The sequence below is a fragment of the Channa argus genome, chromosome 12 (genome assembly GCF_033026475.1).
Source record: "Channa argus isolate prfri chromosome 12, Channa argus male v1.0, whole genome shotgun sequence".
NCBI classification, from domain to species: domain Eukaryota; kingdom Metazoa; phylum Chordata; class Actinopteri; order Anabantiformes; family Channidae; genus Channa; species Channa argus.
In genome coordinates, this window is record NC_090208.1 from 7439493 (window position 1) to 7491489 (window position 51997).

The 51997-nt window shown below is 35.7% G+C and overlaps 4 protein-coding genes and 2 long non-coding RNA genes across 10 annotated transcripts; 2 read left to right on the top strand and 4 right to left on the bottom strand.

The window, feature by feature from the left end:
- Window positions 1-759: 759 nt before the first annotated feature.
- Window positions 760-7156, bottom strand: LOC137137583 (uncharacterized). Of its 2 annotated transcripts, none has more exons than XR_010915753.1 (7): window positions 7116-7156; window positions 5384-6466; window positions 4258-4623; window positions 3182-3256; window positions 2486-2560; window positions 1842-1913; window positions 760-1594 (listed from the first exon to the last, which is right to left on the bottom strand). It is a non-coding gene; the product is annotated as an uncharacterized lncRNA (long non-coding RNA). The 2 variants fall into 2 exon arrangements; XR_010915752.1 differs by having other exon boundaries at window positions 4258-4626.
- Window positions 7157-9420: 2264 nt separating this feature from the next.
- Window positions 9421-10204, bottom strand: LOC137137585 (uncharacterized). The gene is made up of 3 exons (XR_010915755.1): window positions 10050-10204; window positions 9820-9857; window positions 9421-9486 (listed from the first exon to the last, which is right to left on the bottom strand). It is a non-coding gene; the product is annotated as an uncharacterized lncRNA (long non-coding RNA).
- Window positions 10205-17333: 7129 nt separating this feature from the next.
- Window positions 17334-20558, top strand: LOC137137544 (butyrophilin subfamily 3 member A2-like). The gene is made up of 7 exons (XM_067523985.1): window positions 17334-17351; window positions 18064-18181; window positions 18262-18612; window positions 18697-18978; window positions 19290-19334; window positions 19472-19573; window positions 19765-20558. The coding sequence occupies exons 2-7, from the start codon at window positions 18073-18075 to the stop codon at window positions 20205-20207; spliced, it is 1332 nt and encodes a 443-aa protein (XP_067380086.1). The 5' UTR covers window positions 17334-17351; window positions 18064-18072; the 3' UTR covers window positions 20208-20558.
- Window positions 20559-21378: 820 nt separating this feature from the next.
- Window positions 21379-27387, bottom strand: LOC137137559 (low affinity immunoglobulin gamma Fc region receptor III-B-like). Its single transcript, XM_067524009.1, has 6 exons — window positions 27336-27387; window positions 27098-27157; window positions 25174-25419; window positions 24591-24836; window positions 24162-24401; window positions 21379-24044 (listed from the first exon to the last, which is right to left on the bottom strand). The coding sequence occupies exons 1-6, from the start codon at window positions 27364-27366 to the stop codon at window positions 23902-23904; spliced, it is 966 nt and encodes a 321-aa protein (XP_067380110.1). The 5' UTR covers window positions 27367-27387; the 3' UTR covers window positions 21379-23901.
- A 2527-nt stretch (window positions 27388-29914) lies between these two features.
- Window positions 29915-45516, bottom strand: LOC137137553 (low affinity immunoglobulin gamma Fc region receptor III-B-like). Of its 3 annotated transcripts, none has more exons than XM_067524000.1 (10): window positions 37281-38934; window positions 36720-36752; window positions 36032-36283; window positions 35527-35772; window positions 34581-34730; window positions 34380-34418; window positions 33315-33386; window positions 32165-32239; window positions 31743-31814; window positions 29915-31503 (listed from the first exon to the last, which is right to left on the bottom strand). In XM_067524000.1, the coding sequence occupies exons 1-10, from the start codon at window positions 37333-37335 to the stop codon at window positions 31496-31498; spliced, it is 1002 nt and encodes a 333-aa protein (XP_067380101.1). In that variant the 5' UTR covers window positions 37336-38934; the 3' UTR covers window positions 29915-31495. The 3 variants fall into 3 exon arrangements, 1 of the variants encoding a protein (XP_067380101.1); XR_010915739.1 differs by lacking the exons at window positions 29915-31503; window positions 31743-31814; window positions 32165-32239; ... (2 more) ...; window positions 34581-34730; window positions 35527-35772 and adding exons at window positions 39324-39379; window positions 39557-39730; window positions 40291-40536; ... (2 more) ...; window positions 42050-42726; window positions 45389-45516 and having other exon boundaries at window positions 36183-36283; window positions 37281-38958; XR_010915738.1 differs by lacking the exons at window positions 29915-31503; window positions 31743-31814; window positions 32165-32239; ... (2 more) ...; window positions 34581-34730; window positions 35527-35772 and adding exons at window positions 39324-39379; window positions 39557-39730; window positions 40291-40536; ... (1 more) ...; window positions 41471-41527; window positions 42050-45372 and having other exon boundaries at window positions 36183-36283; window positions 37281-38958.
- LOC137137543 (butyrophilin subfamily 3 member A2-like) lies at window positions 45395-51525 on the top strand. Of its 2 annotated transcripts, none has more exons than XM_067523984.1 (6): window positions 45395-45518; window positions 48200-48317; window positions 48398-48739; window positions 48828-49109; window positions 49204-49326; window positions 49627-51525. In XM_067523984.1, the coding sequence occupies exons 2-6, from the start codon at window positions 48209-48211 to the stop codon at window positions 50121-50123; spliced, it is 1353 nt and encodes a 450-aa protein (XP_067380085.1). In that variant the 5' UTR covers window positions 45395-45518; window positions 48200-48208; the 3' UTR covers window positions 50124-51525. The 2 variants fall into 2 exon arrangements, with proteins under 2 accessions (XP_067380085.1, XP_067380084.1); XM_067523983.1 differs by lacking the exon at window positions 45395-45518 and adding an exon at window positions 46196-46340.
- The last annotated feature ends 472 nt before the right edge of the window (window positions 51526-51997 follow it).

The window sequence follows — 51997 nt, forward strand, 5'->3', positions numbered from 1 at the left end:
TCCTGCCAGACCCCCTGCCCGGCCCCCGGAGGCTTCCGTCGTTGTCGCCGGCCTCCTGCCAGACCCCCTGCCCGGCCCCCGGAGGGCTTCAGCCGTTGTTGCCGGCCTCCTTCCCGGCCCCCAGAGGGAACCCTGACAAAGGCAGCTTGCTTCAGTTCACAGAACACAACTGCTTGTTGGTTCCAAATAAAGGTTACTTACAGTAGCTGGACATACATAGCTATCTGCAAGGAGGACATGTCTGACATTGCATGACAGCAACCAAAACAGAGGTAGTTGAGCCTCAACCACTTGGGGGACTGTTGCTCTTGTTGCTTCCTTTGATAACATCAGTTCTTGGTTTATTTGCAACATGCTCAATAGTGTGACACTGGAGTTTATTAGTGATTATATCTTGTTCTTCCTTATAGGGAAGAACAAGTCCTTTACTTCTCTGTTTTTGATTATTTGGGTCCTTTTTTTTCACAGATATCACTGTTGAATCCCTTTTAGTACTTCATTATTGGTTCTGCCAATGTTGACAACTCCACCTTTAACACGTGTATATGCTCTTAGCCAGAATAGGCTGAACTTGGTCTATTATGCAAACCCATAAACTCAAGTTTATGTTCTGACATGTGACTGAGTTAAATGGAAACAGAAAGAGGGGGGGTCAGGTGGCTGCAAAGCAAACAAAGAGAAAAAGTGTGGAAATACTTGGCAGGTGGTAGGACAAGGTTATAAAACAGACAGTGAGAAAACAGGGCTGAAATGTGACTAATTTTATAACCTTCCCTCATCTTTCAAATGTAACAACGTTGCATTAGGGAACCTTTTGCGTGTTCTGTTGCTTTATTACATTAATTTACAGCATTTCTGAACACACAAAAAAAGTACCTTACACACAAACACATGTCAACTAATTAACCAGGCCCTAGAGATTTGATGTATAATATAATATAAATAAATGCAATAGAAATATAAACATGAAACTTTATATACAGAGGTACAGTAAAGTGCCTGCTGAATACCAATTCATGCTTGAACACAGTGCTGCTGCACGTCTGACAGTTGGTTACATTGTTTCCACCGCTTTTATACAAAGACATACAAGTTTATAGACAAGTTACACAGATTCTCTTGTATCATTACTTCATTGTCTCAGTAATGTACAGGTAAAGACCTGCCACTTCACGAGTTTGTGTGAGGTCAAGCTGATGCTTAACAAGACATTAACCACAGAGAGTTTTTTTTAAGGGCTGCAGCAGCTCTGTTCTCGATAACAGCGTCTTCAGACGTGTGATCAGGCCGAGCAGATAAAACATGGTGGTTTAACTGTCCCTCTGTAACAAACCACAACACTTTTAATACACTGATGTGCTGATGAAGACTAATGTTGATTTTAGACTTGATACAATATGGTTTCAGTCTATTGTAAAATGCTTTCAACAGCCATTCTATTTAAAACCAACCAAATGCAGCTGCATCTACAAAAAGCTGAAAACTGGGTATGTTCACTTATAAAACTACAAATGACTGTTGCTGTCTAAAGTAGTTTTGCCTTTCTTCATCTTCGCCTTTAATTCTTCTGTCAGGTGTTTTTCCTGTCAGTAACCTATAAGACATATAGAAGTAAACATGTCAAAATAATTAGTACATTAGCATGTTATTCAAAATGCTTGAATATGCTTTACTGTATATAAATGTGTGTACATACACATTTATATTCAGTAAAGCATGTTGGCCAATCAAAAAGGTCTACTCTGGATGAACACGTTGATTATTACAAGTGATTTTAAAAATTATTGTAACTTTGGTATATGCTCCACAACACCACCACAATACAAAAACAATGAAAGTACCTTTCTCCGTCCTCCGCATGACAACAGCATAGGTTGATCTGTTTGGATCTGATACATTTGGCTCCCTAGAAACTGAGAAGGAAAATATTAACATTTATAAAAGACTGCATGTAAATTTTCACGTTAAATATTCTTAGATCAGCTGTTTAAAATTAGAGGTTGATGAATATACATAAAAACAATTATAAAACATAACATCACTGTTTTATATGAAAGTCAGTTAAACTATTTTGATCAACTTAAAAAATAAATATTCTCATAAAAGTGTGTTACACATCAAATTAGTGTCCCATCAAAAACTCAGTGTCTTCCTCAATACAAACTCATCTATAATGATGATGGTAGTAGACCACAGTGAGTGTATTTAAAAGCTGTAGCAGCTCTGTAATTATAGAAAGCGTGTGTGAACACACAGAAGATATAAAATGGTGGTTTTTCAGTATGACTGTAAGAAACACTCCCTCTTAAAAAATAGACACAGGTGCTGCAAGTTACATGAAGCTCTCACATGAAAGTATTTCATTTACTTTGAATAGGCTATTGTAGTTTAATAATTTATTAATGAATGCAAACAAATGTAATATGTTTTTTTGTTCCACTCTTAGTCAATTATTGACTCACTAATGCTAATAGAACAAACATACCTCCTTCCTTCCTCTTTACAATGACAGCAGCATATGTCACATTGTTTGGATCCACCACATTTTCCTTTTGACAACCTGAAATGCGAACATAAGGTAAACAGTACCCTCTATGTGGTCATCTCCTATTTTGAATAGGAATTCAATAAACACTTTCCACTTTTTGTTGCACGTGATTATGAGAATTGTGAGGGAAATTTATATCCTATATCCAGTTATATCCTCCAGAAGTGGTCTTAAGCTCCCTGATGACGGATGAAAAGGCAGCATGAAAAATAATGATACCTGTCCCAGGAAGCTTCCACCATGTCCACCAAGATAGTCACAACTATAAAACCCCATCTTAGGGGTTTAGGGTCGTAATCATTACATCTCGTAACTCCACTCTGTTCCCACCTCCCATCATAACAAGCCTATTTAGGCCTGGGTGAAAAAAAATGGAGGATATAACTGGGTTTTCCAGCAATTTTAACAGACTGAAGAAGCTGTTTGGATAAGTTGCGAAATACTTCTAACCAAGGAAAAGAAGTCCAGTAGACATGATTCAAACATAAGTAAGCCAGGATGACTGAGAATCTTCTCTGACAATTGACACATGTTATAGCTGCACTTTATTTGGTCATCGTAACAAAACTAAATTATATCACAAACACCACAGTGGACAAAAACATGTCACATGGTAAACTTTGAAAAACTTACCTCCTTTCCTCTTTTGTTTTGTGATGTTACTGTTTAAAGCTGCCTGTGGAACAGATACAGCAATGTCTTCATAGGCTGAAACATACAATAAACAAACTTTTATTTCAACATTATTTTTGTAGTTTAAAGACTGTTTATACTATTTATATTAATTTAACAATCTATCATTTACTCTTCGTAGTCCATTAAAAATGTGTGCATTTTATTTAATCATACCCCTTAAAAGAAGTGGCATTATAGTAACATACAGTGATATCCTCTCTTTGAGACACTACACTACTGATATTTTGTATTAAATACTGTAGTAATGCAACCCTGTCTCCTAAAAATGATGTTCCTACTGTATATAACCAAATTGTAAACACAATAACTTTTTGTAGGGAACATAATGACTTAATCATTATGCCTTGATGCAACATATCTTTTGAATGAAATAAACCTTTATTAAGGCAAAGGGAGCTGCCAGGAGGTGGTTGTGGAAGGGGGCAGGTGTACAAAGCATAGGACTGTCAGAGTCCAGAGATCAGAGTTTGGTTCCTGAGTCCTGTGTCTGGTTAGGTTTAGGCAAAAAAACAATACAAACCTACTGAGGGTTTAGTGTTAAGGAAAGATTTTGGATGTTTTTAAAAGTGATGACATACGTTTTGTGTAACATTTTACACCAGCCCTCAATCTTCCTTTGTGTAACCAGCTGCTGTAACTACACAACCATAAAGTACTTTAATAACGCTGTAGTCACACAAACTGTACATTACTACGACAGAAAACTAAATCAAATATTTTGGCAGACAAAAATATATTTTATATGTTTTGTATTACATTCACCATTTGTGTTACATGTCAACATATTTTCATTATGTTCACAGGGGACGTAGTTATATTTCTTGTGAAAACATAAACATGAAAATGTTTGCAGTGTAATTGTATGGGGATTTTATTCTTAGTTGACAGGGATAAGAAGTGGAGGTAGTCTAAGGTGGACTACAATGCTAATTAACATATTTTCTTACCTAATTAAATGTTATGATGAAAGAACTATACAGTGCTAATGCATTTGTTCATTATTTGATACTCACCTGGGTCTGTTCCTGGTGATGGCGTCTCAGAAGAAAAGCATGAAAAGCAAAATCTAAAAATTAAGTAAGACAGAGAATTTGAATTGGAACGTTTCAAAAATAGTAATAATTGAAATATGGCCAATATGTGTGAATATGAAATATGGCCAAGAACGTCACTGTTACTTAACACATTCTTTTTAGATGTCTAAAGTACTACCCCTCTGTGTTTCCGATACTGCAGTCGCCCCACCACCAACAGCAGTAGAGACAGAAAAAAGATATGGAAGATAATCGATAAGAGGACGGAGAGCTGAATGTGAGGAGGATTAGTAGGAGTCTCTTGGCCATTTTCAGGTGGTGTCACTGGAGGAGCAGGATTAATATCTGCTGTTGACATTTTAAAACAGTAGTTACTGAAATATAAGTGTAGAATGAATAAGAAATTATGTGATAAAAAAATAATTATTAATGTGTAGTTACTGAAAGACTGAACCTATACGACTAGTGTATAATGAATAACAGTAACAACAATAATTTTTTTTTATCAACGGTTCCTGATTAAACCTGAGAAGATTGAACATGTTTGGTGATGGGTCAATTTAGATAAAATATAATTTTACTTAATTTTTATGTAAAAGTTTTAGAAATTGTATTCTTAGATGTTGCTGCATTTAGTAAATACATAAATATATTTTACAGTACAGTTTACGAGTTAATGAAAACTGTTTCAGTGTAAATACAGCTGTTCATAACCACATTTCTCTGGTATCACTGCCAAAATGCGTTTTTTGTGATGATTTAAATGTTTTAACAATTGGTTGACATTGAATTTGGTTTTGACATTATTGGCCTCTAGACAGCGACATCTGATCATTTTGATGCCAATTAAATTATTTAATACATTAAATTTTATAATCTCACAGAAAGACTGTGATGAGATGATTTTTTTCTGGCACCACATTCAAGATAAAATTTATTTTTTGGTTCCACAAATCATGAAGGTGTAAGAATAAAGAATGATACACGCAGGTTATTCCTTCTGTTTAACTGTTTGTATTATGTCGTTAACATTCCAAACTTCTGATGACCCTAAAATTTTGTTTTCAGATTAATTGATCAGCTCAGCAAAGTGCTCAGGTCTCACCTATGACAGTCAGCCAGCTTTCTGGTGATTCTCCACCAGATCCAGAGATACCACATTTGTAGAGTCCTTCATCAGATGTAGAAATCTTGAGAAAAGTCATTTTGCCTGAATATTATGTTTTAATAATGATGCCATCTTCATAAAAATCACTCGGTGGATTGTGGCTTGTTCTTGTTCTACAGCACAAAACCACATTATCTCCTTCCTTCACAGGAAGAGCAGGACTCTCCAGAATCACATCACCAGCTGAAGATCAAGAACGATAAAATCATATATAAAACAGATATTTAAATCCTTTTTCTTAATATAAAAAAATGGTGTATTCTGAGATCAAGCAATAAAACCATGACGGTTGAACATGAATTTCATGAAAACAACCTTCAATCATAAATATTATTATGCTCATATAAGTATTTGCTGAAGGCCACATTACGAAAATAATGTTTCTGAAAAGTTTAAAATGTTTTGACATCATAGTTACAAACAAACTGTACCATGTTGATGTTATTGCTTCTTTCTCCCTCTACATTTTCACAAAAGTACTGTCCACTGTGTGATACAAGGGCAGGTGTGATGTTTAAGGATCCTGCTGATGTTTCCCACTGAGTAGACTGTGAGGGAAGCTTATTCATAACTCTCCATTCCGTTGGGCCATGAGACCCTGCACACCGTAATGATATAGATTCATATTCAAAGAACTGTAGTTTGTTTTGATCAATACGAAGAAAAACTTCACCTGTGCAAGAAAAAAATTCGAGACATCTTCCCAAATTACAGATCCATTCTTTAATAATATTTGTTGCACAGTGAACACTGAGTAGCTCTTTGTCAGCTGAGACTAAATCCAACAGTGTTCCATGAAAAGGTAGTAGTGCTGTGTTCACTAGCAAAATCTTCCCTGAATTAACACTGAATTCAACATATATCACATGTCAACATTCGAGAAAACCTCAATGTTAACATGAAAATATTCATGTACAAAACTTTAAGGAAAAGAACAGATAATAAATCTCAACTTACCAGCTTTCTGAGCAGAGTAACTGCTCTTACCTCGAGCAGTGAGAACCAAGAAGAGATTAAAGACTGGTGGGAAAGTGAAACATAACTATATATTAGGTTTATAGTAGTGTCTGTATATACTGTGCATGAATTTGCACAGGGCTGCTGAAAAGCAGATACTGTACAAGCCACAAACAGGAGAATAATAAATTGTGAATAATTCAAAATATAATAAACCTTTACCGCAAACATACACTACTGTTGGGCAACATCAAGGATTCTAATTAGTTATAATGTTAAATATCAATCTCATGTTCTGTAAATTAACAAATATAACATTTACTACAATATAAGAAACTAAAAACTGTGAATCTTCACTTACGGACAACCATCAAAAATTAGATATGTAATAATATACACAGTCATAAAGACTTTATGCTGTATGTTGGTATTTGCATTCTGTATAACAAAGTACTTGTAATGTAAATGAACAATATGATCTAATTAACAGTTCATTGTAAATAGTATATAAAATATTAGATGTTGTACTGTACCTTTTTAACAGTTTAGTTAAAGTACCTGTACAATGTTTATATCATTAAAAATTAAATTAAATTGTTCAAAATGCCTAAAGTTAAGTGAATTTCATTAGAATTTTAAGGTCATTTAAAAGAAAGTAGATCTACATTAGATGAATCTGTTTAAATGCAGTTTAACATCAGATATAACTCACTCAATTTGATGCAGAGCGCTGCCACCTCCATGTTGTCTTGCTGCAAACTGAGCATCTGACTGAGTAGAAGTAAAACATGTCATTTTTGAAATACTTCCGTTTCCTCTGCACAATAGAGGCCACTGCAGTTTATAGCATTATAACCTTTTTTTTTTAGATGCAGTTGCTGCTTCAGTTGGGGGACAATGTTACTGGTTATGTAGTTGTTAACTGTCAGTGGGCAGAAACACTGTGTTTCTGAGCTTAAACTAAAAAGCTTGAATGACATAATCTAATGTCAGTTTGACAGAGTGAGAGACAGATAAAAATGATAAACCAAACCTAATTCCACTGTGGTCATGTTAAATATTTTTCTTTATTTCTTGTAATCACAGCATGGATTAGACTCTGTTTGACTTCCTGGCCAAGAAATAAAGGACTGTGACAGGTTATCTACTACTTCTCTGTGCTGTGGAACATAGTTCATAGATACACTGTGGCCAATAGTATGTGAACCTGACTTTATCAATCCAATATGATGGTCCCTTCTATGGATTAATACGTCCACCACTATTATTCAGATCAATTTCTTCATAATGATCAATAATTATCATTGCATAAATGTATTAGTGCCAATGAGAACTTTAAGGGAACATACTACAGTATGTGTTGGGTTTCACCTGAAGGTAAGTAACAATCAGGTTTTGGCCATGATTTTATTCTTAGATTAATAGGGTCATAGGGGGCTGGGGCTGAACCCAACTGTCACCTGGTGAATGCCATGGTCCATCTTGGACAGGTTGCTTGTCTTTGTCAGGGCTGACAGAGAGACATACACAGAGACAAACATTCACACTCACACCTACAGGCAATTTAGAGTTAACTGATAAGCTAACATGCTTGATTCAAGGCTGTGGGAGAAAACTGGATGACCTGTAACCAGCCTGTTCTAACTCCAGAGGTGACCCTGAAGCTACTGTCTGTAATCAAATATACAATTGAAACCCCTGATGTTTAATTTTAAAACCTAAAGCAGTGATGTAGAGTGTGTGTCTATATATAGGCATCATTACGTGACACTGTGGGATGAGAATATGTTGAGGAAACTCACGATCGTACAGTTAGAACATTCACTCCACACAGAAAGGTTGATGATAGACCAGTGACCTTCTAACTCTGATTAAACACTTATATTTTATTATGGTAAATTTTCATCAAAATGTATCTTAAACATTGAAATAACAGCTGTGTTTTACTTAATCATTACAATTACAACATCACAACATAGTTACATTAAGTTCACCTGTAATTTTCTTTTTTTTAGGTGCATTCTAAAATTTCACCTGAAAGTCGAATATCCCTGATTTTTTGTGAGTAGTACTTATTAATTATTATGTGTAACCACTACTGCAACACAAAAGGAAGTTTTGTGAAGTTATTAATTTTCAGTCCTACTGCAGTGATACTAGCGTGTTACAGAATAGAGCATCTTCTCACAAAAAGAATCTTTGGAAAAGTAGGGACATCGACTGCATAACTATGAATAACACTTAGTCACAGCTTAACCGAACTGCCACCAGCAACTTTGTCATTGTAACCATTAAATTGTTACAAAAAAATTAAAGTTTGTTTTGCAGTAGCTGTTATACATAATAATTAAGTAAACAAATAAATATATACATTACTCACAAAAATTTAGGGATATTCAACTTTTCAGAATGCACCTAAAATGCACTACAACCTTTACTTTCTCTAACCTTTTAATTCACATGTTGATTAAATGGTTACAATGGTCAGTACAACACTGAAATACCTATACTTACGGTAAATTAAGAATTTTGCAGATTGATAAGATTTTGATTATAAAGCTAAAAGACAAAGAAATAATTTGATTGTTAATCAAGTTATATGTTCACCAAAAATCTGAAAACTGTATGTTCACTTAAAACCCTACAAATGACTGTGGCCGTTTAAAGTATCTTTGCATTTCTTCATGTCTTGCACAGTCTCATTCTTCAGTCCGGTGCTTTTCCTGTCATCAACGTGGAAGACACATGGAGATATACAGGTCAAGAAGAGTAATAGATTACAACCATTTATTTTTATCAACTTACATGTTGTGTATTGCTAAAAACATGATTAAAAAAATAACTTTTGGCTGAACAAAAATGTCTGTCCTCAATGGACACATTCACTTTCACAAGTGATCTTAGCAACACACACAAAAACAGTATTGTTACAAAATCTGCAACAAAACCAAAAGATCAAATTATCTCACCACTACCACAGTGTGCGTAAATGTCACATAGGTAAATTTGAACAACCTACCTCTATCTTTTGTTTTGTGAGTGTTTATGGCTGCATGTGGAACACATCCATCCGCCTGTTCAGACTGTAACATACAAAGGAAATAAACATTTTTTATTTTTGTAGTTTAAAGACCATATTGTGTATACATTTAGACTTATCATTTAGTCTTGATATCCCAATAGAAATACATGTTTTTATTTAATCATACTTGATTATAATTATATCTGTTATCTTGCTGTGCAGCAGCAGCCTCTTTGAGACAATGCAATACTGATATTTTGTATTAAGTACTATGGTAATGAAAGTAGTCTAAGAAAAGTATGTTAATTAGCATTTTAGCCTATTTGAATTAATTTTATACCAAAAGAAATATACAATTGTCCTGCTTTCTGTTTGTTAATTATGTGAGACTCACCTGGGTCTGATCCTGGTGTCTCAAAAGAAAAGCATAAACTAGATGGGAGACAGAAAAGTCTATATTTACGAAAAAGAAAATTTGGATCTGAATTATTTTCCTAAATTTAGATCCAGAAAGAACTTTGATGAAAAAGAAAAATGCTTGTGCGGATACCACATAAAATACATGGGCATGAACTTTAAGTGCAACATACTTTCCACTGCTCCCATGTACTGTATATTTGGTACCTTTGTTTTTCCGACACTGCAGTAGCCCCACCAGCAACACCAGCAGAGCCAAACAAAAAAGTGTAAAGATAATTCGTAACACTTCTGAGAGCTGAATGGATCCAGTGTGAGGACTCTCTTGGCCATATTCAGGTGTTGTCACTTGAGGAGCAGGAGTAATATTTGCTGTGGAAAGTTTTAAATATAGTGCACACAAATGTGAGTATAAACTGAGATATAAGTGCAGAATGAATCAGAAATGATGCGATAAAAACAAATATTAATGAGCAGTTATTGAAAAGTCAAATCAAAAACAATAGTGTGTAATACAAGACGGGTTTTCAGTTTTTTGTGAAACACAAGATACGTTATAGTTTAGTTTGTCCCCATGCTTCTTATGCAACACGGCCATTCATTTTTTATTTATTTTTTGGTTATTAAAATATTTTGACAACAATTATCTACATTGACATCTAATTTGTTCTGACATTACTGGCCTCCACACAGAGAAATGTAATAATTCTGATGCCAATTACATTTTTTAAATACATAAAATTTCAGAATGTCACAGGAAGGGTGTGATGAGATGAGCCTTTCTGGCACCACAGTCAAGACAAAATGTATTTTTAGTTCCACAAATGGTGAAGGTGTAAGAATAAAAAAACTACATGCAGGTTTTTCTTTCTGTTTAACTGTGTTTGTATTATGTAAATAACATTGCAACTTTCTGATGACCTTAAAATTTAAAGTCTACTTAAATATTTGAATTATAATTTTTTTCTTAATTTGATGAAGTACTTGACAAACTGATTTGCAAGTATCATTTATTTGTCAGAAACACTCATATGTCTCACCTGTGACAGTCAGCTGGGCTTCTTGTGACTCTTCATGAGATACAGAGATACGACACTTGTAGGATCCTTCATCAGATGTAGAAACCTTGTCAATAATCACTTCACCTAAATATCCAGTATTAAATAAGATGCCATCTTTGTAGAAATCACTTGGCAGGTTGGGGAAAGATCTTTTTCTACAGCGCAGAACCACATTGTCTCCCTCCCTCACAGGAAGAGCAGGACTCTCTAGAATCATATCACCAGCTGAAGATACAAAAAAATCGTAACAGAATCTTAAATACAAAACTTCTTATGTATGAATTTCACCAAAAACAGAGACACTGGGGTCCAATCATAAATATTATGCTCCTACAAGTTTTTGCTGAAGGTTATCTGACACAATTAACTTTAGTGATTTAGCAGATGCTTTTACAAGTATGTAAAAAAGGCTGAGGACAACTTTAGGCCAACTCTGTGATTTGATGACAACTGTTTTACCAACTGAATTTCAGCTTGACATAATAGTTACAAACAAACTGCACCAGTGATGGTGATGTTGATGCTGTTGCTTCTTTCTCCCTCTTCATTTTCACAAAAGTACTCTCCACTGTGTGATACAAGGGCAGGTGTGATGTTTAAGGATCCTGCTGATGTTTCCCACTGAGACTGTGAGGGAAGCTTTTTCATAACTCTCCACTCAGTTGGGCCATGAGACCCTGCACAGCGTAACGATATGGATTCATAATCAAAGAACTGTAGTTTGTTTGGATCAATGCGAAGAAAAACTTCACCTGTGACAGAGAAAAGAAAAATAAGAGACCACTACCCAAATTACAGCTCTACCTCTTTAAGAATATGTTGCAGAGAAAGAAAAGAAAGAAAAAAAGGAGACCATTATGACACGTTATGTGTCATTGCCATTTGAAATAATACATAATATTTCAAATTGATAGTAGCAAAACCTAGATTCCTGACTAAGAAAAAATACAACATTGTATAGTTAACACATCTAGGTATTAGGCTTGGGCTAGTAATCATGCAGTCTGAACCCAGCATAAGACTAAAAGTAAATTAAATATACATGTGTTAACATTGTGGAAAAGAACAAATAATTTGTGTTTGCAGTTAGTAAATAAATTTCAACTTACCATCTTCCTGAGCAGAGTAGCTGCTTTTACCTCGAGCAGTGAGCAGCAAAAACAGATTAAACACTGGTGGGAAGACACAATAGGCTAGTATCAGATACTCAGTAGATGTCTTTATATGCTATAATTATATTATTTGCTGAAAAGCAAATGCTGCATATGCAACAGTGAGGAAGAAATTGTGAATAGTTTAAACTATAATGACTTTTTTTAGCAAACATACACTTCTGTTGGGCAGCATCAAGGCTTCTAATTAGCTTTAATGGTAAATATTATTCTCATAACCCCAATGTCTGTGAATGCCTGTTTTCCAAATTGTATTTAAAAACAAATATATAATTGACTAGAATATAATAAACTTAAAAAGTGAGAATGTTTACTTGGGGACAAACAAAAATGAGATGTATTAATGCTGTATATTCGAGTTTGCATACAGGTCAATTACCTGGGTGTAAAGAACAGTTAATTGTGAATAATAGTATATAAAAGGCTATATATATACTGTACCTGTGATTTGTAAGAGTTTTAGGTACGTAAGTAATGTTTACCTGTACAATGCTTTGTTGCTTGTATTATATATAAGTGATGAAAAAATTACATTGCACAAACTGCCTAAATTTAAATTTGAACATTAATATCATTTAATAGACATTAAATCTGCATCAGATGAATCTGAGTTTGAACTCAGTATAAGACCAGATATCACTCACTCAATTTGATGCAGAGTGCTGTCACCTCCATGTTGTCTTGCTGCAAACTAAGCATCTGACTGAGCAGAAGTAAAATATGTAGTTGTTGAAGGACTTCCGTTTCCTCTGCAGAATAGAGGCCACTGCAGTTGATAACATTATGAAGCTTTTTTTAGATTCAGTTGCTCAGGGAGGTCTCAGCTAGTTAACTGTCAGTGGGCAGAAACCATGCGTTTGACCTTAAAATCTTGAAGGACAGAGTAAAACAAAATCTAATTAAAAATGTTAGACAGTGGGGGACAGGACAGAGTACCCCACATACTATGAGTGAAATGACAATGTCCAAGGCTTATTCCTGATGGGATTTTTTTATTTTTTCTGTAATCACAGAATAACCTGTGCAGCTAGTCCCCAGAAGTTTACCATTAAAAGTGTACAAGTACTGTCCAGGGCTTCTCCAATTCTTTTGTAAGATACTGATTTGGTGAAGAGGAACAATTGTAGAACAGTGGAGACAGGCAGAGGGAGTCCGGATCCCTAAGGAGAATTAGACCAAGCTTGATCCATCTCACTTCTCAGCATTGAGGGAAAGATCTTCTTTAGCATCGTTGTTGGAAGGATGACAGATGTGCTATTGAAGAACAAGTGCTTTGATACATCAGTACAGATTTCCTGGAATCCCAGGGTGCCTGGAACACACTGTAGTGATTACACAACTGATCAGGGAGGCACGAGAAGGAAATGGAGACCTAGCAGTGCTTTGGTTGGACCTTGCCAATGCATATGGGTTGATCCCCCACACCCTGGTTGAGACCACCCTGGACCAAGACAACATACCTTGTAAGATGAAGGACCTCATTCTAGAGTATTATGGGAACTTCAGGCTTAGAGTTACGTCAGGGAGCATAGCATCGAACTGGCACTGGCTCGAGAAAGGGATCATGACTGGTTGTACAATGTTCGTGATCTTTGCTGTTAATATGTTAATAAAGGCTGCTGAGACAGGGTGCAGAGGCCCTCTATCCAAGTCTGGAATCTGACAGCCTCCCATCAGAGCCTTTATTGATGATTTGATGGTCACCACTACATCAGTGCCAGGGTGCAGGTTGATCCTCATGGGCCTGGTCAAACTCGTTTTTTGGGCAAGAATAAGCTTTAAACAAACAAAGTCTAGATCCATGGTCCTGAACAGCAGGAAAGTGGTGGACAAGTTTCGTTTCTCTGTGGATTCCGTATTAATACCATCAATCACTGAGAAACCAGTAACCAGCCTTGGCAAGGTTTTTGACTACAGCCTCAGAGACACAGCGTCAGTCCAAACAACTATCAAGAAGCCTGGTAGGTTTAGGGGCACGGTTGTACCAGCAAGGACAGATGTCCGAGGTGTGGACTAGCAAATTCTCAAACTCAATTAAATGTTTTTCAAATGTTGGATTTATTGTGAACTTCTTTATTGGTAAATCTACTTTAATCCAAATGTCAGTCCCTGTGACACAGTAAATGATAGATGGATTGTTTAAGATTGTCTGTAGTTTGGTTTAGGAGAAAAGGGATGAAGTGAATTCAAATCTAAAATGCAACAGATAAAAGAAATGGAACAGACCTTATCTGGTTTGCCGTGGATAAAAAATGTTATGGGAGGACTTTTGAACCGACGTCTTGTGGAGCTGAAACAACATGTTTTGTTTTCTTTTTTAAATAAAATCTTACTTCTTTGAACTTATTCTTTTGCAGCTTTTCACAATGTCCACTAAAGTTGTTAAATGAATATGCAACTATGCAATAACATAGATTTTTTAGGATATATTTTATTTGTTTTATGAATTTACAAGTGTGCAATTTATGAATATAAATGGTATCTTGTCTCATGTAAACGTTTATGGAATCGTGTCTTTTTATGTCTCTCCACTGGCTCATGCTGGGATGAAATTCTTTGTATGATGGGGAACATCCCTAGGAATAAAATAAAATTAAAAAAACATAATAAAATTTGCTTTATTTTCCCCAAATATGATATTTCTTTTTCTTTCTGCTACTGTGGCAAAAGCAGGATAGATGTGGATGAAATGGGTGGATGGGACTTGAAGTTGCTCCTGAAGTAGTTAGTCATGTTAAATATAGTGACACAAAATAAATTGAAATTAAATTTAAAACATAATTGATATAGAGATGTGTGTTCATTACTCAACCAACATAATGGACCCACACAAACCTATAGTTGCAATCTTAAATACCAATATTATACTATGAATTCTGAGGCCTTTTCTACATGTCCACTAATTTAGTTTATGACAAAAATATGTGATCAGCTTACTGTCAGCCACAGTCATACTTTGCCCATACTGCCAAGAAGGAAATGTTACTATAGTAACAAGCAAAGCTAAGAAGGTGGACACAATAAATATTTTGTATTCATTAACTTATCTTTGTCATTGTGAGGAGGTTTCCAAGCTGCTGCTAGCAGCAACACACTGTTGTGTCTCTAATCATAATCTAAAGACAAAGAAAGTGTATAATTTGGAATGCTACTGTTTTTATTTGTAATTTTACTATTTTAAATACTATAAACCTATAAACTATAAAACATACTTGTATCATGAAGCGCTTTCTCTGAATTGGCTGCACATACTTTATTAATTATAAACTGGCTGCCTGTTTTATACATGATATGGAGGGGACATGAATCAGTTCGTTATGATTATACTAAAATCAGTTACTACACATTTACAGCTTGAACAACTCAGTTTTCAGAATTTTACAATCAAAATGTATATAATCACAAACGTTCCACTTTTCTTCAACTGCCTTGATCTTACAACTATTAAGGTAAATGATATGTGCCAATATTGCATTATTGTATCATATCTTGTGAATGATTAAAGATATATAATTTTCTTGAGGCTATATCTAATGCAGCACCCTCGTTATTATTGGTCACTCATTTATCTCGAATCATAATTTGTGTCTAAAGTTCATAAGTTAACACCAACAAACGGTGAAAGTGAAAGAAACTGTTTTTAATGAAACATATCTGGCTGATACCAAGATTAAATATTATCCCACTGACTTTATTTGGGGGGATAGTGAAACAAGACAAAGTCTTTTTAGCTGTTTCTTTTATTCTAAACATGTATTAAATAATGAATAAGTCCTTAGTTTGTATTTTAGTTAAAACTTTTACCCTCAAAGCTAAATGTCCTCTCACCGTGTGCACTCATGTAGACTAGACTTACTTCTCTTTCCTTTTCATTGTTACTTTAGGCTCAATGTTAACATATACCACTGATGTTGCAGTATAAAATTAATTGATGTTGTGGTATAATTAATGGTGGTATAATTAATTGCTACTGTCAGATTAATTCTGACAGTAGCAAAAGGATAGAGGAGGGAAAACAAAACCAGATAAACACAGATTTGGACACAGGTTTTTACTTTTACTCGTAATTTCAGGGATGAATTTCACTAAATATCTGTACAGTGATATTTATCATTATCTATTAATGGAACCTAAAAAAAAAATTAATAACCATCAAACAGGTTGTTATCACGTAAGACTGACTCTACGCCAGTATTTATACATTTAGGAATGTACTTTTTGCTGACATGCTTTTGGAACAAATTTTTTAGTGGGTATTAAATTTTGTCTTGTTTTTTTATGTAAATGATCTCCATATAATGGGATATGAATATGGTGCACAGAGGATTAATGAGCAGGTCTGGCTTAGTTCAAATTAATATGTGCTTGATTGTTATTGTTATTATTCTTATAATTATTAATGTATTTGCATTATTACAGTAGAAATTCCACTTTTGTCAAGATTTTTTCGTTCATTAAAAAACATCATTCTGTTGGTTAAATAAAGGAAATAAATGTGTTATGGTAAAATGTTTCTATATTGATCAACATTTCCACTCTGAATACTGCACCATCATATGAAGGACCTTTTATTAATAGCTGTAAATCTTTTATTTGCTAATCTTTCAATTTAGAACTGGATGCACTGGCAGCTGGGATGGAACTCCAGTTAGTGGAGCAGGAATTAGCAGAGAGTGAGAAAGAAAAAGCTACACATAAAACCGAAGGCTATTTAAGACAAAAACAAAACCTGTTAAATGCTCAGTGGAAACTAAAGAAGCGAAAAGAAGATGTAGAGAAACAACAGCTAAATATGGAGAAACTGCTGCAAAAAACAGAAGGTGAAATCACTAGATTAACAAACAGGAAGAGGAAGGTAGAAAACTACATGGAGGGGATGAACCTGCAGCTGGAGGAGGCAGAAGGTCAAAGTGATGCAGCTCATCTTCACACAGATTAGATGGAGAGTTGATTTTTAGTTTTTATTTCTTTATAAAGCGTAAGAACACAGCAAATGATTGTTGTTGAATGAAATTATATTATTACTGTTAAGTAACATTTAAATAAAATTAAAGTGACATTCAATAATTGTATTTTGCCTTCAATCTGGATTTCATCTTGGTGTGCACACTGAATTTATTTAGTTATTCATTATCTCACCACCACACATTATACATAATGATTCATGTTCACATGAAGTGGCCGTCACTGCAGGAGGTGTGGCTGGTTTTAGAGGAGCTACAGTAAAAATCACAAATATTATAAAGTCTTAAACGTGTTATTGTCATAGCGTTAAGGTAGGGGGACATTTCTCTTTGCAACATACATGAACATTGTCTAAATATTGTTAAGTGGAGAAGTGAATTTACAAAGTGAAGGAACATAAATTATGAAACAGGTCAAAGTACATTTTGTTGTCTTTAGTTCGAGCACTTTGACCACACAGTCTTAGCTCTTTGTCTGAAGTAAAACCTGACACAGTTTTGCAGCAGGTATGTTCCTTTTGAAGTAATATGTCTCTGGATTAGTGTTAAGAAAAAATAATTAATTTACATATGAAATAATGATAAATGAGTGCTGCACTTACAGCAGTGCTGCCTGTTTACTGCCTATGTGTAACTGACATTAGAAAGCATAACTACTGTTTTATGTTTTTAATTCATGTATTTATTATGTACAGTAAGATTATTCTATTTTACACAGGAACACCGAAAAATCTTCGTGCCTCGACCATCGATGCAAACAGATAATTTGGGCATCAGTATATAATGCAAAAGGACGCCTTGGAAATTAGAACAGACTGTTAGCATGCAACATTCTATTGAATGGTCAAAACCTACATTTCCTACATTAAAAAATATGATTTGTGTTTTCTGTGTAATGACAAATTTTGCATCTTTGCTATTGATCCGTGTGTGTTTATTGTTTAATCGGTACCTGATTTAAAAAATTTCATTTATTTTGTGTTCAACTAAATAACATTTTACATTTTTTTTACTTTCTCCTCAGAACTCCAAGATGCTTTCCCTAAATTACAAAGACTCTCTCAAACATCTGCTCATTTCCTTCAGTGCTTTGCTTCTTCTACAGTCTGTAATTCTCCTTCAACTGACAGACTCTTGTACAGGTATTTTGCACAGTAAATAAAAATTAAAACAGTCATTTTGTTTTTAATGGAGAATGACAGTAAATCATGATCATTTCCAGGTCAGTCTCAGGACACAGAACCATCTCAATTAATAACAGCGTTAGAAGGTGAAGACGTTATTTTACCATGTCGCCTGGAACCTGCAACAAATGTTGTTTCCAAGAGTCTGGAGTGGGAGAGACTTGACCTGGAACATGGAATAAACAGATTTGTCCATGTGTGGCATGAAGGTCAAAACCTTGAAGTTAACCAAAACCCATCTTACAGAGGAAGAACATCACTGTCTCTGGAGAAACTGGAGCACGGAGACCTTTCATTGAGCCTCTCTGACGTGAAACACTCTGATAACGGAAGATATAGATGCTACTTCCCCTCACAGGGAAAAGCCTCAACTGTTGAGCTTCTTGTTGGTAAGTGGTCGTAATTTGCATAATGCTCGTACATATCTTTACATTTAAATGAATCATTCTTGTTTTAATCTACTCTTTTATCAGGTTCTGTCTCCTCTCCAGAAATAACTGCTAATAACACAGATAGTGGTGGAGTGGTGTTGAAGTGTAAGTCTGAAGGCTGGTATCCAAAGCCTGAGGTGCTGTGGTTGGACGGTGAGGGAAACGTCCTCCCTGCTGGACCTACAAAGACAGTCAGAGGTCCTGATGACCTCTATACTGTCAGCCGCAGAGTCACTGTGGACAAGGGACACGGAAAGAGATTCACCTGTAGAGTCCAACAGAACAACATCAACCAGACCAGAGAGACACGCATTAAAGTTAAAGGTGACTTCTCATGTAAAATGAGTCTTTGTCAGACTTAAACAGCTGAAGTTTAATATAACTGCCAGTTTTTTTGATCTTCAGCTAACTCCCTGCAGTCCCATCTGGTTTTGATAGTCGTTTCAGTATCGTCTTGACTGTTCCCTTCATTTTCATCTGTGCAGCAAGCAGCGATTGTTGCGAACTTTTTGTTACTTAACTGACATGTATTAAGTGGGATTAGTTATCATGTCTGAGAGCTCATGTGAATAACTGCTGGTTTATGGCTGAAGTGTGTTTCATTAAAAAAGTTTCATTTTTGATGTATTCACCAGGCATTATTAGTGAAGAGGAACAATTTTATGAAGACTTACAGGAAGGTACATTTAACATACTGATGTTAAAATGCTGTATACTACTAGATATAATTTAAAGCACAATAAACGACAGTCCATTATCACTTTTATTAGATATTTAGGAAAATCAATTAATAGTGTTTGAAATGTTTTCCTTCCAGCTGTTTATTTATTTGTTACCTTCGTTGTTGGTGGCTTATCTGGTTTTATTGGATGCCTGATCATAGCCTTCATTGCCTGGACATATATAAAAATAACACTCAGTGAGTTTTTTTCTTCTCTTTTCTAATATCACCACACACATCGCTGTTATAGTTAAATGAAGAAATTGACTTTGTCAAAGTGTTTCTGTGTAAAAATATTGTTGTATTAATTGACATTTCCACTCTGAATACCTTTGGAAGTATGGCACCATCATATTAACTACCTTTTTATAAAACTTTTTATACACAAGCCCAGAGGACCCAAGAAGAACTGGATGCACTGGCAGCTGTTCTCACCTTTCTGAAAAACCTAAAGAAAGGACTGAAAATCCATAGAGGCGAACTCAGACAGCAGCTGGAGGAGACAGAGAAAATGGAGGAGGAGAACAAGAGGAAGCTCCAGTTACTGGAGCAGGAAATAGCACAGAGTGAGAAAGAAAAAGCTACAGATAAAAAAGAAGGATATTTCAGAGAAAAACAACACCTGCTAAATGCTCAATTTCATCTAGAGAAGAGTAAAGATTATGTAGAAAAAGGACAGCTGAATGTGGATATACTGATGCAGAAAACAGAAGGTGAAATCACTAGAATAAAAGACACGAAGAGGAGGTTAGAAAAACACATGAAGATGCTGAACCTGCAGGTGAAGGAGTCAGAAAGTCAAAGTGATGCGGCTCATCCTCACAGAGATTAGCCAGAGTCGACCTTCTGCACATGTGTGAGACCTCGGAGATGTTGTATCTGAGGTTACTGCAAATGTTCAGTATAAAATCAAACCACTCGTTAAGTGCAGCCAGAGTAACTATAAAAAGCTAATAATTCTGTAGATGCTAGAAATGAATATGGTATTGATACAAAAATTATTGTACTTATGCTTTACTGCAAGATTGGACATTTTGGCATAGAGCCAATAAAATACAGACAAACTCAAAAATTTATTGTGTTCCTTTATGATTGTCTTTTTATTGCTACTGTCTGTATTAGACACAACTCCTAGTTTGTCATGTTTTGTATTGAGGAACCTGAATAAACTCCATGACTGCAATTCTGTCTGTCTGTCTGTCCTGAATCTTTTTAAACTGTTTCTCTTTTTTTATACAGCATCTTATTAGAAAACAACAAATGCCAGTTATTGAATAAAATTACACTCCTGCTGTGTAACACTGGAATACAAATGAAAGTGATTCCTGTTACTGTGCCTTCAAGTTTGATTTCAGCTTCACTAAACAGTTTGCTTAGGATCATTACACATGTTGTTAGTTCATGTGGTAACTGACTGTATACTGCAGGAGGTGCCATCGGTTTCAGGTGAACAATAGTAAGTAGCACAAATATTATTTGGTCTTAAAATCTTTATTAATATAGTGTCAAAGTGGACATTTCCCTGCTAAATACACAAACATTGTCTGAATGTTGTAATGCAGTCCAGAAGTGAATACAGTACAAAGTGAACACAGATTATGAAACAGCAATTTTTTTATTTAAACGCTTTGACCACACACTGTACTTTTGTTTAATGAATATATTTTATTTGAATTTTATTGGTGCTTCCACTAATATTTTAAGCACTGTGTCTCTGGATAGTGCGGAGCTAAACCAAATCCTTAGTTTACATATTTAATAATGATAGTTTTGTGCTAGTAATATTTGTTTATTTTATAAATGTTTGTATATACATTATATATTCCACTTCTTAATCTTTGTAAATACTTTAAAAATGCTTCTTGCACATTATGCTGCTCCTGTGTGCTGCTTAACAAATTTCTTCGCAATTGCAACAATAAAGTTTGATCTTATCTTATCTTATATTTGTCACATAAACCTTTTGTGAGTTTTCTAGCCAGGTATCATTTGATGACACCGTAGATGCGCTAAGGAAGTCCAGACATGTACAATTTAAAAATGGAAGCTATCAGAGACCCTGGATGAGATTTTAGTGCTACATTCAAGTTTTATGTTGTCTTGTTTGCACATTGTACTTCTATAAGGTCCATTGGTACCAATAACAAGTTCAAAGTATTCACTGACCATAGCACTTTATGTTATTAAAAAAAAAGGAAAAATATTTGCTGTTACTGGGACTGATTTTAGTTAAACCTGCACTGCAACTTTTTCTGTTTTTATATTATATTGCATTGTTTTGTATTGTTTGAACATAGCACCTTTTTAGTAATCACATGGTGGGAGCTGTCAGGATTTTCTAAATATTTGCTCAAAACTCTTTATTTTTTTATTGTTATTTATGTGGTTTTAAGGTATTTTAAGATGTGTTTTTCTATGTGTGTTGCTGTGTTTGATCAACAATTAAACCTATAAGATCTGTCATAAGGCTGTAATGTTTGGGGTGTTGTGGCTAAAGTCAGTTCTGGCACAACAAAACACAATATTTCAAGATCACTTGAAACATCTGAAGACAATAAAACGAGGCCTCAAAATGAGCTTCCTGCCACACATGGAGCATTTTAGTCACTTTTTGGGGTTAAGATTTAACGCTGTACATGCACGTGCAAGAAAGAACAAAAAGGAAGTTTTTTTGATTTTTTCTTATTTTATTAATCTATTTTGGTATCAAATTTTAAAGCACTGGGGCTTCTAATTCACTACACTGAAAGCTCAATCACCAATGAAATGGGCACCTTTCAGCGTCAGCAAATGACAAATGGGAACTAGAGAGGAAAAAGGAAGGACTGGAGAGACTGCAGCTTAACTCAGAGAAACTGCTACAGAAGCTGACAATGTTATGATACTAACAGAGGAAAATTATCATGAGGCAGTCATTTGTCATTTGGTTTAAACCATTTCAAATATTTCTATCAAACATAAAAATAAACTAATTAGGAAACATTAAATGCAGAGAGTTTAACAATAAAATTACTAGTGTACATAGATTAAAAAGACAGATGCAGAGTGGACAAATTATTGTTAATACCTCATATATATCACTATATTTAACATAGCTTGTACTTTATATTTGAAAGTGAACACACATTTGTTTATGCCTCTGGTCAAAGTACACATGATTTTATCTTAGGACTTTGTTGATAACGTTTTTAAAAGTGAACCGACAAGCATGCTGTTAAAGGTATATTGGACCTTAAACATTTGTGATCCTAAACTAGTTTTAACTCTTTCCAGATTCATGTGCAACAATAATTGCTTCTCTGTTATTTCTCTGTGTGCATATGTCTCTTCTGGTTGACATTGTGTAACCAGACAACTAAATCTACAGACCAGCAAACTGCCAACTTTTCTGCTTTAATAGACATCTGCAGACCTCTTGATGATCAACTGATCAAGAGCCAATGATTAGCTACACTTTGCTGCAATTGAAGCAGTAAGGGAGCACTTAGTACTGCCCACATGTTTATTGCTTTTTGGTTTCATTTTTGTTAAAGAAATAATGTAAATTCTAGTAAAAAAGTATATAATTAAAAATAAAGTTGTTGGTTTTTATCTGAGCTTGTAAATTCCTATCACTAAGATCCACTACGATCAGATGTTTTTTATAATATTTTACAAACATGCAACAGGCAAAAAAAAGAGTTAAAACTGGTGGTACTAACTTTTACACATGACTGTGCTGTATAATTTACTTCATGTGCAATTTCAGAACTCCCAACATGCTTTGCTGGAAGACAGAGCTGTTCCTTGAAACTTGTGTTAATTCCAATGACTTTACAGCTTAAACAGTAATACCGTTGTCTTCTTCCTAACACTGGAGGAAATGTACAGACAAACATCCTACTATAAGTGAAGCCAGTACGACTTAGACTTCTTTCCCTTAAACATACTGTTGCTATTTATTTTTTTGTTAATTTGTAATCAATTGCAGTTATGTTTAGAAACTGTCCACTAAAAAAACAGATGATAACTTTTTGTTATTATTGATATAATAAATTAAGTACTTAAAGCATATGGACTAGTGGAAACATTCTGCCATCACCCGGTATGTTTTCTAACTTTAATTTACCATAAAAACAATGAGCTTCTTTTCAGAGACATGCAGAGATGATGTGGTTATTCTGCAGAAAGTTAAAGACTTCCCATCATCGAGTAGATAGAGTGTACACACTCGAGTCAAAAGAAAAAAAAATATATAAGAGGAAACTGCTGGGTGTTTTAAGCAGTGAGGTGGTTGAACTTAAAATATCTTCACCTGTATTCGACCTTGAGAAACTTTATCTCTCAGTACAGTGGTCAAAAAAGCTCGACTCAAGAACAGCACATTATGCTGATGGCACCTACATTTACACTGATCATCGACCGTTTCTGTTTAAACGTACTTTAACTTGATGCATACAAAACTCAGTTTATTGTGGCTGGTGCAAAAGCAAGAAGACAAACATGGGAGAACAAATACATATATAGCAGTTTTTTTTTGTTTTTTTTTACCAATCTTGGTAATAGTGATGTTTTCTTAACACGAGAAGCAACAGCGCCACCCATAAAATGGTTGCAACAGTTCTTACGAACAGGTAGAGGAGAACAGGAAGTTGGTCAGAACAAAGTTGGATAGCCTTATTTGGACACTCTGCAAGAATAACAGGAAGTATTACTTGTAATAGAATTCTACAAGGCCTTAGCGTTTTTTATTTAATACAATCAAAACAGTTACCAAAAAAATTAGTAATGTTTCACTTCATCGTACCTCTGACATCAAGCCAGTTCTGTGCTGATTCTTGACCTCCTGAGACGTTACACTTGTAGCGTCCTTCATCAGACTTGGTAATACTTTGGAGGGTTAAGTTCCCAGTGAAGCTGCTCCCAATAAAAATGTCATTTTTATAAAAATGAGCCATGTTGCTGGTGGCCATCTTGTTTCTACAGTGCAGAGTCACAGATTCACCTTCTATCACTGGAAGCACTGGAGTTTCTAGGATCACTGCGACTGATTTGCAAGTAGTTTGTAAAAACATAAAAAGGTAACGTTAATGATGATGGAGTTGACAACTATGTAACTGGTGAAACAAACTGATTTCCACATTTTTAAATGTTTTGAATTTGATGAAACAATCTGACTGATTTAAGTCTCACAGTGTCATTTTCCTTTATCATCTGCATAAAATCTTTTTCTGACCTGTCACAGTCAGCCACCTCTCTGGTGAGTCTCCAGCTCCTGAGATGCTGCACTTAAGTGGTCCTTCATCAGACTTTGAAACACTGTGGATGGTCATTTCTCCATTATAGCCTGTTCCAATGTAGATGCCATGGCTGTAGAAATCAGCTATGTGGTCTGTGGCAGTTTCTGTCTTTCTGCAGCGAAGAGTCACTGAGTCTCCTTCCATTACGGGATGAATAGGACTGTCCAGGATCACTGCACTAGCTAACCAACATATTAAAAAAATATTTTATTATTGTTACATAACTGTTTTGAATCAAAAATGCATTTAATGTGAAAATAACATTGTTGTGTTACAACGATTAGAGCACAACTAGGTGATTAGTTTACTTGAGTGAACTAATGAGATGGTTATAAAGTTACAATTATTATATTTGCTTTGTCCATCCATCCATTCAATATCTTAGCCCCTTATCCTGTTCAGGGTCAAGGGGGGCTTTTCAAAAATATTTCAAATGTCTACAAGCATATTTTCATGCAAATTTAAAGTATGAAACATTAATTTATTTGTTTTAGCCTCCATTTTATAAAACCAGTTTACCTATGACACTCAGCCAGCTCACTGGTGATTCTCCAGCCCCAGATATGTTACATTTGTAGAGTCCCTCATCGGACTTCATAACACTGTGGATGGTCATGTATCCTGTAGCACTGCAGCTGATAAGGACGTCATCCTTATAGAAATTAGCTGTGAGGTTGATCAAAGACATCTTGTTTCTGCAGCGTAGAGTCACATCATCTCCCTCCATCACTGGAAAAAGAGGACTCTCCAGAAGCACAGAACCAGCTAAACAACACACAAAAATATAAAACAAAACCTGATGCATTCAAAGCTCAGAAATAATAATCAGTGCATAAATTACTGTGATAAAATTACCTTGTTTTGGCTTCATGTTAATATTTGGTGACATCACATGAAGGATCCAAAATAGAGTAAATAACTGTGTACAGACTAATTTACAACTGGTTCGCCCAAACAATGTTAATATTATTTGGAAATCATAGAAGCCCATAATTAGAGGGCCTTGTGGCTCAATGGGTAGAGCATCGGGTTGGGATGCAAAAAGGTCACGGAATTGAATCCCACCTCACCAGGTGTGGCCCCACCCAGCCAACAAGGGCCAAAGGGATAAAAAGTGAGTAGGGTTGCAGCAGGAATGGCATCCAGCGTAAAAAAAGTGTGCAGAACACTTTCTGCTGCGGCCCCTGAATTTACAAGCCGAAAGCTGCTCATCTATGAAAAGGCTCCTTATTATTCTAATATAACGTGTCCCTACAAAATTACCTTCGATGGACCAACTTTCTTACTTTTCTGTTATTGTGTGGTAAATTAAATGGCCAGTTAACAGTAACAATTTACGTAGGCTACCACAAGTGCTTGTTTAAGGTTATAGTACAGTATACAGTATTTTATATTATTGTTATTTTTATTCCCATTTGATTAATGTCTTATGCAATCAATGTGATATTGTTATACTAATAAAAAATGTTTGTAATGTAACATTTACTGTTCTAAAATCTCACTGGTGTTTAATTTCATATCCACTGAATGCACAGATATAATTGCTTTACAAGTAAGTTTATCCATTTCTTTGTTATTTCAAATGTCCTTTTGCCCATTACATTATTTAAACACAAAGGTTTAATTTATTTAATATTTTTCAGTCAAAACTGCTTTCAACAAGTCATTTGCAATTTGCAGTTTTAAATAAACTTTTTTGTAATAATTGGGTCTGTGTGGATATAGTATAGTATAGTATACTTCTATACTTGGGGCGACAATAGGGTCGGCGGTTTACACCCTGCTCCTACCAAACCCCAACAGGCCATCTCCATCCGCACAGTGCCGGACCCAAGCCCAGTCGAAATTCGGGAGGGCTGCAGCAGGAAGGGCATCCGGCCTAATAACTGTGCCAAATTAACATGCCGACAAATGATCTACTGTGGCGAATCTGAACTCATGGGATAAGCAGAAAAGACAAAAAAAAACCAAAAAAAAAAACAACAACTTATAATTCTATACGTGCTTATATATTATTCTGCTCCTGTCTATTCATTTTTTTAAAACAATACATTTTGCATTTATTTAAACACTAAATTATTTTTATTCTTTGAAAGTGACATCTTCACTTGGGGTAAACATACTGTACCAGTGACAGTGATGTTGACTGTGTTGCTTTTCTGTCCTTTCACAACAGTATTCATTTTGTTGTTAATTCATTTTTTGCTCCTCACTTTCCATTCAGCAGACACATTAATGCCCTCACAGGTAAAAAAAGACTGACTCATATTCAAAGAGCTACAGCCTGGATGGAACGATGCTGAAAGCTGAATACGAGAAAATAAAAAAAACATGTTGAGCTGGAAGCCAAAGTTATGTTCATAGGTTTTCTTTGAACTTTGCAAATTTGTCGGGGAAAGTAAAAATGCAAATAATCTTTGTGTTGAATATTTCTTATACTTACCAGTTTTCTCAGCATTATTGTGATGAATATGTGCAGCCAGAAGCAGCAATATAAACAATACTGAAGGAAGACAAGTGTTAGCCATCAGTGAGTGAGGTCTTTGCTTGTGCGCAATAATATATTCTGGTTGGATATTGTTAATATAACTACTAGTACTATAATTAAAAGTCTTCTATTGTACTAGGTTTTCTGATATATAACAGCTATAAGTTGACAGAAAAGCTGAACCAGTACTCACACAGTCTGATGCAGAGAGCTGTATCTTCCATGTTGTCTTGCTGCTGATTGAATATCAGACTGAAACAGCTGGAGGGAAACGTGAACCTTGTTTCCTGTGTGGCTTATAATAGACAATGTTAAACAAGTACTGAAGCCACGTCTGCACAAACTAACTGCAACACGGTGAAACTTCTTGGCCTGAATCTTGGACTGGATCTGTAATTGAGTCTTTGTAATGTTTTTGTTCAATCTATGTATATTTAAAAGCTTGATTGCCCTGTAAATAAACCATAAGATATTTTATTTTAAAGTATCTAAATACACTCAGTGTGAATACATTTACACCAGTCTCTTTCACATAAAGCACAATAATACACAATTAATGTTTAGAAAGGTTTTATTTCTATTAGTTCTCACATCACACAGGAAACAATGAACAGCAAAATCAACATAAGTTTTATTATAATTTCTAGTTTGAACTAAATTTCACTCCTTAATAAAAAACAAAAAACAAAACTGCCCTTTGTTTCTTTAAAAGAGTACAAACGTATTTATTTCTACTGAACCTCTTAAAGGGCCATTAAACCACGTGTGATCTCTAGTTTGAGCAGCTCACATTATTATCTGCTGTAGCTAAATAAAACCCTGAAGAAGACAAACTGACGTCTTCTAAAATAGGTCACGTCTCTGTTCTCTTCATGTGGTTTTTAAACCTTCTAACCTCATTACTTTTAACAGTTAGCAGAAGCATAACTTTGGAAACACCCAGTGAATATTTTTTCACTTAAAAAAAAAGAAAAAGGTATTTAAAATAGAAAAGCACACATTGTGTCCCTTGTGTATTTTCATTACATCACTTTTTTTGTGCACATCAGAGTTTCCCACAGTGAAGTAGTCCATCAAGAAATGGCAACAGAGACACCAGCACTATGGTGAACACTGTTAAGAGGAGGACAACATGAAAGATGTGGTTTGAGCAGACGCAAGTCTCTGAGGTTCTGCAAAGAGGAAGAAATATGTTTAATTACACTAAACAATTACCTTATTATGGAAACCTTATTAAAATTTTAAGACTATATAATATTATATAGTTTAACTGTAACTATATAATAGTCACTGTTGACTATTTATTTAAGGGTTGGCTATAGCTCAGATGGTAAAGGCAGTTGCTTACAGACCACAGGGAGTGGTTCAATCCCTGACCCCAGCTATATATTGAAGTGTCTCTGGGCAAGACACTGAACCCCTAACAGCCCATTCCCCTCCCCAGCTGTGCAGTGCTGGTCTAAGCCTGGTAGAAATTGGGGAGGGTTGTGTCAGGAAGGGCATCCAGTGTAAAAACTGTGCCAAATCAACATGCAGACAATGATCTGCTGTGGTGACCCTGAACTCACGGGATAAGCCAAAAGGAGAGTAGTAGTAGACTGTTAAATATTTATTTAAAAAAAGTTTAAATACAGAGACGTTGTAGAAGCTGCCAGGGGCATAGTCTCTGTGCTAAGATAAAGGCTTCTAAAAGACATTTGACTGAGGTTCATCCTCCTGACCAATCAGAGAAGAGCAAACATTTCTGCTTGATTAGTAAGATAACTGAGGGCTGTGCAAAGTGTGGGGAAGTGTTACAACCAAAGTAACACTGTTTCAGAGTGAGGAGCTGGGGCTGAGCAGAAAGGACAGATTCCTCAGAGATACAGTAGCTTACTTTGCACTGTAACTTTAATATAATTAAATATATTTAATACATACATAGTCTAATAGTTCTAACTTTTAATATGATATGATGTACTTGCCCAACTATTATTGAGCTGAAAGTACTTTAAAACAAATTTAGTATTTTACATTTTGGTTACTTTTATATTCAAACATATTAAATCTACCATCTGACAACTCCTTGGTGATTCTCCAGCGACAGAGATGTTCCACATGTACAGTCTTTCATGAGACTTAAAGACATTGTGAATGGAGAGGTTTTCTGTAGAGTTGGTCCCAGTGAAGATTCTGCCCTTATAGAAGAGATGGGAATTCGCAGGACCGTGTCTGTATTCTGCACACAGCGTCTCCTTCCATTACAGGGACAGAAGTCTCCAGGATCACAGAACCAGCTGATCAAGAGATTAAAGATCGATGTAGGAAACATTTGAGGTTTTGCAGTCGTCTACAAGCTAAAATAAATATCATGCGTCACTCTGAACAAACGTTGAGTATCAGAAACTGACAACCATCTAAATATCATTTAGGGTTACTGACATATGTAGTCAAAGAGAAACATATGTTCAACATGCATTTTTAAACTAAATAAATTAAAAATACTACAATCTGCTTTGATCCCTCTAAACCGTGGGGTGGTTTGCATTGTTATTTTAACTTAGAAGTTCAGGTTCACCACGTCAAACGCCCTTACTGATGAAATCCTCCCAAATTTTTTATTGGTCTTGGGACCGCCACTGCACAGCTGGGGACGGGCGGTTTGGATTTGAGCATCTTGCCTAGGGACCCTTCAACATGTGGTTAAACCTCCTGCACAAAGCTTTACCCTAAGGTCAGTGGACTCTCCGGAATCACAGAAACATTTCACGCACAGTCTTGCTGTCACTGTCACACTACCTGAGTGTAGTTAATTTTTCTAATTAGGACCCAAAAGAGGAGATGGCAAGGGGAGGTTTGAAAGTGAATGAGGGTTTATTAACAAAAAAGGCAAACAACTGAAAATCACTCTACGAGGAAGTCAGGAAAACACAGGTAATAACTAAACTAAGAAAAACAGAACATGCTGGAAGGAGAAGATAAAACTAAATTACAACAGTGCTGGGGAAGCAAGGGAACTAACTAAGCAACTAAGGTGGAATAAACAGGGAAAAACAAACTAAACATAAAACACAGACTGACAGAGGGGGGCAGATAAATAACCAAGCAAGCAGGGATTACAGAGGAGAAAACCGAAACAGATAACCAAACCTCAGACCAAAATGTAAACGGAGATAGTCCAAACATCGGGGGGAAACACAACAGGGAGAGCGATGTCCAAAAGCATTGGCTGTCCATAGAAAGACTCAGGGAGAAGGGAAGGAAAGACAACGGTAGGGAGACCTGGATATAAATGCAAGGTGAAAACAATCAGGGTTAACGAGGAGAAAGAAACTAAAGACACTAAGTAGGAAGTGGGGCTGAGTGATTACAAAATAAAAGCCAGGAGCAGGAAGTAAAACTAAAGAAAGATTTCCAAAGATACTTTTGCTCTACTTTTACCTCTTTTCCAAAGAATTAGTTCTGGGGCTGGTTCAGACCCATTGCTTAATTTGGAATCAATTAATTCTTTCAAACTTTCAACATGGTGAATCACTATAATGAAATGAGCATCCACAAGATTTGTTAAAGCAAAGGAAGAGTTCACTGCATTTTAATTATATATTATTAATACATATTAATGGAAAAAGAAACTTTGACAAAAACACAAGTCAACCAAATAATGGGGCAGTAGAGATTTGATGTAGGGACAATATAAAAACACAAAGCTTTATATACAGAGGTGCAGACTAGTACCTGCTAAACATCAATTCATGCTTGTATACATTGCTGCTGTAGGTCTGACAGTTTTACTGTGTTTGCATTGTTTCCACCACTTTTAAACAAATGTACTTATTATATACAAATTGCATAGATTCTCTTGTATCATTACCTCATTGTCTCAATAATGTACCTGCCACTTCATGCGTTTGTGTCAGGTCAAGCTTGATGCGTAACAAGACATTAACCACAGAGAGTTTTTTTAAGGGCTGCAGCAGCTCCGTTCTTAAAAAAAGAGTTTTCATATGTGTGATCAGGCCGAGCAGATAAAACAGGGTGGTTTAACTGTCACTCTGTAACAAACCACAACACTTTTAATACACTGATGTGCAGGTGAAAACTAATGCTGGTTTTAGACCTGATACAATTTGGTGTCAGTCTATTGTAAAATGCTTTCAACAGCCATTCTATATAAAACCAAAAAGAAAAATTAAGATTTATGCTATTAAACTAAAAGACAAAGAAATACATTGATGGTAATAAAAACAGTGGTTCTTCAAAAAGCTGAAAACTGAGTATGTTCACTTAAAAAACCACAAATGACTGTGGCTGTCTAAAGTAGTTTTTGCATTGTTTTCATCTTGTCTTTTATTCTTCTGCCAGGTGTTTTTCCTGTCAGCAACCTAGAAGACAGAAATAAACATGTCAACATGGTTAGTACATTAGCATGTTATTCAATATGCTTAAAAATGCTTTACTGTGTGAAAATGTGTGTACGTACACATATACGGTAAAGTATTTTGGCATTTGGCAAATATCTACCTAAATGAACACATTGAATATTACAAGTGATTTTAAAAGTTATTGTAACTTTGGTAAATGTTCCACTGTCTGCACCTCAATACCAAAACAATGACAGTACCTGTCTCCGTCCTCTGCATGATGAGAGCATAGGTCGTTCTGTTTGGATCTGTTACGTTTCGCTCTCTAGAAACTGAGAAGGAAAATATTAACATTTATATGAGACTGCGTGTACATTTTCACATTTAATATACTTAGATCCGCTGTTAACTAATAGAAGGTAGAGGGTATATTTAAAAATGACAAAACATAACTAAACTTTGATGCCAGTGAGTTTAAAAGTTGCAGCAGCTCAAACATTAACACACACTGAAGATAAAACATGTGGTTTATCAGTATGACTGTAAGAAACATAGACACAGATTTTAATAATTTATTATTGAATTTAATAATTTATTAATTAATGCAGACAGATTTAATATGTTTTTTGCTCCCCTCTCAGTAAATTATTGACTAAATAATATTGGTAGAAAAAAAACGTACCTCCCTCCTTCCTCTTTACATTGACAGCAGCATAGGTCACATTGTTTGAATTCGCTACATTGTCCTTTTGACAACCTGAAATATGAACATAAAGTATACAGTACCCTCTAAGTGGTCATCTGTTAGTGTGTACAGGATTTCAATAAGCACTTTCCACTTTTTTTCAGCGCGTGATTATGAGAATTCTGAGGGACATTGATAAAAGCAGAATCAAAACTCTGATTACAATAATAATAAAAGTAATATCGTTTACTTATAAGCGCCTTTCAAAACAGTCAAGGACACTGTACAAACAATTAACAAACAAATAAAGCAGATGACAATCACAGGACAATACAATTACAGATTAGAGTGAGTAGCCCATGTTGAACAGGTAAGTTTGCAATCTAAACCAGGTTTTAAGGACAATAAGGACATAATTAGTGTAGTTTTCAATCACTATATTTACAATTGATAAAAATATATTGATTGAAAATAGATCTGTTGGTTTGTGCCTCAAAAATGGTAGTAGTTAATAGTAGCAATTTTTTTCAGGAACAGTTAGGTCATCTGGCCCTCAGTTCCACATTTAAGTTCAAATTTAAAAAAAAACATCTCAGGTTTGACTTTTTTTAATGTCACACTTCAGTACTGAATAAATATAAACTGCATAAACATATTATGTAACCCAGTTATATCCTCCAGAAGTGGTTTTAGGCTTCCTGGGGATGGATGAAAGGGCAGCATGAAAAATAGGAGACCTGCCACAGGGAGCTTAAAAACACCTTAGACATCCACCAAGAGGGCCACACCTAACAACCCGATTTTAGGAGTTTAGGGTTGTATATGTTAAATCTTGTTGTCTCCACCCTGTTCCCACCTCCCACCTTAACGAGCCCATCCAGGCCAGGGTTGAACAAACACCTACTCTGGAGAATATAACTTGGTTTCCCTGCCACTTTTATTCAGACCGAAGAAGATGCTTTGATAAGTAGTAAAACACTTCTAACATGATTCAACCAAACTTGGATGACTGAGAATCTTCACCAGCAATTGACACGTTATAGCTGCACTTTATTTGGACTTATTTTTAGTTACAACAAAACCAAATTATATCACAAACACCACAGTGGATGTAAACATGTCACATGGTTAACTTTGAACAACCTACCTCCTTTTCTCTTTTGCTTTGTGACAGTGTTTAAAGCTGCCTGTGGAACAGACACAGCAACGTCTTCATAGACTGAAACACACAATAAATACAATTTTATTTCAACATTATTTTTGTAGTTTAAAGACTGTTTATACCGCTGTGTAAACCATTTACACTAATTTACCAATCTATCATTTACTCTTGGTAGTCCATTAAAAATGTGTGCATTTTATTTAACCAGACCCCTTAAAAGAGATGGAATTATAGTAACATACAGTGACATTCTCTCTTTGAGACACTACACTACTGATATTTTGTATTAGATACTGTAGACTGTAGTAATGCAACCCTGTCTCCTGAAAATTATGATCCTACTGTATACAGCCTAACTGTAAACATGATAACGTTTTTGTAGGTTTAACGTTTATGTTCTGATGCAACGTATTTTTTGAATGAAAGAAACTTTTATTAAGGCAAAGGGAGCTACCATGAGGTGGTTGTGGAAGGTGGCAGATGTACAAAGCATAGGACTATCAAGTCAAAGACCAAAGTTTGGTTCCTGAGTCCTGTGTCTGGTTAGGTTTAGGCAAAAAAAAACAAAAAAACACAAACCTACTAAGAGTTAGTAGTAAAGAAAGATTGTGGTTTCAAAAGCGATAACACATGTTTGGTGTAAAATGACACATGTTCCTGTAGTACACCAGCCCTCGATCTTCCTCTGACCCTAACCAGCTGCTGTAACTACACAACCATAAAATAGTTTAACAACACTGTAGTCACACAAACTGGACATTGTCCTGCAGGATCACATACTACGACAGGAAACAAAATCTGAAATTTTGGTGGAAATATAACTTTTGTCTACTAAAAATGTTTTGATATGGTTGGATTATAACATATTTTCATTCGCCATTTATGTTACAGGTCAACATATTTTCATTATGTTCACAGAGGACATAGTTACATATCATGGTGAAAACATAAATGTGAGAATGTTTGCACTTTAGTTGTGTAGGAATGTTATTTTTAGGAGACAGCGTTAAGTAATGAAGGTAGTCTCTTTGTTAATTATTCGATACTCACCTGGGTCTGGTGTTGGTGTGTCAGAAGAAAAGCATAAACCTAGATAGGAGACGGCAAAAATTAAGTAAATAAGAGGATATGAAACGGAAATTTTGAAAAATAGAAAAAGTGCTTGTGTGAATATGAAACATGGGCTTAAGTATTACTTAAGACATATTTTCTTATATTTTCTACTCGTCTGAAGTACTGTATTTTCTGTACCTCTGTGTTTCCGACACTGCAGTATTCCCACCACCAACAGCAGTAGAGACAAACAAAAAACTGTTAGAATAATCGATAACAGGATGGAGAGCTGAATGGAGCTGGGGTGAGGAGGACTAGGAGTCTCTTGGCCCTTTTCAGGTGGTGTCACTGGAGGAGCAGGAGTAATATTTGGTGTTGACATTTTAAAACAGTAGTTACTAAAATATAAGTTTAGAATTTATAAGAAATGATATGATAAAAAATAATTATTGACGTGTAGTTACTGAAAGACCGACTCAATAAGACTAGTGTATAATGAGTAACAGGTACTAAAGAACAGTGATACCATGCTGATCAGTAAGTAATTATCTGTGTAACAGACAACTTTTTTAATAGATGGTTCCTGATTAAACCTGAGCAGATAGAACATGTTTAGCGATGGGTCAATTAAGATAAAATATAATTTTACTTTTTTTATTTTTATGTAAAAGGTTTTGAGATTTTATCCTTAGATGTTGATGCGTTTAGTAAATACGTAAATATATTTTTGTACAGTATGATGAACATTGTGTCACCAACAGTTTACAAGGTAATGAAAACTGTTTTCATTTAATTACAGCTGTTTGTAACCACATTTCTCCGGTAGCACTGCAAATATGCCTTTTTTTGATTATTGAAATGTTTTAACAATAACTGTATAGATTGACATTGAATTTGGTTTAAACATTATTGGCCTCCAGACAGTGACATCTAATCATTTTGATGTTAAATACATTATTTAATACATTACATTTTATAATCTCACAGGAAGACTGTGATGAGATGAGCTTTTCTGGCACCAGATTCAAGACTTTTGTCTGGTTACAAATGTTGAAATTATAACTGAACAAACTGAAAGTTTCTATTTAATGAAGTACTTTACAAATTGATGAGCAAATAAGATTTATTTGTCAAAAACACTCACCTGTGACAGTCAGCCAGCTTTCTGCTGATTCTCCACCAGATCCAGAGATACTACATTTGTAGAGTCCTTCATCAGATGTAGAAATCTTGAGAAAAGTCATTTTGCCTGAATAATCAGTTTTAATAAAGATGCCATCTTTGCAAAAATCACTTGGCGGGTTGGAGAAAGATTTTGTTCTACAGCGCAAAACCACATTGTCTCCCTCCCTCACAGGAAGAGCAGGACTCTCCAGAATCACATCACCAGCTGAAGATCAAGGACAAGAAAACAAAAACAGAAATCATATAGAAAACAGATATTTAAATCCTTTTTTCCTATTAAAAAGGGTGTATTATGAGATCAGGCAATAATACGTGCATGAATTTCACAAAATCAACTTTTGAGGCTCTGTCATTAATAATATTATGCTTATATAAGTGTTGTATTTCCGAAGGGGCCACAATGAGAAATAATGATTCTGAAGAGTTTAAAATGTTTTGACGTAATAGTTACAAACAAACTGTACCAGTGATGGTGATGTTGATGCTGTTGCTTCTTTCTTCCTTTTCATTTTCACAAAAGTACTGTCCACTGTCTGATACAAGAGCAGGTGTGATGTTTAAGGATCCTGCTGATGTTTCCCACTGAGTAAACTGTGAGGGAAGGTTATTCATAACTCTCCATTCAGTTAGGCCATGAGACCCTGCACAACGTAATGATATGGATTCATATTCAAAGAACTGCAGTTTGTTTGGATCAATACGCAGAAAAACTTCACCTGTGACAGAGAAAAGAAAAATGTAAGACCCCTACCCAAATTACAGATTCACTCTTTAAGAATATGTGTTGCATACTGAACACAGAGTAACTTTTTGTCAGCTGAGACGAAATACAGCAGCGTATTACGTTCTAGTGCCCTGTTCACTAAAGAAATCTTGATGTTATCATTTTATTAAACAATTTAGTTTTTTATTGTTTTTTATGTTTGTCTGGTATAAGACTAATATAAGTATAAGTAAATATATAAGACTGGTATAAGTAAATAAAAATCTGGTGCCTAAATTAAGACTGAATGGAACATATATCTCACAAAAGTGCAAAAAACCTCAATGTTAACATGGAAACATACATGTACAAACAGGAAGTAAAAGAACAAATACTAAATATTATTTTACCAGTTTTCTGAGCAGTAACTGCTGAGTAAGTTCTCTTACCTCGAACAGTGAGAAGCAAGAAAAAATTCAACACTGCTGGGAAGGCAAAACAAAGCTACATCACATATTCAGTATATGTCTGTATATACAGTATGAATTTACACTGGGTTGATGGAAAACAGATAGTGTACATGCAACAAAGAGGACAAGTTGTTCACTAATTGTGAATAATTTAAAATATAATAAGTCTTAACATATACGTCTGCTGGGCACCATCAAGGCTTTTAAATAGTTATAATGTTAAATATAAATCTCATATTACTTATGTCAAAACAAGTGTGTTTCAGTTTGACACAGAAAATCTTCACTTAAAAAAAATCATCAAAAACGAGATATGTATTAATATACACAAACATAAAGACCTTCTGCTGTATTTTAGTATTTGCAATCTGTAAAACAAAGTATTTAGATGTAAAGAACAGTTAATTGTAAATCATAGTATATAAAATATGATTGTGCCTTTGTCTTGTAATTATTTAGTTAATTAAGTAAAGTACCTAGAAAGTAGATCTACATCAGATATATCTGTTTAAATTCAGTTTAACATCATGTATCACTCACTCAATTTGATGCAGAGCGCTGCCACCTCCATGTTGTCTTGCTGCAAACTGAGCATCTAGCTGAGTACAAGTAAAACATGTAGTTGTTGAAGGACTTCCGTTTCCTCTGCACAATAGAGGCCACTGCAGTTTATAGCATTATAACATTTTTTTTTAGATTCAGTTGCTCTGGGGGGCAACGTTACTGGTTATGTAGCTGTTAACTGTCACTGGGGAAAAACAGTGTTCTTGAGCTAAAACTAAAAAGCTTGAATGACAGAAGGACATCTAATAAGTTAGTTTGACACAACGGGAGACAGAACAGTGTCCCACATATTAATAAAATGACAAATCTAACCAAATTCCACTGTGACCTTGTTAAATATTTTTAGTAACTTTATTTCTTGTAATCACAGGGTGCATTAGACTCTCTCTGACTTCCTGGGCAAGTAATAAACAACGAGCAGGACTGTGACAGGTTATCTACTACTTCTCTGTGTTGAACACAGTGGAACATAGTCAAGAGCACATAATACAGTACGTTCCAATCACGTTTTGGCCATGATTCTTTTATTATTAGTCGCAGTATATAAAGATTGATCCATGAACACAACTGATTATCATCTTAAGGGTCATAGGGGATGGGGCTGATCCCAGCTGTCACTGGGAAAATGCCAGGAACCAACCTGGAAAGGTTGCCTGTCTATCTCAGGGATGACAGACATACACAGACAACGATTTACACTCACATTCTATGGGCAATTTAGAGTTGACTAATAACCTAACATGCAAGTCTCTGGCCAGTGGGAGAAAACTGTAGGTAACCAGCCTCTTCTAACTCCAGAGGTGTCAAAAAGTACCAATATGTTCAGTCCTTTAGCATTACATGCTATGGCTGAAGGTATCCATTTGCATCTGTAATCGATGCATGGAGCTTTAAGTGAATTACAATCAGTATGAGACTTTCCCACAGCAGAACTGGCCAGATATAATGGACGTTAATGACGTTACACAGCATGACGCATGTGGTTACTGTAGTAAAAAAGTATGTGTGAGACTGTAGTTTGTCTTGTAACTTAACCTTACTCTAAATTTAGGGCCTAACCCAAACCCATGTTGTCTCTGAGCGTAACTAACCATGAAGTTGTTTCCTAGTTGCTGATTGGGCGTCCAATTCTGACATGAAAGGGTAACTTCCATCACTATGAGACACCAAACTATGTACAAAAGCTGACCAAATACACGCCTTGGGAAGCTTCATTATGTGACGCTGTGGGATGAGAACGTGTTGAGGGAACCCACGCTCGTACGGTGAGAACATTCACTACGCACAGAAAGGCTGATGCTAGCGGGACAAAATTCAGACCAGTGACCTTGTAACTCTGATTTAACACTTTTATTTAACTATAGTAAAACATCACTTCATCGCAACATAATTACATTGCAACTGTAACATACATCCACTGTTTCTTCATATACGCATTTAGTACAAACACTTCCAAGGGACAATACAATGCAGATTGATAAGATTTAGGCTATTAAGCTAAAAGACAAAAAAATAACTTGCTTGGTAATCAAAAGTCAAATGTCTGACTGGGTAGGGTGACTTAAAAAGCTACAAATGACTGTGGCTGTTCAGAGCGGTTTGCATTCCTTTATCTGTCTTTCATTCTTCAGTCAGGTGTTTTCATGTCAGAAACCTGGAAGACACATGCACATATACGGGTCAAGAAGGTTAGTAGATTACCAAGTTATTATTACAACTATTTATTTTTGTCAAGGCACATTTATTTTTGTAGTTTAAAGACCGTCCTGTGTATACATTTAGACTTTTCTATTCTTATTCTGGATAGTCCAATAGAATTAAATGTTTTTCAATCATACATATTAAGGGTAGTGGCATTATTTTGCTATACATGGGCAGCCTCTTTGAGACAATGCAATACTGCTATTTTGTATTAGGTACTTTGGTAAGGAGTCTAAGATAGTTTAAAATTCTAATTAATTTACTTATTTGAGTCAATGTTATACTATAGTTTCTGTTTCTTAATAATGTGATACTCACCTGGGTCTGATCCTGGTGTTGGTTTCTCAAAAGAAAAGCATAAACTAGACGGGAGACTGGAAAGTCAAAATTTAAAAAAAAGAGAAAATTAGCATCTGAATTTTTTTGCATACATTTACAATGAACTCAAATTAAAAATAAATATGCTTGTGTGGATTCAAAATAAAATACATGGGCACGAACTTTAAGTGCAACATACTTTCCACTGCTCCCATGTACTGTACATTTTGTACCTTTGTTTTTCCAACACTGCAGTAGCCCCACCACCAACACCAGCAGAGACAAACAGAAAAGTGTGAAGATAATCCGTAACACTGAGGAGAGCTGAAGACAGTCAGGATGAGGAGGATGAGAAGAACTCTCTCGGCCATCTTCAGTTGCTGTCACTTGAGAAGCACGAATGTCAGCTGTTGAAATTTTAAAATAAACATAGTACACAAAGATGTGAATATGGATTGAAAAATAAGATTCAGATATTTTATTTTTAGATCTTGATACATTTTGCAAAAATAAATACACTGAATATAAACAGTTTAGACTACTGACTATTTGCTGTGTTATGAAATGTTGCCAATAGTTTGCAAGTTAATGAAAACTGTTTTCGTCTGGATACTGTTCATAATGGGACAGGTTTTCACATTTGACATGATACATTCTAATTTAGTTTGTCCCCATACTTCTCATGTAGCAGGGTCATGATGATGATGATGATTATTGAAATATTTTGATTTATATTTTTTAAATACATAATATTTCAGAATGTCACATGCAGATTTTTCCTTCTGTTTAACTGAGTTTGTATTATGTAACTGACATTGCAACTTTCTGGTGACCCTAAAATTTAAAGTCTAGTTACAAATATTGGAGTTATAACAGAACAAATTGAATTTTTTCTTAATTTGATAAAGTACCTGATAAACTGATTTGCAAGTATGATTTATTTGTCAGAAACACTCATATGTCTCACCTGTGACAGTCAGCCAGGTTTCTGATGACTCTTCATGAGACACAGAGATACGACACTTGTAGGATCCTTCATCAGATGTAGAAACCTTGTCAATAATCACTTCGCCTAAATATCCAGTATTAGATAAGATGCCATCTTTGTAGAAATCACTTGGCAGGTTGGGGAAAGATCTTTTTCTACAGCGCAGAACCACATTGTCTCCCTCCATCAAAGGAGGAGCAGGACTCTCCAGAATCACATCACCAGCTGAAGATCAAGGACAAAGCAATCTTTCAAATACAAAAATTCTTATACTATAAGGTATTAATCAAGCAATAACAGAATAACTGGTGAGCATGAATTTCACCAAAAACAGAAACATTGGTGTCTAATCATTATTAATACTATACTCAAATAAGTTTGTAAGTATTTGTGAAAGGCCACAATGTAAAATAACTAAAAATTTCACTGAAGCTATCAGACACATTTAGGCAGTTTAACAATTAGTTTAGCAGATGCTTTTACAAGTAAGTAAGTATCAGAGGCTGGGGAACACTCTGGACTTCAATGTTGGACTGACCCTGCAGTTTGTGGACAAATGCTTTACCACCTGATCTTCAGCTTGACGTAATAGTTATAAACTGTACCAGTGATGGTGATGTTGATACTGTTGCTTCTTTCTCCCTCTTCGTTTTCACAAAAGTACTCTCCACTGTGTGATACAAGGGCAGGTGTGATGTTTAAGGATCCAGCTGATGTTTCCCACTGAGTAGACTGTGAGAGAAGCTTTTTCAGAACTCTCCATTCCGTTGGGCCATGAGACCCCTCACACCGTAATGATATGGATTCATATTCAAAGAACTGCAGTTTGTTTGGATCAATACGCAGAAAAACTTCACCTGTGACAGAGAAAAAAAAAAAAAAAAAAGTTGTGACACAATGTGTCGTTTCCATTAAAAAAATAAAATATTTCAAATCAATTACGGCAAAAATTGGATTTAAGACTACCTCTACTATGAGGCTTGGGTTAGATATCATGTAGCTTAAATCCAGCATAAAAGTAAATCAAAACGTGAAAATAAATGCAATATCTCACATGCAAGAAAAGCTGAAGGTTAACCTGAAAATATACATGTACTAAACATTATGGAAAAACAACAATTAAGTTGTGTTTGCATTTAGTAAATAAATTTCAATTTACCAACTTTCTGAGATGAGTAGCTGCCTCGAGCAGTGAGCAGCAAGAACAGATTCAACACTGGCGAGAAGACAGAATTGGCTAGTATCAGATACTCAATAGATTCTGTATATATAATATGAATTTACACTGAGCTGTTGAAAAGAAGATGCTGTACATGCAAACCATCAAGGCTTTTGATTTTAGTTTTAATGTTAAATATTATTAACATAACACATGTCTATGTGAATGTTTCAGTTTTACAAATTTTATTTTAGAAACATAAAATTAACTACAATATAATAACCTCAAAACTGAGAATCTTCACTTAAGGACAAGTGTTTTAGCAACCAGGTCAAGTACTTGGATGTAAAGAACAGTTAATTGTAAATAATAGTATATAAAATACTATATACTGTACCTATGTTTTGTAAGTGTTTAAGTAATTAGGTAGTCTACCTTTAAAAACTTTTTTTATTGATCATATATAAATGATGAGAAATCAAATTTAACTGATTACAATTTTAAACTCATTTAATAGACAATAAATCTACATTAGATGAATCTGAGTTTAAACTCAGTATAAGACCAGGTATCACTCACACAATTTGATGCAGAGCGCTGTCACCTCCATGTTGTCTTGTTGCAAACTACCTCTGCTCAGTCAGATGCTCAAAGTATGTAGTTGTTGGACTTCCTTTTCTTGTGGAGAACTGAGGCCACTGCAGTGTATAGCATTAAAATGCATTTTTTTTTTTTTTAGATTCAGTTGCTGTGGGAGGTGATGTTACTGGTTACGCAGCTAGTTAACTGTCAGTGGGCAGAAACACTGTTTTTGAGATTAAAATCTTGAAGGAAAATCTAATTAAAAATGTTGAGGGACAGGATGGAATACCGCACACTGTATACGCAAAATGAGAGTGTCCATAGCTTATTTCTGAATTCCTATGTCTCTGTACACAGTGGAACATAGTCCTTAAAGACACTGTGGCAGACATAGGCAGCACAAGTTCCCAGGCTTTGTAGCATTGAGCTCTTTCTGACCAGATGTGGTGCAGATATCTGCTTCGTTTAAGCACATCTTCCCAGTGCATGCATCAGTGTCTTTGGAGGACTGAAAGGAAGAGAGATGATCATAAATGGCTCAATTACCAGGAGATCATAGAGAAATGTCCGGGGGAGGGGCTGGAAGACTTGCTGTGAGACCATTGACTTGTGATGCAGAGGCTTCGCCACCTGCTATCTGTGCAAGATCTTTACCCTACTCGCAATCACAGGAGCTGCAAAGAGAAGAGCCACTAAGTTCATCACAGAAGCCGCAGAGGTTCAAAGAAGTACCCAAGTAAGCTACAAATCAACCAAGTGAAAAATACCCTCAGGGGTGCCCAAGACAGGGGGAGGATGAGCACCCCACCAGGACAGACCTAATGATGACAACCTCAGAAAATGGTCTACCGACTATGATTAGTAGTTGCGACTGTGGCTAGGCCTGTAAGAACGAAAGGGGCGTAAAAATCATTTGATAGTCAGATGAATAGATGAAAATGATTAGGACTAAAGATGCGTAGTAAAGTGACAGAAATGCAATGGAGCAGGATGTAGAGCTGAGGGGTTGCAAAATAAAAGCCAGCAACAGGAAGTAAGACTGGTGACCCTGACACCTCGCTAAACAGAGTAGTCAAGCAAAATCAGATCAAGTGGCCTCCAGGACAAACTGTGGCAACAGTTTGAAGAGTATACAGTATTGTTCAAAATAGTAATAGTAAATAATAATAGCAGTACAATGTGACTAACCAGAATAATACAGGTTTTTAGTATATTTTTTATTGCTATGTGGCAAACAAGTTACCAGTAGGTGCAGTAGATTCTCAGAAAACAATAAAGACCCAGAATTCATGATATGCACACTCGTAAGGCTGTTCAATTGGGCAATTAGTTGAAAGGGGTGTGTTCAAAAAAATAGCAGTGTCTGCTGTTGACTGTACAAACTCAAAATTATTTTGTACAAAAAGATTTTTGTTTCTAGGATTTAGCATCCTGTTAATCACTAAACTAATATTTAGTTGTATGACCACAGTTTTTTAAAACTGCATCACATCTGTGTGGCATGGAGTCAACCAACTTGTGGCACCTCTCAGCTGTTATTCCACTCAATGATTCTTTAGCAACATTCCACAATACATTTCCATTTCTTGGTTTCCTATTGTGTTTGGGGTCATTGCCTGGTAAAACAACCATTTCAGTGCATGTCCTCTTCAGCATAAGGTAACATGACCTCTTCAAGTATTCTGACATGTGTGATAAATAGGCCCAACACCATAGTAGGAGAAACATGCCCATATCATGATGCTGGCACCACCGTGCTTCACTGTCCTCACTGTGTACTGTGGCTTGAATTCAGAGTTTGGGGGTCGTCTCACAAAGTGTCTGTGGCCCTTGGACCCAAAAAGAACAATTTTACTCTCATCAGTTCACAAAATGTTCCTCAATTTCTCTTAAGGCCAGTTGATGTGTTCTTTGGCAAATTGTAACCTCTTCTGCACATGGCTTTTTTTTTAACAGAGGGTCTTTGTGGGGGATTCTTGAAAATAGATTAGTTTCACACAGACGTCCTCTAACTGTCACAGTACTTACAGGTAACTCCAGACTGTCTTTGATCATCCTGGAGCTGATCATTGTCTGAGCCTTTGCTATTCTGGTTATTCTTCAATCCATTTTGATGGTTGTCTTCCGTTTTCTTCCACATCTCTCTGGTCTTGCTCTCCATTTTAAGGCATTGGAGATCATTTTAGCTGAACAGCCGATAAATTTTTGCAACTCTTTATAAGTTTTCCCCTCTCCAATCAACTTTTTAATCAAAGTACGCTGTTCTTCTCAATGTCTTGAACGACCCAGGTGCTGGCTTCATCCTTAAATAGGAGCCACCTGATTCACACCTGTTTTTTCACAAAATTGATGACCTCAGTGATTGAATGCCACACTGCTATTTTTTTTTAACACACCCCTTTCAACTAATTGCCCAATTGCACAGCCATAAGAGCGTGCATCCTAGGCATCCGAGGTCCAAGCCTATCCGAGGCTTGTCACAAGGGTTCAGGAGGAGAGGACTATTAGGATGGAGCGCATGTGGCAGCAGGGAGCATGGACAAGGTGAGAGGGAGCGCTGGGGAGGAGGCTGAACTGGAATGACATCTGGATGGCAGAGCCACAATGTAGTAGCAGAAAAGCTGTAGTAGCAGGAAAAGGTACATATATACCATTTATGTACCATTTGTTTAGTTAGGGTATAAACTATTTCCTAATTAAATCTGTAAATATGAAAATTTGCTTTTACAATTATCAAGTCAACAATGCAGTTATCACTGAACAAGTTAATGAAAATCAATAATATATATGCATTCAAGTGTCAAGGTGCTGAATAATGAGTACAACTATTACCAAAGGGTACAAATAGGTCAAAAGTTTAAAGGTCACTTTCATAATCTTTTTTTCCTCCATTAGGGTCCTAAGAGGTAAGGGTCCTATGGGGAAGAGTGAAGTGGTGGCCCTGGCAGTGGGTGCGTGGGACGTAGCTGTGATGAGTCCAAAACCCCTTGGTGACAATATCCAAAAAAATCCCCTTCAGTGAGCAAGTGCAACAGATAGTGAGATAGTCCGTGACGCTCGGTGCAATAATCAATATTTCCTTATTAGTAACCTGAGTCTCACAGGCAGAGTGTTACACGGGGCCGTAGGCACCTAAGCCTGGCATGAAACTAGACATGAGCATAGCGTGGTGGTTAAACATGAGCATGGCAAGGAAAATGTCCTCTTTCCTGATGGCATGGTACAGAGGTCCGAGGTGATACCTTGGTTCCCTATGGGAACGTAGCCACATTCAGAGTCCGTGGCGTAATGTCTCCAAGCCGATAATAGAGAGAGTCAATAGGGGCTGTTACTCACAAATACAGAGCGGCAGGTCGATAAACGTAGCGTGGTCCGAACCGTGGAAGCAATGAAACGGTTTTCATGAAGGCTGGAAAGTCGCGGTGATTAGCAGAAAATATGGCGGCTTGGTGAAAAAACTGAGGATGTAAGTAAGAGAAGTGGTGAAACCAGGTGAAACTGATTAACGGTGATTAGTAAAGCTGGAACAACGACATGGGACCAGGAAACAGGAAGTGACGGCAAAATAAAAGTCCTGAGGGCGGAATGAGGTCGAGGATTCTGACCGGTGACCAGAGATTAAACTAATTTATTATTGCAGGAATATTAGCGCATAATAATGTGATTAATTCGACAGAAAAACTATGCTACATAATGTGATAATGTTGATCAATGGGTGTAATTGTGTAGTTTTACACAATAATTTTACATAAATAAAAAAGTCATGAAATCAAATTCACTCTAGGTTATTATTCATTGATCAAAACTTACAATGACACTTTCGAAACATACTTTGCTTTGGAGCAAATGCTTTGATTGTGTCAAATGAATATATGTCATTGTCATTATGTAAGTTAATGTGGCTTCAAGTTTGATTTCAGCTTCAGTTTGCACTCTGCATTTAGTTATTCATTATCTCACCAACACAGAATCATTATACTCAATGGTGGTGATTCATGTTCACATGAAGTGGTCGTCACTGTGAATCATTTTACAGTAGCTACAGAAAAAAGCACAATATTAAAAAGTCTTAAACTTATCATAGTGTTAACATAGTTGAGCATTTCCATGTGCAATATACATGCACATTGTCTAAATGTTGTCTAAATGTTGCTATGCAGTCTAGAAGTAAAGTTACTACAAAGGAAACACTTTTGAAACAGGTCAAAGTACATTTTTTTTTTTCGAGCACTTTGACCACACAGTTTTATCTCTCTGTCTGGGGTGAAGCCCGACACATTTGCAGCAGGTATGTTCCTTTCGTTACGTAAACTTCATTTGTACCAGTTCTTTAAATACTTTTTTTAAGTAATATGTCTTTAGTTAAGGTCAAGCAAAGACAGATTGTTAATTTACATATTAAATAATGATAAATTTGTGCTGCACTTATAGCCGTCTACTGTTCACTGCCTAAGGTACATGTAGGCTCATGTGTAACTGACATTAGAAAACACAACTACTGTTTTATGTTCATGTACGTAGTTGTTACCTACCATTAGTGCTGCTAATCAAATTACTCTCAAAACAACACTAACAACTCGCTGGCAGTTTCACTTTCTGAGTTGTAAATGAAACTAACTTTTATACTGTTGTTGCAGTATCCAATCAGTTTTTAATTTAGAAAAAGGCAGCAATACTAAGATGATATTGTTTGTTTAATTCAAAATGATTGACTTTTAAGTAGATCTTCATGAAACATTATAAAGTCAGACTCATTGTTTCCTTTTCATTTGCTCGCTTTTTTGTATGTATCACTTCTTTGTAAGACCTGCCTGCTCTAGTCCTAGTAATAATGTGTGTATATGTTAATGTCATTGTCAAATATTCTAAAACAACTTAAAAACATTTGCTAACAATAAAGTAAAGCCACAAAAGGAGTTTCTCCATGCACACAAAGCATTTTGATTACTTTTATCAGCTCTATAGCAGTAATGAATCAGACTTTTTGATTGTTGGGTAGATGCAGGCATAGAGCCAAGGAGTAAAGTTTGCTGGAGGAGGAAATTATAGTCATAACGGTTTTGGTCTGGGTGTGTGTGTATGTGTGTTTAGGACCTGGTATTAGATTTTAGATTTTTCCATATAAGTTCTGAATCGGCTTTAATATTTGTTCTTTAATTCTGTATGTGATGGGATTTTGAGCACCAGAAAATAATTTCCTGCTTCTTCTAGTAAGTTAGTCTGTGAACTCTGCTGGTGTCTAACCTGACACCATACAGTCAAACTTGTATAATTAACACAACACTTACTACTACTACTACTAAAACTTCTAGTACCCAATAATCTCATATTCCAAATCCTAAATTATGTTATCAACACATTCTAATTCCACAGCTTCAAATAAAGATGCTTCCCAAGGCAACGCTTTTTTTTTTTTTTTTTTTACATCCTTTGGCTTATTGATGCCACAGGTACACTTTTGCATCACTATTCTCCAGGAATGCCACCATTTGACGCCACAGGAACAACTTTACATACACACAGACTGCGTTGGGGTCAGGGAAAACATCTTCAGAGTAAGGTTAAGTTATAAGATGGTACCAAAAAACTAAATAACTACATGAAAACAAAATGCTACAAACGCACACATGTACTTTCTCACTTTAATAACCAGTGTCTCACGTTGTGTTATCATCAACACAAAACATCTCGCTCAACATTGGGAAAGTCTTATTCCCTCCATCCACGTCCCCATGAAACTTTTTCACTTTATATATCATGTCATTGCTTTGTACGTCAAAAGTGTAAGTGCCGGGTTTTCTGTTGTGTTTTACTGAAAACTGAAAACAGGTATTTTAAGCGTCAACATGTAACAGGAAAGGAAAGGACAAAGTGAAGCTTTTGTAAACCTTGTGAATGAGAACAGATAGTTCTAGCATGGAATGTTGTATTTAGTTTTCGACAACATAATTCCCTACATTAATGCCCATTTCTTTGGAATGTGATATTGTGTTGTCTTTTGTTTAATGACAAATTTAACATACTTGCTATTGAGTATTTTTATTAATAAATCAGTACAGTCCTTAAATATTTTTGAAAATGTATTCTATTTACATCCATTTTATGTTCTATTAAATAACATTTTACATTTTTTTACTTTCTCCTCAGAACTCCAAGATGCTTTCCCTAAATTACAAAGACTCTCCCAAACATCTGCTCATTTCCTTCAGTGCTTTGCTTGTTCTACAGGCCGTTCTCCTCCTTCTACTGACAGACTCTTGTACAGGTATTTTGCACAGTAATTAAAAATTAAAACAGTAATTTTGTTTTTAATGGAGAATGACAGTAAATCATGATCATTTCCAGGTCAGTCTCAGGACACAGAACCATCTGAATTAATAACAGCGTTAGAAGGTGAAGACGTTGTTTTACCATGTCACCTGGAACCTGCAACAAATGTTGTTTCCAAGAGTCTGGAGTGGGGGAGACTTGACCTGGAACCCAGATTTGTCCATGTGTGGCATGAAGGTCAAACTCTTCTGGTTAACCAAAACCCATCTTACCGAGGAAGAACATCACTGTCCGTTGAGAAACTGGAGCACGGAGACCTTTCACTGAGCCTCTCTGACGTGAAACACTCTGATAACGGAAGATATAGATGCTACTTCCCCTCACAGGGAAAAGCCTCAACTGTTGAGCTTCTTGTTGGTGAGTGAGATTATATTGTATAATGCTCATACATATCTTTACATTTCAAACTTATAATACTTTCTGTTTCAATCTCCCCTTTCATCAGGATCTGTCTCCTCACCAGTCATAGCTGGACTCAAAATAAACAGCAACGTAGTTGTGTTTCAGTGTGAGTCTAAAGGCTGGTATCCAGAGCCTGAGGTGTTGTGGTTGGAAGATAAGGGAACCGTCCTCTCTGCTGGACCTACAGAGACAGTCAGAGGTCCTGATGACCTCTACACTGTCAGCAGCAGAGTCACTGTGGACAAGAGACACAGTAATAACATCATATGTAGAGTCCAACAGAACAACATCGACCAGACCAGACAGACACACATTGAAGTAACAGGTGACTTTTTTCCATCTGAAATCAGTATTTTTTCAGATTTTAAACAACTGAGGTCCTGTGTATACATTAACTACCACTGTTTTTTTTTTTCCAGCTGAATGCTTCCCAGCCCCATTTTGTTTTGATACTCGTTTCAGTGTCGTCTTGGCCGTTTCCCTCATTTTCATTTGTGCAGCTGCATTTTTTGTGTGGAAATGGACACAACATGAAATCAAAGGTACTAAAACGGGTGTTTAATTTTAATCTAATAAACTGAACTCGTGATCCTGATACATTTTTACCAACAGCTATTTGTGAGAAATTAAAAGATTATAACTTAACTAGTGTATTTCATTAAAAAAATAAAGGTGGTTATAATGAATTTTGTATGTGGGAAAATATTTACATAGAGGAACATAACGTTTTATTTTAGTGTGTTTACAGTGGTGTATCCACTTTGATGCTGTTTGTGTGTTTAATTCACTTTCACATCTGAATAAATTAGCATGATCACACTAAAGTTTTTCTGTTCACACAGAGACAAAGACCAGGCAGAAGCATGAAACTGAGGAGAGAGAGCGAGAGAGGCTTCTGGGAGAAAAGCAAAAGAAGGAGTTGGAGGAGAAAAAGGCAAAACTTAATGAAGAGTTACAGAGGAAAGAGGAAGAGGAGAAAGATATGGAAAAGGTGGTTAATACACTGAAGCACCAGAGGGAGGAACTGTCCAAACTAAGTGATCAACTCAAATGTCAAAAGGAGAAAATGGAGAAAGAAAAGGATGAAACAGACAAAAAGGTTCAGTCAGTGGAAAAAGAAAATGACAGATACACTGGACTGAAAGAAATCATATTAATAAGTAAACGGCGGCTGATGGAGAGAAAACAAGAACATGAAAACCTGCAACTAGAGACTTCAAGACTAGTGAACAAAACAGATGATGTGATTAATAAAATGATAGAGAGGAAGAAAGAAGTAGAGAAACTCAAAGTGGACATCAGTGTTAAACTGAAAAAGACAGAGGAAGAAGAAACCTGAGCCACCAGTTATCCAACACGTTCTCATTCCACAGCGTCACATGTTAAAGCTTCCTCTTCTTCTTCTTCTTTTTCTTTCGGCTGTTCCCTTTCAGGAGTCGCCACAGCGAATCATGTGCCTCCATCTAACTCTATCCTCTGCATCCTCTTCACTCACAACATGTTAAAGCTTCCTAAGGCGTCAAAATGTGGCCTTTTGTACGTCCTTTGTCTTATCATAATAACAAAGGTGCACTTTGGTGTCGGTGTTGGACGCTCCAAGAGCATCAACGTATGACGCGACATTAGGGTTTGAGAAAACACTTTTTTAGGGTAATGTTACATCAAGAAACAAGAACAGTTGGGGTTGGGCACAAAAATTAAGGGTCAGGTTAAGATAGAAGACAAATTACATAAAAAAATTATGCTATATAAAGTGACAATGACACACACGTACTTCCTTTGTATAGTAACCACGTGGCCAGGAAACACTCATCAATAAAGCAAACATCTTGAACTAGAGTCGAACCCCTGTCTCCCGTGTAAAATTCCTGTGTCTTGTACCATCCACCACCCCTGTCCTCCATATTAGACTTTACATCATCAATTTTGGTGTCAAATTTTCAACACTGGTGTTTCTAATTAACTACACTGAAAGCTCAACGCCAATGGGCAGCTTCAGCGTCAGCATGTAACGCAGAAGGTCTTGACAAATTAAAGCTTTTTAACGCCTCGGGAATGAGAACGGGCTGACTTATCACGAGTGGAAAATAATTCAGAAAGAACCAAACTGTTAATACATTTGTAAAACTACACTTGTATTGATTTTTATATGTTTCACCCCCTTTTAAACTTTCTATGTATAAAGCAAACAAATGTGTAACTGTCTTTGGTGCAAAAAAAAAAAAAAAAAAGGAAGGCTGGAAGTTTGTGCTCATCTCAGCTCAGTTTGTATAATGTTGGACTGTTTAACTCTCATCTGCCTTCGAGCCACACTTACAAGTCTCCTCATGAATCATGTTAAATGATGTTAACACTTTTCTATTCTTACATTTTGCAGTTTGTTGTTGGTATTTTTTTATTGCATCATGTAAAACACTTTGAGCTGCCTTTGTAAATACAATGTGTTATACTAATAAACTCCATTTCCCCGTTTTTCATGTTTAAAGAAATCAACTAAAACCATTTGTTTAAATTTTTTGTATTTTACAAACGATGATTCAGAAACCAACCTGGAAGGAACTTTTAATCTCAGATGTGTAAATGGACACAGGTTTATGTGTTTGCATGGCAAGTTGCAGAACACGAAAAATAAAAAGCTAATGACCTGTTGTAGTAATCAGCTCCTGCTATATGTCATGTGACTTTGTTTGAAGACATTGACCAAACAGATTTCTTTGTGTTTATAAAAGCTCACAAACCTGTTACGGGCGTCTATGAGTCGTCTATCATTAATGAGACGTTAATTTAATGATAACTGTCCTACATTTTAAGTGACAGAAATAAAAAAAAATGCTATAAAAATAACCTCTTAAGAATGATGTTTTCTGGAAAACATAAAGTCAGTAGAATGAAGATTAACAATATCTTCTTGCATCTTATGCATAAAATTTGAAATAAAGATTAAAGTCATGAGGGAAAGCGAATAGTGAAAGTTGGACCAGCGTGAGTGGGAGGAACTGAGCAGAATCTTACATGTGGCCCAGGAAAACACAGTTCTGGTCTTTCTTTGTTTTGGTTTTAAAACAGGTATTTTTCATAAATACAACACACTAGTTCTGTAGATATTTAATAAATAAATAAGCTGCAAATCATTAAACACAAAATGTAAAATTTTCCTGGACTCTTTTTTAATATCATCATTAATAATAAAGTTGGACTTTATGTAAAAGTCCA

Coding starts and splice junctions, on each gene's coding strand:
- LOC137137544 (XM_067523985.1), top strand. CDS start 18,073: ATGCTTTCCCTAAATTACAAAGACTCTCTCAAACATCTGCTCATTTCC. Junction 18,979..19,289: donor GACACGCATTAAAGTTAAAG/GTGACTTCTCAT, acceptor TGTATTCACCAG/GCATTATTAGTGAAGAGGAA. Junction 19,335..19,471: donor TTATGAAGACTTACAGGAAG/GTACATTTAACA, acceptor TTTTCCTTCCAG/CTGTTTATTTATTTGTTACC.
- LOC137137559 (XM_067524009.1), bottom strand. CDS start 27,366: ATGGAAGATACAGCTCTCTGCATCAGACTGT. Junction 27,158..27,335: donor AGCTCTCTGCATCAGACTGT/GTGAGTACTGGT, acceptor GTCTTCCTTCAG/TATTGTTTATATTGCTGCTT. Junction 24,837..25,173: donor GAGCTGGCTGAGTGTCATAG/GTAAACTGGTTT, acceptor TATGTTGGTTAG/CTAGTGCAGTGATCCTGGAC.
- LOC137137553 (XM_067524000.1), bottom strand. CDS start 37,335: ATGCTCAGTTTGCAGCAAGACAACATGGAGGTGGCAGCGCTCTGCATC. Junction 36,284..36,719: donor CTTGCTTCTCACTGTTCGAG/GTAAGAGAACTT, acceptor TCTCTGTCACAG/GTGAAGTTTTTCTGCGTATT. Junction 33,387..34,379: donor CACACCAACACCAGACCCAG/GTGAGTATCGAA, acceptor TGTGTGTTTCAG/TCTATGAAGACGTTGCTGTG.
- LOC137137543 (XM_067523984.1), top strand. CDS start 48,209: ATGCTTTCCCTAAATTACAAAGACTCTCCCAAACATCTGCTCATTTCC. Junction 49,110..49,203: donor GACACACATTGAAGTAACAG/GTGACTTTTTTC, acceptor TTTTTTTTCCAG/CTGAATGCTTCCCAGCCCCA. Junction 49,327..49,626: donor GACACAACATGAAATCAAAG/GTACTAAAACGG, acceptor CTGTTCACACAG/AGACAAAGACCAGGCAGAAG.